Here is a 72,089-nt window from a genome sequence, read left to right on the forward strand (position 1 = left end):
GGAAAACAAGGACGAGGGTCTATAAAGGTGTTTGCATCAGACTGATAATAAAGATTTCATGCCCTTCAGTGAGGAATAAATGCATTATGATATATCAGTCCAATGGAATATTATGCATCTATTAGAACTGGTGGCAAGAGCATTCCTTTATTGATGTGGAAAGATGGCTACACTTTGTTATTCAGATTTTTTTAAAAAATAGGTCATATAACAGTTTTCATAGAGATTTCCATTTTGAAAAACATAGATAATACATGCATATATTTTCTTTATTCTAAGATGCACATTTTTTAACATTTGAACATTTCTAAAATCAGGATGTGCATTGCAATTAATGGATATGTTTAATGCAGTAGTTCTTTTCTCCAAAAGAGCCGTGTAATTAAATCACTGATGCATCCCCCAATCAGTGTTGTCCCAGAATCAAGAAAAACATATATATACATACACACATAGGACAAATTCCAGAAAGACAGCAACCAAAATGCTAAAAGTCATTAAATCTAGGTGATTTCCACTTTCTTCATCAACCTTCTGTACTGTCTGGGTTTTATAAACTGAACACGAATTATTTTTATAATTAGAAAAAAATCCCCCATTTCCATATTGAAAAACAAAACAAAGTCTCAGGTCAAAAAAAGTCCAAGCTTCTCATACACAGCAGGCCAGAATACTCGCTAAACAGAGCCCCAGAAGCAGGGGACGGGAACCAAGGGGACTTGGCAGCCTGGTTGTAAAGGAGCTGGGCTTCCTAACACAGGAGGGATTTGGGTAGATGGGGAACAGGTTTAGACCCTGCAAGCCGAGGAGACAGTCTAAAAGGAGGCCTGGGGATCCACAGCATTCCCTTCGGGTCTGGAGGGAAATGGTGTGACCGAGGCCAGGCAGATGGCAGTGGTGGTAGTTAGAATAATAACCCTAGCTGACATTTATTGAGTGCTTACTCCATGCCGGGTACTGCTCTAAGCATTTCGTGTGCATTTCCTTATTGTAACAGACTGCCTTGTATCCCCGCAAGGTGCATATGTTGATGTCCTAACCCCCAGTGTCTTAGAGTGTGGTCGCATCTGGAGATAAGGTCTTTAAAGAGGTGATAAAGTTGAAATGAAATCACTAGGGTGGACCCTAATCCAGTATAACTGGAGTCTTTATAAGAAGAGATTAGGACACACACATCAACAGACAGAAGAACACGCAAAAGCACAAGGAGGAGAAGACGGCCATCCACAAGCCAGGAAGAGAGACCTCAGAAGGAACCAACCCCTGCTGGCACCTTGACCTCAGCCTTCTAGCCTTCGGAAGAGTGAGAAAATACATTTCTGTTGTTTAAGACACCCAGTCCGTTGCTCTTCGTGATGACAGTCCTGGCAAACTAATATACTTCTTTACCCCACAACAACCCCGTGGGGGTGGTTGTTTCAGTTATCTCTTGCTGCGTAACAAGCTGCCCCAACACTTCGTAGCTCAAGATATCAATAATAATTTGCTTTGCTCTGGAGCTTGGCAAGGTCAGCTTATCTACGCTCTGCATTGCTGGGCAGACGACATTCAGGATGGCTCATGCATGTGACTCACATGACAAGCTGGTGCTGTGAGCCAGACACTTATTGTGGCCTCTCCATGTGGCTGCTTGGCCTCCTCACAGCATGGTCACTGGATTCCAACAGTGGGCATCCCAAAGAACCCGATGAAGTACGTGGCATTCTTATGACCGAACCTTGGGAGTCTTGTAGTGTCACTGGTGCTACATCTATCAAGGCAGTGACAAAAGTCTTCCCAAGTTCAGGGCAAGGGACCACTGTCCCCACTATCCCCTGGGAAGAGTGGCAATGCTCTTGTAAGAAGACCTTGTGGGATGGGATATATATTGTAGCTGACATCTTTGGAAAATGCACTCCATCATAATAGGTACTGTAATTATCCCCACGTTACAGGTGAGGAAATGCAGGTGGAGAGAGAATTTAAGGGACAGGCTAAGATCATGCAGCTTGTAAGTGGTGGCATTGGGTGGGTTGGTGCTGGATCATGAAAGGCCTTGAATGCCAAATCCAAGGTTGAGGTTTAAAGTCGGTGCACAGTAGAGAGCCAGTGAGCTTTTGGAAGCAGAGAATGAAATCATTAGGTCTATGTTCAAGGAAAATCGTTCTGGCTGCAGGATAGAAAAAGGAAGAAGGATAATCTGGAGGCAAGAGGAGGCCGGGGCCACAGTGCTAGGGAGGGGATGTGGACCAATCCAGGGCAGTGCTTGGGGGCTGGAGGGAAGGGCCCCGCTGCTGCTTCTAGGCAGGAGGGCCTCTGGGTGATGAGTAGCACCGACCCCACTCCTCTGCGGACCAGCTGAGGTCCCCGCTCCCTTGGCTTCCCAAGATCCACCGTCTCATAAGATACCTGTGGGCCCTCCTTCTTCAGGGCGTCTGGCGAGGGCCCTGCTGGGTTTGATCTCACTGCACAAAGCCAGCACATAACAGGTCCTTAGTGTTTGCCGAATGAGCAAACGGTGAGTGAATGAATTAATGAGTGGGAGACAGGCCGTAAAAGAAAACTGATAAACTAAGGGAGAAAAAAAGCCAAATATACCTTAGCCATGCAACTTCACGGAATCACAGATCTGGGGGGACTAACTGGGTGGTGACTAGAAGCATGGCCAGAATGTGGGGGGGTGGGTGGAGGCAGGAGTTTAAGAGGCCTGTTGAAGCTGTCCCAGGAGAAAGACCAGAGCCGGGATGGGGCTGAGCCCTGATTGGATATAACGGGTGTTCATCGCGGATGTTCCACCAATGAGGCAATCAGCTCTTCCGCCGCGTCCGCAAAGGCGAGATTCCGCGCGGGTTTGAATCCCTGCTCTGCGACCCATTCACAGAGATGTCTCGAGCGCAAGCCTTCTCTGCAGTTTTCTCAGCTGCACCGTGGAGGTGAGAGCGGCACAGCCCTCCCCTGGTAGCCAAGCGGACCTGGGAGACACTGGGTGAAAAGCACCAGCTTCGGTCGGGCTGGAATTAGGGTCTACTGGGGACTCCTGGCCAGGGCCATGGCCCCGCAGTGGCGTGTGCTGGAGTGAGTAATGGTCCTCTCACTTTTCTTCCCCGCCACCGGACTGGGAGCTCCTGACGGGCAGAGACTGTGTCCCAGGGCTCATCCCAGGGCTGGCAGGAGGAGGACTTGGAAAGGTCTAGGGTGTTAGCTTCAAGAACGGGTGCACTTCCCTAGGGGGCTGTTCACAAAGGGACGCAGAGCATGGAGGGGCAGCCAGGCCTCCACTATCTCATGCAGCCTGCCCCATCGGCAGACCCTGTCTGGATACCAGCCGGGAAGCCCAGGGCCACAGAAACGCCGCAGCAGAGCCAGCCAGGGCCATGGGAAACGGATCAAAGGCAAATGAGGGACTTCCAGCGGCTAGGAATCAGAGAGAGGAGGCAGGGAGGGGACACCTGGGTGGACAGAACACCTACAACATGCCAGGAGGAAGTCATGTTCTCCTCCCCATTTTACAGATGGGAAAATTGTGAGCTTTGTCCTGTATTACTCCACGGAGATTTCGAGGAGGGGAAGGAGGGAGACGTGGATAAGGGGCAGGGTGGGCCGTCCCCGGCAGCAGCATCTTGGGATCAGAGAACGGCCAGCTGTCGTCTCCAGGTCCTTGCACCCCAGGTTCTGTGCCTCAAGCACCCTGGCTTGGGCTTCCCCTGGGTTAGGCCTCTAAGTTTCCTCTGAGGGGCATTCCTTCTGGGTTCACCATTCAGATCAACCTAGGCTGACAGAAAGCCAAGAAAGAGTAGATTTCTCTCTTCTGAGCTTGAGGGGCAGAGACAGTGGGGGTCACTGGTACCCTGGAGGATGGGGCCAGTTCAGAGATCCTTGTGAGTGAACACCAGTGAGACAGGATCACAGGACAGGCTGGTGGCTCCCATATTCCTGCCTTCTCTCGGGGCCAGATTCACCTTCAGATTCCAGGGCCCACACCCCTGTGTCCCAGCATGACCTGGAAGGAATTCCAAATAGTCCCAAGGGTTCCCGGACCTAAACCTGGGGCTATGGGCTGGGCTTTGGGCTCAAGCTGAACTCACCCCCCGTCTTCTGCCTCATGTCATCTTCACCCAACTAGGATCCCTGCTGGTCACCGCTCAGCCCCTTGCCTGCCCTGGTCAGGGCAGGAAGCTCGTCTGGTGCCAGCAATAGGCACCAGAATTGGCCACACTGCCCTAAGGCCATCAGCAGCCCCGCAGGACCCCAGCCTTGCCCATGCCCTCTCCAGCTGGCTCAGCTCAAGGCCAAGCTCTCATAGCCCTTTGGACACTGATTCAAACAGCTCCCCGTCCTGCAGCCTGGCCTACAGCCAGGCCAGGTCCTGCAACGTTCCCCCCCTCCAACCCCCTCAAACCAGCGTGTTCAGAGCCCCCGTGTCCCGCGTTCTCCCAAAGCCTGCCTCTCCTGATTTCTGTTGGATTTGACATTCGCCCTGTGGCCCAGACGCCCAGGACCCCCCACAGCCCTGCCTGGGGACCCAGCCGGGGTTCCAGCTGGCTGGCGAGCCCAGCCAAGCATCACCGCTCCCGCGACATCCCTGAGTGACAGGAAACAACTCGCTCCTTCCAAGAGGCGAAGCTCTGACAAACACTCACTAGGAAATAATAAAGTGGCAAAATAATTCTGCATCGGACACACTTACCAGAGCAGAAAGCGTCTGCGGAGGAGACAACATCTTGTACCATCTATCTTCCTTAAATCCCCACGCTGTGACAAAGTGGAGGGCGAAATCATGATGAATGATCGGACACATTTAGCCAGTACCTGTGCTCTGTAACGAGCGTGGCCCGGGAAAGGGGCCCTAATGAAGATCTGTGCCCCCGCCCCAAACCGGGCCTCGTCGGAAACAAGTCTTTATTACGAAATTGGCGCCTAGTTTTCATACCATGCAGGATGGAGGTGCAAGGTGTGACATGAATTAACGCTGGCACCTGCAGGGTCAGCCCAGCCCTCGCTGGCGGTACAGAGACAAACGGGTTCGGCTCCCGCCACCACCCTGCGTCTGGTTGACAAGGCGCCAGTCGCCTTCTGATTGTGTGGGAACACGCCTTGGTTTTGTTCCTACCCGGCCCGCCATCATTTATTCTGCTGCCTCATTTGAATATGATGAATACTGTAGTCCTTTATTTGTTCACAACAACCAAATAATTGTAGATCCGTGGGCTTCGGGGCAATTAATCACATTTTTCCCTCCACCAATCCACTATAAACATGACATTGAACAATAAAGTACATTAACCTCTGCTTTGCACAAAACTTTGCTTATTTAAACACCGCAAGGTTATTTGTTTTCCTTCTTGCCAGGCCCCTGCCATGAAGAAGAGGTAGTGCAGAGAGAAGGCCCACCCCATAGTGGGCAACCACACCAGCCCAGCCCAGCCCAGCCCCCAGCTCAGCCAGGCCCGGGGCCTGGTGTTAGGAGGGAGCAGGTGTGGCTGCAGGCCCTGGAGTGGGCATCCCGGCAGGACCTGAGTCTGGGTATACGTGTGTGTAAGCATGTGTGCACATTTGTGTGTGTATGCACAGCTGTCACTCTGCGCATACTTGTGTGAATGTGTCTGTATTGCACATGTGTTCCTGTGCGTATATATATTTATATATGTCTGGTCTCAGAATAGAGGTTCTGAGGAAAAAGTCTAAGTGTGTGTGTGTGTGTGTGTGTACTTATAAGCGTTCTTGTTTGCATGTGTGGCCATTTTAAAATACGGCTGCAAATTATTTCACATCCTTCCCATCAAGAGGTGGGATCTATGTCCTCCCCTCCTTGAATTGGGGTAGACTTGTGACTGCTTTGACCAAATCTCACTGAGGTCAAAAAAGGCCACGCAGCCTTCGCTTTGTTCATGGGAACACTTACTCTTGGAGTCCTGAGTTGCCATTTAAGAATCCCAGCTACTCTGAGGCTACCATGCAAAAGAGGCCACATGGAGAGGCCCTGAGATCTCAAGGAGAGAGACAGAGAGAGAAAGAGATGCCGGATGAGTACCCAGCCATTCAAGACATCCCAGCCCAAGCGCCAGACATGTGAGTGAAGACACCTCCAGCCATTCCATTCTTCCCCGTGGAGGATCCAGATGTGTTGCATCAGGGACAGGCCATTCCCACTGCATCCTGCCTGAATTCTCGCCTCACAGAATCCATGAGCATAGTAGAAGGGTGTTGCTTTGTGGCACCAAGATTGGGGTGGCTTGCTATGTAGCAATAGATAATAGGGCTGAAAAATCTGTGCAATGTGTGCATGTGCATGCATTTGGGGGTGCGTACATGAGCAAGTGATGTATGTGAGCAGTACATATATGTGCACCGTGCATCCAAGTCTTCACTCGGCACCTTACTGAACACCTTCTGGGCCAGTCTTTTTCTAGGCATGTGGGATACATCAGTGACCAAAGCAAAGGCCATGTCCTCATGGAACTTGACTTCCAACAGATGGAGATAGACAATAAATAATAAACTAAAGAAAAAGTTAAATTAGATGGCAAGTTATAAGGTGATAACCACTATGGAAAAAGGGAAAGCCAGAGCTGGGTGTGGGGATCAAGAGAGCTGGAGACTGGGGGTGGATCACATTTTTCTACAGGGGGGTAAGGGCAGGCCTCTTTGAAAAGACGGCATTGGAAAAATCCTCGAAGGGCATGAAAGAGTTTGTGTATAGGTTTAATTATGCCCCTGAAAATCTCCCCCAAAATGTTGAATTTCTAACCTTCAGAGTTTCAGAATGTGACAAATATTATTTGGAAATACGGTTGTTGCAGATACAGTTAGCTGAGATAAGACCACACTGGAATAGGGTGGGGGCTTAATCTAATATAACTGGTGTCCTTGTAAAGAGAAGAGACACAGAGACAGAGACACATGGGGAAAAGACCATGTGAAGACAAAGGCAGAGATGGGAGTGATGCATGTAGGGGCCAAGGAACACCAAGGGCTGCCAGCAAACACCAGAAGTTGGAGCCAGGCATGGTGGCTTACACCTGTAATCCTAACAGTTTGGGAGTCCGAAGCAGGAGGATCGCTGGAGCCTAGGAATTGGAGACCAGCCTGGGCAACGTGGTGAGACCCTGTCACTACAAAAAATTAAAAAATTAACTGGGCACAGTGGCATGCGCCTGTGATCCCAGTTACTTGGGAGGCTGAGGTGGGAGGATCTCTTGAACCCAAGGCTGCAGTGAGCCAAGATTGCACCACTGCAGTCCAACCTGGGCAACAGAGCACGACCCAGTCTCAAAACAAGAAACAAAGGAGGAGGATTTGGAAGGGGAAAGGAGGATCATCCCCATAGATATATTTCAAGGAAAGATGGCCTGGCAGACACCTTGATCTTGGACTTCTAGCATCCGGAGCTGTGAGACAGTAAATTCCTGTTGTTTTAAGCCATCCAGTTTGCAGTACTTTGTCACACAGCCCTAGCAGACTAATACAGTGAGTGACATGGAGATCTGGGAGAGGAGCAGTCTGGGCAGGAGGATTAGCCAGTGTGAGGGCCCTGCAATGGGCAGAGCAGCAGGTTCAAGGATCAACATAGAAGTGGGTGGGCAGGGAGAGAAGAGGAGAAGACGGGTGAGCCAGGTGATAGGGGCTGATTCACACAGCCTTGAGCCATTATAGGGACTTGGCTTTCACTGTGGGTGAAACAGAGCTTTGCAAGGTTCTGAGCATCATCTTTTCTAACCAGGATTGAAAAGGCTCTCTCAGTGCTTTGAGAATAGACTCTGGGGTTGAGGGCAGATTAGGGAGAACAATTAGGAGCCTGGTGCGATAATCCAGTGATCCATGTGGTGGCTTGGACCAGGTGGTGGTGGTGGAGGTGGTCAGAGGTGGTTTATTATGGATATATTTTAGGGGTCCAGGCAACAGGACTCCCAGATGCATTGGAATGTGGGGTGTGAGAGAGAAATCAAGGAGGACTCCAAGATCCCTGGCTTGAGAAACGGGAAGGAGAGAGTCATGATCAGCCAAAATGGAGAAGGCTATGGAAGGATCAGGTTTGGGATTGGGATAGACCAGGAAATGTGAGTATATATCATCATATGCATTTATGTGTATGTGAGAGTGCATAAGTGTATATGTATGTGTGTGTCTGCATGTATCTTTGGACGCATTATGCACTCAGATATGTCTAGGTGCTTTTGTATGTGTCTACTGATGGATATTTTTGTCTTTAAGAAGAATGTAGGCCAGGCACAGTGGTTCACGCCTGTAATCTCAGCACTTTGGGAGGCTGAGGAGGGTGGATGACTTGAGGTCAGGAGTTCGAGACCAGCCTGGCCAACATAGTGAAACCCATCCCTACTAAAAATACAAAAATTAGCCGGGCATGGTGGCAGGCACTTCTAATCCCAGCTACTCAGGATGCTGAGGCAGGAGAATACTTGAACTTGGGAGGCAGAGGTTGCAGTGAGCCAAGATTGCACCACTGCACTCCAGCCTGGGCTACAAAGCAAGACTCCTTCTAAAAAAAAAAAAAAAAAGAAAGAAAAAGGAGAATCTAAATGAGTACCTGCAATGTGTTTGCATATGTTTGTGCATTTATGTGACTTTTTGTAGTGCGTGTGCCTGAGGAGTGTATTTGTATATCCGTGGAGGGGTGTGTGTGTGCATGTGTGCATGTGTGCGTGTGTGAAGTGCTCCAGAGAGACAGTGCAGGGAGGCCAGTCTCCTATCAATGGACTTGTCTTGGGTGGACAGGATGGAGGTGGGGTTTACATAGGCAGGGCTGTACTCAAAAACCTCTTTGAAGCCAGACCCCAGGGCAGGGAGAGTCTGCTCATCCAGGTTCTCATTGAGAAGGAGGTGGTGAAAGAGAGGTAGGCCTCCCATGGATGGGCACAGAGCTCCAGCCGCACCAGGTGGTACCCACATGCCAACAAGGGGGGAATTGGTCAAGTGGATTGGGAGTCTCCACAGGATGGAATGTAGGTTTGCCTTCAAAATATGGCATCTTTAAGAAATAGTTGGTTGGGTGTGGTGACTCATGCCTGTAATCCCAGTGCTTTGGGAGATCAAGGCAGGAGGATCACTTGAGGCCAGGAATTTGAGAACAGCCTGGGCAATATTGTGAGACCCCCATCACTACAAAAAGAAAGAAAGAAAGAAAATTACCTAGGCATGGTGGCACATAACTGCAGTCCTAGCTATTTGGGAGGCTGAGGCAGGAAGATCTCTAGAGCTCAGGGGTTTGAGGCTGCAGTGAACTGTGATCACACCACTGCACTCCAGCCTGGGTGACAGAGCAAGACCCTGTCAAAAAAAGGAAGAAAGAAAGAAGAAAGAAAGAAAGAAAGAAAGAAAGAAAGAAAGAAAGAAAGAAAGAAAGAAAGAAAGAAAGAAAGGAAGGAAGGAAGGAAGGAAGGAAGGAAAAGAAAGGAAGAAAAAGAAAAGAAAGAAAGAAGGAAAGAAAGAAAGAAAAGAAAGAGAAAGAGAAAGAAAGAAAGGAAGAAAAAGAAAGAAAGAAAGAAAAAGAAAGAGTTAATTATTTGGGAAAAAATGTCCCAAAAGAATAATAAACTTTGATAAGAGCTAATGAAGTTCTTCACAAAGAGAAGCCATCTAATGAATACTCCCTCAACTCATAGCTGCCAAACATCTTGGCTATAGGATCTGTACCCATACTATACTCTCTTTGCTTCCCACCAGGCTGAACGGAGGAGCTTCCCCTACCCATCTCTGAGGTACCCCCTCTCTCTCAGTGGAAACTCATTCCACCTATCAATCACTGTGGCCCTCACTGCAGCTGCCAGGTTGGGCATGGTATCATTGCTAGAGTAGATTAATAAAGCCTCAGGTACATGGTATGTGGCCATTCACCTCATGAACACATTCTTTTCTATTCCAATCAAAAAGAGGATCTGAAACAGACTGCAATAGTTATTTGTAGTTTTGCCCAGAGGCTATATTAACTCTTCCATCCCCTGTAATAAAATTGTCCAAGGAGATACAGACTGCCTCCAGGTTGCAAAGAACATCACATTGATCCATTACATCAATGATATCATGCTGATACAGACAAGCAAAAAGTGCTAGCTCTTTGGAGGTCTTGGGAAGACACAGGCACACCAGAAGGTGTGCATGTATTTATAATTAGTGTAAACGGTATTGTATAACTTTGCCATTCTCTTACTGTTTTTCAATTGGCACTATGTTTTTAAGATCTATTCATGTTGCTATGTGTACATATATGATCCTTTGCTTCATAATAGTGGGGGCCAAACCAGGTGGCTACTGTCTGTCCTCCTCCCACAAATCTGCAACAGAAATCCTTGTAGATTTCCCAGTGTACAGCTGTGTTAGAATTTCCTTGAATCCTAGGGTACCTATGTGCTTAATTTGCATAAGTAATGTGGAATCACTCTCCAAAAAGGCCTTACCAATTTACACTCTCATCAGCCATGTGTGAGGAATCCTATCTTCCTTATTTCTACCATTAATTGGTATTACCCAGCTTTCTAGTTTTTGCCAGTCTAAGGTGTAAAGTGATATCTCGTTTTAATTTACATTTCTCTGACTACTAATGAGTTTGAGCATCACTTCATGTGCTTATTAGCTTTGGGGGTTTCCTTGTCTGTAAATTGCCTGTCATATCATTTGCCCATTATTCTATTGGAGTTGATGTCCTCTTGCTGTTGCTTTGCAGAGCTCCTTGTATACTCTAGGTGTTAATCCCCTGTCAATTTTAGACTTAAAAAAATCTTAATCCTATCATCTGATGCTTAATTGGTTTACGTTCTTTTTTTGTTAGACACAGTTTCTTAATTTTGATGTGATCAAATTCAGCAAATTTGTGCATTGTGGCTTGTGCTTTTAAAGTTTTGTTAAACAAGCCTCCTCCCCTTTCCTAAGCCCAAAGATATCCTTCCACATTTGTGTCTATTAACTCTATGCTTTTTAACTTTCACATTTAAATCTTTAGTGTACCTAGAGCCCCCGCCCCCACCCCCCGCCGCACATGAGGCAAAACAGGAGTCCAGTTATAGTTTTCTTGGTAAACTGTGCCAGTTTTTCCTACTTTATGCGCAAAACAATCCATCCTTTACCCATCGATTTGCTGCAACACCTCCTTTATCCCTGTTAAGTTTCTATAGGTAGGTCTTTGGGTTCTCCATTTTTGTTTCAATGATATAATTTGTCTATTCATAGTAATTGAAAATTGTGGTGTAATTAAAAACACCAAAGTTTTAAATTACTATGGCTTTATAGTCGTTCTCAATATTTGGTGGGGAAAGTCATCCCCCCTTCATTCTTCTTTTTTTAAGTTGACTTAGTTCTTCATGGAACTTCCATTACTCCACATAATTTTTAGAGTAAATTTACCAATTTTCTTAAATACATACACTCAACTGTAATTATTATTGGGATGGCAGTGAATTTATGAATTAATCTGATTAGAGTTGACTTAATTATGATATTAAATCATCCTATCCAAGAGATGTCAATTACACAAGACTTAAAGCTCAGTTCATGGAGATCTAATATGATCTTGGTTTAATTCTCAAATACTTGGTAATTTTCGTTGCTCTTAAGATGGTATTCTATTTTTATTACATTTACTTACATTTAAAATTTCTTTTATTATGATTTCTTACAATTCCATACTATATTTGTCATCTTTTTTCTACTGAATTTTTAAATTATATTTTCTAGTTGGTTATCGCTGATGTAGAAATCCTATCGATTTCTGTAGGTTAATCTTGTACCTGGGCAACCTTAGCTGGATTCTCATATTCATTCTAATAATTGGTCTGTAAGTTCTTTTGGTACCCATCTAGATGGGTTACGTATCTACAAATAATGACAGTTTTATGTCTTTTCTTCCAGACTCCACAATATTCCTTTCTTCCTTCCTTATAGTATTTATTGGAATCTGTAATACTATATTAAACCACTCCAGTTATGAGATACTGAGGTCTTAAAGCTATATGTCTGAAGTTTCTCTGTTATGTGTATTATTTACTTGGGGATGTATAAACTTTATTAAATTAATTTCTTTCTACTCCAAGTTTTATAAGTTTTTGTAATCATAAAAGGTATACAACTTTATCAAATGCTTTTTCTGCATTGACATTATCATATATTATTTTTCTCCTATTAATATATTGAATTAAAGGAAAACATTTTCTGATGTTGAACTATCCTTGCATTCCTTGAATATGATGTATTATTTTTAATACACTGCTGGATTCTATTAGCAAACATTTTGTATAGAATTTTTGCACCTATGTTTATAATAGGGCTACAGTTCTCTTTATTTGCATCGTCACCATCTGGCTGTGGAATCAGGATTGTATTAGCTCCACAAAATTAGCTGGCAGACTTCTCTATTTTTCTATTTTCTGAAAAAAAAAAACTGGAATAAAATAGAAAATAAATATTCCTTAGAAGTTTAGTAGAATTTGTATGTAGAACCATCTTGGTCTAAGTTTTGGCAGAGAAGAGATATTGGTAGAAAGGGGAGATATTTGACTACCATTTCAATATTTTTAATATTTATTTGTTGGTTCAAGTTGATTCATATGTCTGTTCAAGTCCAATTCCCCTTGTGCAAATTTTGGCATTTTATATTTTCCTACACATTTTTAATGTATTTTTTAATTTTTTTATCCTATACAGTTTTTATATAGATTCTTAAACTTGTTAGCATCTAGCTCTTCCTAACAGTCTTTTATTATTATTAATTTCTATCTCTTTTAATTAGTTTTTTCCAAGAACAAACTTTTGGTTTTGTTCATTTTCTCCACTTTTTTTCTTCATTATGTCACTGATTAGTGGGTTTACTGTTTCTTTCCTTATTTGGGGGGATTTGCGCTGTTTTATTCTTTGTATTTTTTAATTTCTTGATAAATAAATCTGTTTATTTGATGCCATAAATTTCTCACTAACTGTTGTTCTTGGCTATGCCCATAGTTTTGACAAGTACTATTTCCATTCTCATTTACTTCTAAAATACTTCTTCAGTACATTTAGTACTATATTATAAGTGGTAAATTCAGAGGCTTTGTAGCTTGTCTGCCTGGGTTTGAATCCCTGCTGTATCACTCACTAGCTGTTTAACCATGGACAAGTTACTAACCTCTCCGTGCCTTACTTTTCCCCTTAAAAACAGTCAATTTAAATGAGTATTAGCTCATGTAATGACCAATACAGAACATGCCTGCATAGAGCAAGTGCTATATAATTGTTAGCTATTAAAGGTTCCAAACATATGGAACATTTTAGCTCTCCTTTAATCGTTAATTTCTGGTGAGATACTACTCTTAGACGGGGGAAGCTTCCCGGCTTCTTCTGAGACAGTGAGGGGAGAAACTGAGGGAACATGTGAGGTTGGAGAACTTGATTTATAACAGGCACCAATCTTTAGCATCTTGGTGCGCCCCCCTGAAGGCTTTACTGCAAGGTGTGAGTGTGGAGAAGCCAGGCTGCTTTCAGGGGGGAAGACTGCAAGGTGAATGAAAATGAAGGACAAACAGGCAAGAATGTCAAGGTCAAGGACTCTGGTAAGAAGATGCTCAAGGGATGTTTCATGAAAGGCAGAGCAGATTAAATGTGGGAATTGAGGAAGAAGCAGAATCAGGGAGAACCCCAGGGTGTCTACAACCAGGTGGACCGCAGTGCTGGTTCCTGAGATGGGGAAACCCGAGAAGGGACAATCTGGGAGAGGGAGAGCAGAACTGGGATTCAATTTTGGACACGTGATACTTGGGATCAGTGTGGCCAGGCCCTGGAACATGGCAGCAGGGCAGGAGAGGAAGGGATGAGAGAGAAAAAAAGGCAGGCAGGTCAAGATAAGTCATTTTGGAGAGTTTGAGTGTTACTGAGTGCAAAATGAGCACTGGGAGTTGGGCATGGCTGATTCTGTGTTTTGGAAATACCACTGACTCCAGCATGGAGAATGGGTTGTAGGAAGAGAGAGGAGAGGAAAGACACAAGTTGGTAGGGATCTGGCCCCACCAGATGCTTGGTGTTCCCCAGGGCTGGCTTCATGGGCATGAAACTTGTGCGGTCACACAGAGGCCCACACTCCAAAGAAACCTTTGCTTGGTTGAATGCTCTGCATTTGTTATCTTGAAATCCTTAATAATTTTTTCTTCGCACTTGTGTTTTGTAAGTCAAGACCAACGGGACCAAGAAACATGAGCTCATGCAGGGGAGGCGTGCCCAGTCTGTGTGCCTGCCACAGTTCCTTGCTGCCCAGTGGCATACAGCATGTGTGCTGCCCCATGAGCACAGAATGATGGTGGGCCCACAATGTGTGGGAGTCCAGTGAAAATCAAAGCCGGAACAAGGCAGATATGTTATATTGATGACCCAGGCCACGCTCTCTGTCTCAACCAGAAGCTGCTTTGAATGCAGAAAGAGGGCAGTGGTGTTCTCGGAAACGCGAACAAGCAAGGAAATATATCATAGGCTTTCTTAAGCATGTAACCTCCCTGTAGCCAACCACTTAGGCTGAAACGACAACAGAAGGTAAGGGAAGGATAGGACAGCCTATATTGTTCTTTTTCCTTTCAGTACTTTCTTACCCAGCAGTAAGTTGAAGGTAGACAATGTTGGTAGAATGAGTGCATATCAGGAAGTGAAAAAAATATTAAGTTACTTTTGTGCATCATTCCCACTGTTCTGGTAAGAATGAAATTTGTATGTATGAGCGCAGTGGCTCACGTGTGTAATCCTAGAGCTTTGGGAAGCCAAGGTGGGTGGATCACCTGAGCTCAGGGGTTCAAGACAAGCCTGGCCAACATGATGAAACCCTGTCTAAATTAGCCAGGCATGGTGGCGGACACCTGTAATCCCAGCACTTTGGGAGGCTGAGGCAGGTGGATTACCTGAGCTCAGGAGTTTGAGACCAGCCTGGCCAACATGGTGAAATCCCATCTCTACTGAAAATACAAAAATCAGCCAGGCGTGGTGGCATGTGCCTGTAGTCCCAGCTACTTGGGAGGCTGAGGCAGGAGAATCACTTGAACCCAGTGGGCAGAGGTTGCAGTGAGCCATGATTATGCCATTGCACTCCAGCCTGGGCAACAGAGTGAGACCTTGTCTCAAAAAAGAGAGAAATCTATATGTAAGTCTGAGCCACAAATGACAAATTGTATAATTTTGATGTTTTGCATACTAGTTAAATGTTCTTATATTTGCATTTAAAACTCTCATTGCACAGTATAAAGATGAATAGAAAAATGGATGCTAATAACTTACGTTTTTAAAGTTGTTTTTACTTAGAATGACATTAAATTGTTTATTAAAAAATATCACTGGTCGCGGTGGCTCACGCTTGTAATCCCAGCACTTTGGGAGGCCAAGGAGGGCGGATCACCTGAGGTCAGGAGTTCGAGACCAGCCTGACCAACATGGAGAAACCCCGTCTCTACTAAAAATACAAAATTAGCCAGGTGTAGTGGCACATGCCTGTAATCCCAGCTACTTGGGAGGCTGAGGCAGGAGAATCGCTTGAACCCAGGAGGCAGAGGTTGCAGTGAGCTGAGATCACACCATTGTACTCCAGCCTGGGCAACAAGGGCGAAACTCCATCTCAAAACAAAAACAAAAACAAAAAAATATCATGACAAGCCCAGAGAGAGAGAGACCATGGAAGAAAGGAAAAGGGTTTATATTTCAGCACATTTTATACCTTTTTTCCAACATTTCCCCTGCTTTATGAACAAGGGGCCCTGCATTTTTTATTTCCCACTGGGCTCTGCAAATTACTAGCCAGATCTAGTATCATCTCCTGAAGGCCTCACTCAGCCTTCTCAGTCTTTACTGTTTATTCACAAGCCAGACTTAAGTTACAGAGTGCTGTCTTCTTCCTGCCTTTCTCACAGACATCATTCCTCACTGAGGAGACAAGGTCCTCCTATTGAGTGGATGTGTGTGTAACGTACGAATCATGCTCACTTTGTAGCTTGATGTTTTCAAATGGTATATTATGAACACATCCCCCTTGCTAATAATCATTCTTAAACACATTTTAATAGCTAAGTATTGTTCTAACATTCTAACATTAGGCCACAATTCAGTGACCCCCTGTTTTCAGCTTTTCAAAGTTATTAGTGATAATAAATGTTCATGAATACTCAGCACACAGCAACAAAAATGTTCCTCTTACAAACCAACAAATATTGGTTGGATAAATGAAATCATAAATTCACAATAATTTTCTTAAATTCTTACAGGTATACTGTCAGGGTCAAAAAGTATGTAATTTGAACAATTTTAATATTCTCCCAAAATGTAGTACTAGTTTGAATCAGCAGTCAACAATGGATCTCACTGTTGTGAATTTTTACCAAATTCTTTAAAAAATAATCTCTTTTAATTTAACAGGCAGAATTTCCTATTATTAGTTTAATAATCATTTCTTTGATTTCTAGAGAGTCTGAACTTTGCTGGCCATTTGTATTTTGACCTCTGTGAATTATGAAGGTATTGTTTGCCTATTTGATATTGAGTATTTGTCTTTTCCTTACTGATTAGTAAGAGTTCTTTATATGTTGATACCAATTCTGTATGTCACATATATTGACAATAGATTTTCTTACTTTGTGACTTGTTTTATAGTTTCATTTGTTCTATTAATGCTCTTTAAGGATTTTATTTTATCTATTTTTTGAGACAGAGTCTCACTCTGTCACCCAGCTAGAGTGCATTGGCACGATCTCGGCTCACTGCAACCTCCCCATCCCGCGTTCAAGTGATTCTCCTGCCTCAGCCTCCTGAGTAGCTGGGATTACAGGCATGGGCCACCACGCCTGGCTAATTTTTGTAGTTTTAGTAGAGAAGGGGTTTCACCACATTGGCCAGATTGGTCTCGAACTCCTGACCTCAGGTAATCCACCCGCCTCAGCCTCCCAAAGTGCTGGGATTACAGGCGTGAGCCACCATGCCTGGCCTAGGATTTTATTTTTAAGAAGTCAAGTTTCTCCATCTTTTTCTTTGGAGATACTTAATACCTTCTCATACAGGCTCAAAAAGCCCTACCTCCACAAAGCCCCCGGCTCTACCCCTAAGAAAAGAAATATATTATCCAATATTCTTATGATTTTCTACCATTAAAAGGCGAGTTAAAGCCCTTTTTACATTATTGATATCACATTCTTTTGTAAATTTAAAGTCTGATGGACATGTTTCTTAAGTTTTGTCCTGTCATTTGGCTTCCGATGTCTATGTGCCTACACACTCACACACATACAATCTTTCCCTATGTGGTCTGCTTGCTCTTTGTATTCCTTTTATGCACAGGAATGTGGTTTATGTAATGCTCTTGGTTCTCTCTTTCTGGAGATTATATTGGTTCCCTGCTATGAGCAGTACTGACATCAGCTCGTGAACTCTTCCCCTATCTCTCCTTCCCTCCCTACCCAGTTTTAGTCACCGCTCTTAGGTTGGAGCTACTCTCTGTACTCTCTGTACCCTTGAGTACAGTTAAGTTTCCTTCTTGATTTGGAGGCTTCAAAAGACATCCTTTTACTTCCAGCTAGTGCCTCCGAGGCAATTAGTCCCTACACTTTGGTCCTCCTGTGTCCCATGTGTGTTGGCTGTGTTATTTCTACACTGCCAGCGCACACGGCATTCACACATTGTCTCTGAGCCCTTCCATTTGCCCTCCGGATCCGCACTCTCTACCCTTCTCTGTTCTGACCTGTGTGGATTTCATGAACAAGTTCCTGTGTCCACCGCCTCCTGTGTCCTCCACCTCCACCTCAGCCGAGGAGGAGCCCAAAGGACATTGAAGGAAAGGAGAAGAGTGAATTCAGTGAATTCAGGTTAGTGATTCCCAGGCTTCCTGTCTAATCCTCCTAGGTTGGCAGTGTTTCTCTACCTAATTTTTATTATTTTTATTTTTATTATTCATTTATAATATTTATTATTATTTTTTGATACAGGGTCTCACTCTCTTGCCCAGGCTGGGTGCAGTGGCATGATCACCACTCACTGCAGCCTCAACTTCCCAGGCTCAAATGATCCTCCTGCCTCAGCCTCCCAAGTAGCTGGGACCAATAGGTGCATGCCATCATGCTCAGCTAATTCTTATTTTTTTTGTAAAGATGAGGTTTTGCCATGTTGCCCAGGCAGGTCTCAAATTCCTGTATGCAAGTGATCTTCTTGCCTTTGCCTCCTGAAGTGCTGAGATTTCAGGCATGAGCCACCGCACCCAGCCCAGTTGACTTTAGATCCAAAAATCACTTCTCTCATCCCTTGGGACCTAGTGGTAGGCCCGGGGTTAGTGCACCATTCCTTATAGTCACTGTTTCCTATCTTTGTCAGTCATCCCTTTGTAAATAGACCTTCTTTTTGCCAATATACCTTCTGCTTCCTACTGGGACCCAGAATTAGATACATATAGTTTTATCACTGTATTAGTCCATTTTCATGCTGCTAATGAAGACATACCTGAGACTGGGTAATTTATACAGGAAAGAAGTTTAACGGACTCACAGTTTATATTTTATATTTTCTAGTAGTCACATACAAAAGTAAAAGCAAACATGCAAAATTAATTTTAATAATATATTTTATTTAATCTAGTATGCTCAACATGGTATCATTTCAACATGTAATGTATTAGTCTGTTTTCATGCTGCTGATAAAGACATACTTGAGACTGGGAAGAAAAAGAGGTTCAATGGACTCACAGTTCCACATGGCTAGGGAGGCCTCACAATCATAGCAGAAGGCAAGGAGGAGCAAGCCACATCTTACATGGATGGCAGAAGGCAAAGAGAATGTGTGTGCAGGGAAACTCCCCCTTATAAAACCATCAGATCTCATGAGACTTATTCACTATCATAAGAACAGCACAGGAAAGACCCACCCCATGATTCAATTACCTCCCTTTCCCACAACACGTGGGAATTGTGGTAGCTACAATTCAAGATAAGATTTGAGTGGGAACACAGCCAAACCATATCAATCACCTTTATCCTTATCTTTTCACTTTAGGTTTTCAGTTAAATATATTCAATGCTGACCATGAAACTTATAAATCCAATGATTTGTCAATTGTCTAAATGTCTTTCTCTACTATTCTCCTTAGGAGAGTCTCATGAAAATAATATTCTCTGGGTTCTTTCATGTTCATAACTGTTTGGTTGGTAGCCTTCATATTTGCAGGACGGTTTGCCCAGATACAAAATCTTTGGCCTATTTTCTTTCCTTAAATATCTTTGAAGTGTTGCTCTATTATTAAAACATAAAATGTTACTGTCTAGAATCTTGATTCCATTCTGATTTTCTTTTCCTTAGAAATAACTTGGAGTTTTTTACCTGCATGCCTAAAGGATTTTCATTTTGTCTTTAAGGAACAATAACATCACCAAGCAAAGTCTCAGTGTTGACCAGTCTAGGCTAATTTTCTTAGGACAGAATGTGCCCTTTCACTGTAGAGATTAAACCTTCTTATATTTCAGGAAATACTTTTTAAAATTCAGTTTTAAAATATGTATTCTGTTCTGTTGTTTAGGCTTTATTCTCTAGAGCCTTGAATTATATGTATGTTGAATCTCCTTTGCCTAACTTCTGTATCTATCACTTTCTCTCAAATCCTTGTTATCTCTTTATTTCTCTTTGATCTTCCTCACTTTTCTATTTTCTCTATTTTCCTTTTTGAAACACGATCTGGCTCTATTGCCCAGGCTGGAGCGCAGTAGCACCATCCTGGCTTACTGCAACCTCCCCACCTCAGCCTCCCTAGTAGCTGAAATACAGGCATGTGCTACCATGCTTGGCTAATTCTTGTATTTTTATTAGAATACAAAAATGTTTCACCACGTTGCCCAGACTGGTCTCGAACTCATGAGCTCAAGCAGTTCACCCACCTCAGCCTCCCCGATTACTGAGAGGCATGAACCACCACACCTAGACTATATTCTCTATTTTTATTACTGTTCTTTTGGAGATGTTTACTCACCCTTGTGTTTCTTCTAATTTAATCTTCATTTCTGAAAAAATATTGTTTTCTCTCTGTTTTCCAATTCGATCTGATTTTTAGAAATCCTCCTGTTGTCGGGCCATCTCATTTCTGTGCTCTTCTCTTTCTGCTGTGTACTGTTCTTTCTTCTTTTATTTTCATGATTGTTTTCAGCTCATTTAGCTTTGTGTCCACATACATTCTTGTCATCTATCACAATAGTATTTAGTTTATTTTTATTTCCTTTTCTTTCTTGTAAAAACTATTGCTTGGAGTTAGATTGTATTTTGTTGTTGTTTCTTGAATTTAAAAAGTTGTTTTTCCTGGATTCTTAGAAGAAAGCTTCTATAGAAGGGGCAGAGATGGGCCAGATGGCTTTCTTTACCTTTTCTTTTATTATTATGAAACACTCAAATGGTGGTCTCTCCATGTAACTGCTTTTTAGCTTCTCAGAATTAAGCCTGGGTCAAAAAGGCATACAGCCTCTAGCCCTGGGTTTCCCGGAGTGCTATGGGACTTACTCTTCAAGGTAATGCTCTAAGCTTTAAATTTTCATTGTCCAGTATTGTAGCCACTGGCCACATGTAGCACTTAATATGTGTCAAATCTGAATTGAGATATATAAAATACCATATTTCAAAGACAGTATGGAAAAAAGTAAAATAGCTCATTAATACTTCTTTTGTTGATTATTTGATATGGTTTTGCTGTGTCCCCACCCAAATCTCATCTTGAATTCTCACATGTTTTGGGAGGGACCCAATGGGAGATAATTGAACCATGGGGGCATGTCTTTCCCATGCTGTTCTCATGATAGTGAATAAGTTTCATGAGATCTGATGGTTTTATGAGGGGTGTTCCCCTGCACAAGCTCTCTTTTTGCCAGCTGCAATCCATGTAAGACGTGACTTGCTCCTCCTTGCCTTCTGCCATGATTGTGAGGGCCTCCCCAGCCACACGGAACTGTGAGTCCATTAAACCTCTTTTTCTTCCCAGTCTCAAGTATGTCTTTATCAGCAGCATGAAAACAGACTAATACATTACATGTTGAAATGATACCATGTTTAGCATACTAGATTAAATAAAATGTATCATTAAAATTAATTTTGCATGTTTGCTTTTACTTCTTAATGTGACTACTAAAAAATATAAAATTATGGCTCGCATGTGCGGCTCACATTGTATTTCTTTTTGACAGCACTGCTTTAGACTTTACATTTTTAAATTTGCTATTACAATATGGCAAAATATGCTCTCAACGACTTCCTTCCTACTATCTGAACCTTTTCTCTCACTTACCCCTGGGCTTCCTTCCCTGTTGGATTTGTTTTCTAGATGTTTTCTTTCAATATTAAACTTCTGGAATGAGTCTTGTGGATAAGGATTAAATCCTTCAGGATTTAGACCTCTCATAGAATTCATCCTTCAGCATCACCTTTTTTGAACTTACCCCTAACTGGCATTTTGGGGAGCCACATCCCAGTGTTGACAGTGATTCTCAGATCTGCTTGCCCAGAGCCTGCTCTGGATGGAGTATGTAAATTTTTTAGGGATTTTTGGGGTTCTGTGGTTCTGAGTGCCCCTCAGCAGTCTGTCTTCACTTCAACAGTCTATCTTCACTTCTGGTGCTCTGATTCACTGCTGCTACCCTGTCCAGTACTTTCTGGTACTCCCAGGAGTTTGGCCATATCTGCCCCAACACTGGGGTTTACAGAAAATCATCATCTAGTTTTATTAAAGAGATTGCCTGTGGACTTTTTTTACCTTTTGCTGTTCTGTTGATTTTCAGGAAAAGTTTTGGTTTAATTAAAAACTATATTGCTGCCACAATCTCAGTATGACTAGAATTTCTTCACTTGCTATATTTAATTTTGTAAACTATGTGGAATTAATTTTGATGAATAATGTGAACTGGAAATCTAATTTTATTTCTTCATTTTTTAAAGAAATTCTACTTTTTCTTATTAGGAAACTTGCATGTACATATTGAAGAAAGCATACAATATAGACAAGCAAAAGGAAACAAAATAAAATTTTATTATAATCTTCCCACACAGAGAGAATCATTTTAACAGTTTAATCTATATGCTTCTAGGAGATTCAGTATCATTATTTATGAAACAGGGGAAATACCACATTTTATTGAATCTAATATGCAATCAATTGTAAGAATTACCTTTTGTTACCATCAAGAGAAAAAAACACAGCTAATTAAACTAGGAACACTAGCAACCAATTTTACGTATCTTGATATATGAAAATCTGTTAATCTTCAAATCAAATAGAAGTTATAATAATGACCTTACAGGACTGTTATAGAGATCAAATGATATAATGTATATAAAGTACAATAAATGATAACTATTATCATTCCATCATTTGAATATACTGAAATTTATTTATCCAACCTCCTATTGTTGAACATCTAGGTTATTTCCAACTGTTAGCTACTATAAACATTAATAATTTATAAATAAATAAATGCAAATGATCACCAAACATAAAGTGTTAAATCTTAACACTAATTGGGAAATGCAACTCAAAACAGTGATGAAATACCAATTGCTCTTTTTGAATTAACAGGATTCCTTCAAGTCAAAGAAAAATTGAGAAAACCTCAATGCCTAACAATGGAATGTAACTAAATAAATTGTGATGCAATGGTATTCTCAGCCATTTAAAAAAAGATGATATACAAAGGTGAACAATTTATAATGTTAAAAGCTGCAACTCTTAATGAAAACATAGCTATGCATACCTGTGTACTGACTAATAGGAGATAAAAGAAGAAACAAATAGAAACACATTAGTAGTGGGAGATTTAAATTCAATTCTCTAAGTTCATGACATGCACATAAAAAATAATAAAAAAGATGTAAAAACATAGCTAATGAGATAAGTCTCATATAATCACATTGACGAATAAAAAAAAATAATGGACAATAGGCTGGGTGTGGTGGCTCACACCTGTAATCCCAGCACTTTGGGAGGCCAAGGCAGGTAGATCACAAGGTCAGGAGTTCGAGACCAGCCTGACCAACATGGTGAAACACCATCTCTACTAAAAATACAAAAATTAGCTGGGCATGGTGGCACATGCCCGTAATCCCAGCTACTCAGGAGGCTGAGGCAAGAGAATTGCTTGAACCTGGGAGGCAGAGGTTGCAGTAAGCTGGGATCACGCCACTGCACTCCAGCCAGGGTGACAGAGCGAGACTCTGTCTCAAAAAAAAAAAATACTGACTATACATTCCTTTCTAGTGCTTCTATTGATTCTCAAAATTGATCATATATTACTTCAAAAAGAAAACAAAGGTAGGAATAATGAGACAATAGTCTTTGATCACAGTAAGACTAAAAATTAAGTCTAATACCCAAACACACAAAAAAATTCTATCTGTAAAATTTAGAACTCTCAAACAATTCTTGGGTCAAGAAGAAATTAAACCCCAAACTGGAAAGTGTTTAGAAAATAATAATAGTGAAAGTCCTGAATATTAAATCTATGAGGAAAATTCATAGCCTGTGAGCACTCAGAGGAAAATTCATAGCCTTCGATATCATATTTATGATTAAGAAAGAATCAGCTAAAATGCTCTAAGTATTTAACCTAGGAAATTAGGGGAAAAAAACTAAAGAAAACCAAAAGGAAGGAATCATAAAGAGAAAAGCAGACACCAGTAAATTAGCAAAGAGAAAAAAGATAGCTCCACTAAATCCAAGTGCTAATACTTTGGGGGTAAAAAGAATATATCAGTGGTTTGGTAACCTAATCCAAAAATAGGAAAGTAAAAACACACAAAATAATAATGACAATTGGAAAATAAACACAAAGAGATAATTATGAGCATTGTAAGAGATACTTTGCTCAACTTTATGTAAATAAATTTGAAAACTAGAAGAAATCAATACTTTTATTAGGTAGAAATAATTTATCAAAACTGACTCCAGAAGAGAAAGAAATAATATATAGACAAATGACCATAGAGGAAATATAAAACAGTGGTGGAGATTTATCCATCTTCTCAAAAAATAACCCTGTCCAGACAGTTCTACAGAGGAATTATATCAATTATTTAAGAAACAGGTAATTCCAATGGTACTTAAATTGTTCCAGTGCCTATTTGAAACAAGATATTTAAACTGTTTTTGTGAAACAAAACTGTTTGACCCCCAAAACCCAACAAAGATGCACACATACAGCCCACATGCAAAAATAGACTTGTGAAGATTAATACAAAAGTCCAAATTAAAATAGTAAAGGAAATACAGCAGTACTTCAAAACAAAATAAAACTAATATACTAAGACCGAGTGAAGTTTAATACAGTAATACAAGAAAGGTTCAATATTTTAAGATCAATTAAAATCAATATTTTGAAATCTATTATCTATTCCATGATAAGGCAAGTATAGTAACATGTTAATGGTAGAATGCAGGTAGTAGGTATATGTTTGTTCACTGTAAGATTCCTTCAACTTTGGTATACGTTTGAAAAATTTCATAATAAAATGTTGGGAAATACCTATTAATATAATTCATCATATTAATAGGTCTGAGGAGATGGCTCATAGAATCATCTCCTAAACACTGAAAAGGCATTTGAAAAAATTCAATATATATTCTTAATTTTTAAGACGTTCAATAAAATAGAAAGAAATAGTTATTTCTTTAGCATATAAAATAGATTCATCTCAACCCATAAGCCTTTAGTTGATACTTTTATTAGGAAAAAAATAATTTATGCTTAATTCTTAATGGGAAAAACACTACAAGCATTCCCATTAAAGTCAAAATAGAACAAAAATGTCCAATATTACTCTATTGGACTATTATTTAGCATTGTTCTGGAATAAATAACCAATGTAATTAAAGAAAGACATTAGAGGTATGAAAATAAGAAAGTGGGATATTAAATTATCTTTATTTGAAGATGATGTGATTGTATAGCTGGAAAACCCAAGAGACTGAACTAAAAAACTGTTATAAACAATAAGATTGTTCAATAATGTGGATGGCAACAAAATTAAAAGGAGAATCAAGAGTATGTATGTATTATTAATACCCATGTGCACACATTCAGTATTTTATCATAATGAGATATTCAGTAATTTTATCATAATGAGATAAAATATTCAGAATTTTATCATAATGAGATACTCATAATGAAAAATGTGTAATAGATAAATGAATAAAGCCTTGAGATACTACTGAGGGTCACACATGAAGACTTTAACAATGGAAAGTTATTTTATGTTCTTGGGTAGGAAGATTCAGTATAAAGATGGCAGCTCTTTTTAAATTAATTTAAAATGTATCAGCATCTCATCAAAATGCCAACTGTATAGTTTGATGAAACCAGCCAATTCTAAAGTTCAGCTAAAAATGAACAAACCAAAATAAGAAACTAATTCGTAAATGCCAAGAAATCAGGGGAAAATAGTGCACCAGATAATAAAACACATTGTAGGGCTGTAATAAGTAGAACAGTGGAGTAAAGGCACAGTACTTGCATACACAGATATCAATGCCAGTTTAACGTATGATAGAGGTGGCATTTCAAATCGGGGCAGGGGAGTTGAATATTGATCATTCAACAATAGATCTTGAGATAACCAAGCAGTCATCTGGGGGGAAGAAGTTGAATCCCTACTTTGTATTTTACATGAAAATAAATTCCAGGCTGGGCGTGGTGGCTCACATCTGTAATTTCAGTGCTTTAGGAGGCTGAGGCGGGAGGATCCCTTGAGGCCAGGAATTCGAGACCAGCCTGTGCAAATGGAGAGCCCCCCTCATCTCTGCAAAAAATAAGACAATTAGCAGGGCATGGTGTTGTGCGCCTATAGTCCCCGCTACTCAGGGTGCTGAAGTGGTAGGACTTTGAGGTTACGGTGAGCTATGATTGTGCCACTGCACCGCAGCCTGGGCAACAGAGCGAGACCCTGTCTCTCTAAAACAAACAAACACCCCAAAACCATCAAAATAAATTTTGGTGGCTCAGATATTTAAACATGGAAAAGGAAACCATAAGCTACAGGAGACTGTACTTATAATCTTGGAATGGCAAAGGCCTTTCTAATATGATAAAAAAAAAAAAACCAGAAGCCATCGGAAGATTTATAAATTCAACTACATTTTTTAACATTTGTAAAGCAAAAACCGTAAGAAGTTAAATCCCAAGAAACTGCAAACTGGATGGGATTATTTGCAACTCATAAAACAAATGAAGCATTCCTGAAAATTGAAAAGAATAAGAGCAACCCCAAGAGGGGGGAAATGTACAAAGGCTCCAATGCATATATTTCTCAAAGGGTGTGATATGGCCCCCAAGAGAGCAAAAATTGCTTCTTGAGGGACAAAGTATCTCAGACATTGCAATGGTCTGTGGCCCTCCAAAGCTGTTGTCTTAATCCACTTATTTTTCCAGATGAGTTTTAGAATAAAATCCCATGTGTTGCTTGGCGTTTCAAAAATTCTTAGATTAATTGGGGGAGAATTAACATCTGCACAGAAAATCTGCAGTCAACTGTTCTCATTCCGGAACATTTCTTGCCGATTCTCAGATATTTGTCATTCATTCAAGCTTCCTTTTATATAAAGTTTTATGGCCCTTCCCACATAGGTCTGCACATATGTTTTAGTTGTGTAATAATTTGAGTTGGTTTTTTGAGTTATATTTTATCCCAATATTACTTTATACATTTTTATTCCTGCCATATTTTACAAACTGCTACTTTACCAGATCATATTAGTTTTTGACTTTTTACCCCTCCATTTTATTTAATTTTCAAAATTAAAATATCATTATTGTTTTCTGGATATATAAGTACTACCCATTCATTATTTTAAAATGCAAAGTACTTAGAAGAGTAGAAAGTGAAAGCCCCCCAGTAAGTCTACCCCTGGGGTAACCACGATTTCTTATTAGCTGTAAATAATTTTTAGTTAATTATCTGGGATTTCCCAGATAGAAAAATCATCTCATCTTTAATTAACGTATGACAAGGTAATGTTTGGAGCACTAAATCAGTGCATTTTCTTTAAAAAGTAATTTTAATTATGAAATATGTTGAATATAAAAAAAAGTTTAGAAAATGATGATAGATACCCATTTCAGTGTTATCAGTTTAACATTTTGCCATACCTAACCCTCCTGCATTCTTTTCTCACTCTCCCTCCCCAAAGAATACCACTCTCCTGGAGTTGGTGGATGTCATTCCCATGTGTTTACAGCATAAGTGTATATCCACGGCAATGTATACAAGTTGTTTGCACGTTTTTAAATTTATATGAACAGTGGCATACTCTTCATATCTTTTTAAAATCTGATTTTTATATTTACTCATGTTGATACATACAGATTTAGTGCATTCCTTGTATCTGCTTGCTAGCATTTTATTGCGTGAATATTTTTCCATTTCCTTTTTAAGGTACTGTAGTATTGTTTATCTTTTTAAACTATTTAAAGTAGTACATGAGAAACATTTTTATTCATGTCTCTTAGGCACATGGGAAAATTTGTCTAGGGGAGATACGTGTAAGTGGAATTGCTAAGTCACAAGTCAGGTGCACCTTCGTCTTGATTAGTCCAATACTACCAAAATATCTCCAGTGTTGCACCAGTTTACCCTCCCACCAGCAAGAGTTCTTGTTCCCTTGAATCTTCTCCATCACTAGGTATCATCAGCTTTTAAGTTTTGCTGATTGATAGATGTGAAATGCATCTCTTTGTTGCTCTAATTTCATTATCCTGATCACGAGTGAGTTTGCAGAGTTTTTCACCTGTTTATTTACTATTTGGATTTTCTCTTAGAATTCTGTTTAGAGCCTTTGCTCATTTTCCCATTTTTCTTCTTATTAATTTGTAAAAGTTCATTATATATTGTGGAGACTAATATTTTGTTGCAAATAGTTTCTCCCAGATGGTGGTTTGTCTTTCACTTTATGATATGTTTATTGTACATAAATATTTTATTTTTAGGTACTAAAATGTATCAGGTTGCTTTTATGATTTAGTGCTTTTTCTATCTTGCTTAGCAAATCCTTCCCATCTCCATGTTCTAAACACGTGTTCCTATATTATAGAAGTTTCAAAATTTTGCAACTTACAATTAGTCTTTAATCTACCTGGAATTTATTTTTTATATGAAATAAGGTGGGAATCTAATTTTATCTTTTCTATATGAATAAATCACCCCAGCATTGTTTTCTCCCTTTGTTTAATTTTAGAAAATGTCAAACATACACCAAAGTATAAAGAGAGAATAGGATCATAAACTTCATGCGCTCATCACCTAACTTCAATAAGGATCAAATCACAGCCAATCTTATTTCATCCCTACCTCCAAATACTCCTTCTCTTGAATTATTTTGAAGGGAATCCAGATATTGTACAATTTCATCTGTAAATATTTGAACATGAACCTTTAAAACTTTAGATCTCTCTTAACCACCATAACATTATTAAATCAAAAAACGCCTTTATATCAATAAAGAAATGTCTACAAATTATGTCATTTTCTTTTTGCAGTTTGTTTTAATCAAAAGCCAAATAAAATCCATCCACCGTACTTGGTTGGATGTTTCCTAAATTTATTTTAATCTGTAAGTATCTCCTTTCTCATTTTTCCTCTTGAAAATTCTTTATTAAAGAAACTAGACTGCTTGTTCTGTACAGAGTCCCACATTCTAGATCTGCCTGATTGGATCCTGTGGTATCCTTTAACGTGTTCATCTGCCCTTGTGTTGCCTGTAAGCTGAAAGTCAGTCAGTCAGCCTAGAGACTAGATCACATTCAGGTTTGATGTCTGGTAGGAGCGCTTCCAACAGGATTTTGGGTACTTCCATCAGTAAAGGATATAATATCTAACATCACATTTTTGGGATGTTAGCAACCATAGGAGATTATTGTCTAGATCCATCGCTTCCTTAGGGCTTTTTCAAAAGGTGATGTTCTAATTCCACCACTCCTTGATCATTTATCATAGCATCACTTTTTAAATACTCCATCCTTTTCTCACCATTTGTGCAAATCCCTTAGACATGTAGGTCGGTTTCCAGACTCTTTTCTGTTCTTTTGACCTGTTTGTGTGTCTTGGTACTAATGCCACATAATTTAAATTACTCCATTTTCTTAGCTGGCAGGAGAACATATCACTGAACTCATAGGCTGATACACACACTTATCAAAAAAATAGCTCTTCTTGACTCTCTGTGATTGCAGACATATTTTGAAATCAGCTTATCAAGTTCCAGGGAAAAGTCTCTTTTTGTTTTGGAATGGTACTGCATCAAATCTATATATTAATTTAGATAAAATTTTCATATTTATGATATTGAGTCTTCGCAGCCATTAACATGACTTATCTATGGATTTATATCCTTCAAAGAAGTCTTTTATATCTTTCAAAGAAGTTGCATAATGTTCTCTTTAAAGTTCTTGCATATCTTTTAGATCTTATGAGTTGAATCTTTTTAAAAATTACATTTTTAAATGATTTATTGCTGGTATGGAGGAAGGCAATCAATTTTTGTATATGGAATTTGTATTTATTGGGCTTGCCAAACTCTGTTATTCTGATAGTTTGTTGGTAGATTTCCTGAAAACTTATTTCAAATGTGAGCAAGGATATTTTTACCTGGGAATAATGACACTTCTATCCTTTCCAATCTGTATATTTTTCTTATCTTATTAATTGTATTTGTCCAGTACAATATTGAATACAAGTGGTCATAGCAATCAGTTTCACTTGTTTTGTTTTTTTTCTCCTTCTTCTTTATTTTTAAATAGAGACAGTCTCATTATGTTGCCCAGGCTGGTCTCAAACTCCTGCGTACAAGCAATCCTCCCACCTTGGCTTCCCAAAGTGTTGGGACTACAGGCGTGAGCCACCACACCCATTTTTGTTTATTTTTGCATTTAATAGGAATGCTTTTTGCTATTCACGAGTAGATAGCATGTATAGTGTAACTTTTATATACATACCTGATATGGTTTGGATCTGTGTCCCCACCCAAATCTTACCTTGAATTGTAATAATCTCCAGCTGTCAAGGACAGGACCAGGTGGTGATAATTGAATCATGGGGGCAGTTTCCCCCATACTGTTCTCGTGAGGGTGAGTGCGTTCTGGCGAGATCTGATGGTTTTATAAGGGGCTTCCTCCGTTGTTCGGCACTTATTTCTGTCTCCTGCCATCCTGTGAAGAGATGCCTTCTGCCGTGATTGTAAGTTTCCTGAGACACCCCCACCCCCGGACCCACCACCACAATCATGGGGAACTGTGAGTCAATTAAACCTCTTTTCTTTATAAATTACCTAATCTCAGGCAGTTCTTTATAGCAGTGTGAGAACAGACTAATACCCCTTAAGAAACCAGGCATGTTCCTCTCTCTTCCCCAAATAACATTTCATAAATGAGCATTCAGTTTCATCACATGCTGTCTCCCACAATTGTTGAGCTGATAATATGGTTTTTTTCTTTTCATATATTACTGGGCTAACTACGTAAGTACTTTTTAAGATTAAACTTTCATTCCTCAAATAATCTCTACTTGGTTACAATGTTTTCTTCCATTTTTCATGTATTACTCAATTTGTTTCACTAATATTTTATTAAGGATCTTTGCCTCTGTGGTCATAAGTAACTATGTTATAGCAGGCAATCCTAGTAGTCTCCTTGTCTGTTTTGGTATTAAGGTTGCATCAGCTTCATAAAATGTGCTAAGGCGCTTTTCTTCTCTCTCTATTCACTAGAACATATTGTACAGAATAAAGATTTTCTAGTCCTTGAAGCTTTGATATATCTCACTTATAAAATCATCTGTACCTAGTAATTTTATTTTGTCTTGTTTTTGTGGTTAAAATACTGATACAATTTTATTAACGGTTGTAGATCTATTCAGGCAACCCCTTTTTCTTGGGTCAGTTTTATAAATTCCATTTATCTTAGAACATTGTTCAAGCTTTTAATTTATTGTTATAAAATTCTTCATAGCACCCTCCTTTGACTTATTATATCTGAAGTTTTGTTCCCCTTTATTTTTAATATTGTTTATTTGTGCTTTTTTTCTTGATAAATCATGCTAGAAGTTTATATATTTTATTAATCTTTGCAAATAATCAATTTAGGGTCTTGTTTCTCTTCTCTACTGTTAATTTGTTTCATATTTAATTGACTTCTATGATTTTCTTTGTTCTCATTTTTATCATTGTCCTTGGAGTTTACTTGGTCTCTATTTTTCTGGAATTGGATGCTTAACTCATTGTTTTTCCATCTGTTTAAAGTACTTTCTTCTTTCAGTATTGCTACTCATATTTTTTTTAAAACATGGTACTTTTATTTTTGTTTCATTTCCTAAATTAATGGGGCATTTTGGCAATCTACTTATAATTGATTTCTAATTTTATTACACTGTTATCAGACTATATGATCTGCATGACATTGCAATTTTCAAAAACTAGTCTGGTCCAGTACTAGGTTGACTTTTATAACTATTCCATAGATACTTGTAAAGACTGATTATTCTCAAAATTTTGAATATAAGGTTTTAAACAACTTTATTCTTTCAACCTTGTTAACTGGGTTGTTCAAATCTTCTCATCCTTACTAGTTTTGCTTTTCATCTCTTTGACATATTAATAAGAGAGAGCACATTAAATATCTCCACGATTGTGGATTTGTCTTTTTCTTGTAATTCCAGAAATATTTTGCTTTATATATTTTGAATTTGTTGTTAGATGCATACAAGTTTAGGATTCTTACATGTTTCTGGTTGTTTCTTATCATTTTGTAACATTACTCCTTGTTTCTATTTTTTTATCTCAAAATCTATTTTGCCAGATCTTAATATAGCTTTTAAATTTGTTTTTGGATTAAATTTCTCTAACATAACACTTTCTAGTTTTAAAAAAAATATCCAATCATCACTGGGCATGGTGGCTTACACCTGTAACATCAGCACTTTGCAAGGCTGAGGTGGGAGAATCACTTGAGGCCGGGACTTAGAGATCAGCCTGGGCAACATAGCAAGACCCTGGTCTCTACAAAAAGTTTAAAAAAAAAATTAGCTGGGTGTGGTAGTGTGTGCCTGTAGTCCTGGCTACTTGGGAGGCAGAGGTGGGAGAATCACTTGAGCCCAGGAGTTCAAGGCTGCAGTGAGCAATGCTCATGCCATTGCACTCCAGCCTGGACAACAGAGCAAGACCCTGTCTTTAAAATAGGAAAAAAAGAAATCCAATCTTTCTGACACATAATCCTTCACTATATACCTGTTCACTTCCCCACCCCCAATCTGAGTATCTTTGTCTTTTAACTGGCAAAGTTATTCCATTTACACTTATGTTGAGTACTAACATATATTTCCTTGATCTTATTTTGAGAGCTTTCTGTTTGCCATCCTTTTTCTTTATTTCCTCTCCCCCACCCCCCACCTCACCCCCTCATTTCCTGCTTTCTATTTGATCAGTCAAATTTCTTTATTTCCTCTCCTCCTTTCTTCTCCTAATTATTTGGAAAGCTTTATTTAACATCTCTTATATTTCTCTGCTTTCAGATGGTATGCTTAAATTTTTATAATGCATGCTTGAATGACCAAAGTCTGAGTTAATCAGTATTCATGCCCTTGTCCCAACCCATTCAGGGATCTGATAACCACTCCCTTCCACATTGTCCATGTTATCCTTGTCTAGAAATTTAATTCCACACTGTTTTAAAACTTATCCAAATTAATGCCCTATGTAATATCTAGTCTTCTCACCCAACAGCTACTGAACTTTAGTTTGTACTCCTACAGCTCTGACTTTTGAAAACTTCCCTCCTTGTTTCTATCATCTGGGTGTTTTTGTGTGTGTGTGTGTGTGTGTGTGTGTGTGTGTGTGTGTTTATGTGTAAGGGAATAAATAGAACCCGTACTTTGAAAGCATTATGGAATATTTGATCCAGGATTTCTAGGAGGATTCTAGGTGAGAGAAAAAGGGGTACCACGTCATCTCAGTTTGCTATTTGCTATATTGAATGGCATGGCAAGATTTTCTAGGCATTCATATGCATGAACTTAGAGAAGGAAATTTTTTTAAACATACATTCTATTGTATATACTTTCCTGCATCTTTCTTTTTTCCATCGGTAATAAGCATCTTTTCTTGTCAATATATATATATCAATCTGATTCATTTTAATGATTACAGTGTATTGCATAGTATGGATTTAAAATAGTTTATTGAATCACATTCTGTTTGATGGACACTTAGATTATTTCCAAGTTTTGCTATTATAGAGAATGCTACAGCAGACAGCATGTACAAGCTGCCTTACGAATGTTTGACAATGTTTCTTGCTCTAAGGTACCAAAGGCATGGAATTATGTTACACAGTGTACAGTTTTTCATTTCAGTCCTGCCCAAATGCCCTTGAAAGTGGGAATGCCATTTTGAGTACATTTTATACAAACTTTATATTGCTCTTATAATGTATGAATTTATTACCCCCATCTTGCCAACACTTATTATATTCAAACTTAAAAAAAATTGCTAAGGTAATGAGTGAAGAATAGTATCTCTTTATTTTACTTTGCAGCAAGTTCCCTGATTATTAGTAAAATGAAGCATCTTTTAAAATAGGATTAGTGACCATTATTAATTTCCTTTTCTGTGGATTGCCTATCCACATCCTTTGTCCATTTTCTATTAGATTGCTGGATTTTTTTTCTTATTGATTTGTAAGAGTCCTTTCATCTTGATCCTAGTCCTTTGTCTCTTAAATAGGTTGTCAATATTTTTAGCACGCTTGTCATTTTTCAAAATCTTTTGTAGTGTCATTTATCATGCAGAATTATGATGTATAGTGTAGTCAAATTTATTAAACTTTGCGTTTATGGCTTTTGGTTTCTGTGCCTTATCTAAGAAGCTGCCTGTGCCCCAAGTTGATATTAAAGTCTCCTACATCTCCTACATTTCTTCTAATACAATTGTTTTACATTTTGCTCTTAGGATTTTAATTTATTGAACTTTTTCTTATGGATAGTGTGAGGTAGGATCTAATTTTATTTTTTCCAAATAGTATACAATTTTTCCAATATCATTTATTGAACACTACATAGTTTACTCAAGTATTTGGCATTGTATCTTATTTAAATTCATAAATCAGTGAACACGGTATATCTGAACTCTACTCAGTTCTGTTCGTTTAATTGCCTTTTCCAGCACCAATATCACACCCTTTTAATTCCTATTATTTTATAAAATTATGACTCTTATAGAACAAAAATAGATTCTTTTAAATATTCCTCTGGTCAATTCATGTACATTTGTTCTTCCATATTAATTTTAGGACCAGCTTGTAAAATTCCATGAAAAATCATATTGAGTTGCAATTGATATCTCACTGATTTTAAAGGCTATTTTGAAAGAATTTATTTTATTTTCCAAATGCTTTAAGCTTTTTATTTGCTTACACCTCTGTTATGAATTTTTTGTTTTATTGCATGCAAGAAAATACAGACTTCTCCCAGCAATAAATGCTAACTGAGAACCTACTCAATTGTATAGCCACTGTACTGGACTCTGAGGACCGAGTTGTGATGAGACAGACATGTTCTCTGCTCTCTTGTGGCTTAAACTTCCTACCTTTTGAAAGTTATTAACATTTCCTTTGTGGGTTAGAAAAATGATTACTTTTTTTTTAAATGCTAACTGGAACGTGTTAAGATTATATATTCTATATTTGTAGATTGCCGATTTTGAAATGTATCTAGTAAATAACCTTATTAATGAAATTATTCATATCTCTCATATTTTTATTTCTTTTTGCCTACTTGATTTGACAAAGACTAAGCAATGCAATAATATTAAGGTACCCTATTAAGATTGTGACTTTGCCAGATTCATCTTGTTATTCCTCATAGCTTTTGCTTGTATATTGCTTTTTAAAAAATACCATTTGTTAGATTTTTTTAATAAAGAAAATGTTAAAGAATATCCCATAATCTCACCATCAACATAATCTTTGCTAACCCCTATTGTGTGTGCACATGCATGCACACACACAGGGCTAGGAAATACAAATGGTACAGAAACACTGAAAACAAAAACTCAAGTCTTCTGCGTCACTATCCCTCTTTCCACTGCTAACCATTGGCAGGATTTATCTGCAGTAACCTTCTTTCCCTCCAGTGCTATCCCATAGAAGCTTCCGTTTCTGGAACTTCAGTGATGAACTGGACGTGGGCTCTATCTAATGACACAGCCTCCATCATGACTTGGAGCTGGTGTTCTCAAAACCCTACCCCAGTCCTGTTGCTGATGCCTCCTGCTCTGAAACTGCTTAAGGCTAAGAAGCCTTCCTTCTAGAGCAGTGCTTCTCGGGTGTCCATGTGAACACAGATCCCGAGGGATGTTGATAAAAAGCAGATTCTAATTCAGTGGGCTGGTGTAAGACCTAAGATTCCGCGTCTTTTTTTAGACAAAGTCTTACTCTGTCGGCCAGGCTGGAGTGCAATAATGTGATCTCGGCTTACTGCAACCTCTGCCTCCTGGGTTCGAATGATTCTCATGACTCAGCCTCCCAAGTAGCTGGGATTACAGGCGCTTGCCATCACGCCCAGCTAATTTTTGTATTGTTAGTAGAGACAGGGTTTCAACATGTTGGCCAGGCTGGTCTTGAACTCCTGACCTAGGGCAATCCACCCACTTCGGCCTCCTAAAGTGCTGGGATTATAGGCGTGAGCCACCGCGCCCGGCAGATTCTGCATTTCTAACAAGGTAACGAGAGTGATGTTTGTGGGCCACCCTTTGAGGAGCAAGGACCTGTCCTTAAACTTGGCTGTACTTCGGAATCCCTTGAGGAGTTTTATAAAATATGAATGTCTGGGTAACAACCTCCACCCCCCACCACCCAAGAAATTCTGATTTGGTATGGGTTACAGCCTACACATAGAGCAGGTGAAAAGCTGCCAGGTAATTCTAATATGCAGCACAATCTGAGAACCACTGTTCTACAGATGCTGTCTCCCTCATCTCCACACTTGCTTTTGCTGCAAATTTACTCTCAGCAGGTGCTTGAACTGATGCAGTGAGTGTGGCTTTGGTAGCCTTTTCCCTTGGAGTCCTAGAGAGGACCAAGATCTCTGCCATGTGCTTCTCAGAGCAGGCTTTCTTTGCCCTGGAAAATTCAGTTCCAGGCCTTGAGGATTCTTCTCACTTTGTCTTATTCTGCAATCATGGGGCACGTCCCTGAAGTTTCATGCTCCCTCAGGTTTCCCCTTCTACCAGGAAGGCACTGTTTTTGTCTTGTGGTATCTCCCAGAGTGAGAGATAACAAAATCAGAACATTCTGGCTATGCTGAAAGCATCCATTGAGCAAATATATCTTTCCCCATCTTTACTTCCTAAATCAGATCACCTTCCCAGGAGATCTTCTCCACCATCCAGCATCAAACCGAGGCCTGCCTCCATCTGCCATTGTCCTACCTGACCCCCCTTTATTCAGTTTTATCTTTGCAGTGCCTTTCCTTAGAAAAAGCGGTCCTCAAAGTGGGTCCCTAGGCAGTAACCTCAGCATCATCTGGGAATTAGTTAGAAATTCAAAATTCTCAAGCTGCACCCCAAACCTACTGAAGCAGAAACTCTGAGGGCGGGACCCAGCAATTAGTGTTTTATCAAGACCCCCAGATGATTCTGATGCCTACTCAAGCACCCCTGCCTCAGAGCGTCAGATGCTGATTAATTTGACCTGGGGTGGTGGTCAAGCACCACTAGGTTGAAAATATTCCCCAGGTGAATCTTACGTGCAGCCAGGGCAATGAACCACTGCTTCAGAGGGTCCTAATTCCTTACGTTAATAGGCCATTTCTCAGGGACCAAGTAATACCTTGATCTCCAGCTACAGTGGTTCTAGCACCTTGCAACTCATCTAGTTAGTGATGCTTCTAGTATTTTATACTGATCTTCCTGTTCTTAAATTTGTCTGGATTTTCTGTAACTCCTTGGATTAGATGCCCCAGTATCTAAGGGGAGGGTCATCATTTGCTCCAATGGTATGTGCTCACTCGCTCTCTTTCTCTCCCTTTCTCTCTCTTTCTTCTCTTTTTCTTTCTTCTCCCGTTCTCTCTTTCCTCTCTCTCTCTCTCTGTGTGTGTGTGTGTGTGTGTGTGTGTGTGTGTGTGTGTCTGTCTGTCTGTCTGTCTGTCTGTCTGTAAGAGGTTTCCCGGATATGGTTCCCTGGGGGAGAATCATTCTAGTCTCTTCTCTGAGACCTTGCTTCTCTTCCTTAGTGAATTTCTGTGGCCTCAATTACTGTTTCTGGTGTAGTAACAACTGAGACATGGCCCCTTCTCAAATGCTGTGCCTACATTTATTTCCTTTTCCTGTAAGTCTATTCTGCCTTCAAGATCACATTTGCCAGTTCAGATCCATCCAGTCTGTTCCCAAGATCTCAATGTTTCTCTTCAGAAAATCTGTCTCTTCCTCCAGCTTAGTGGAGCTGTTTTTAATTCTGTTTCCTTTCTCCTACTGCGTCTGTTTTGATCATCTGAGGCATACTTTGCTCCAGACACCCTGATTTCCTGGACAACTTAATTCTCAGAGACAGAGTCCTTCAAGTACGAGCTTCCTTAGCTCCTTTTGTAATTTTGGGGGTTTGCGATGTTACTGAGTTGTTCCTCTGTGAACCTAAGATGACAACATATCTCTTTATAACAGGTTCTCTGTTCCTTCTTTACATTCATAAAATATGCTATTTTGACAGTGAAGCCTGGAGTTGAATCTCTAAATCCAAGGCTACGATTATTCCAGAGGCAACTGTAGACCATATGGTGGAGTGTGTGAACCCTAAGAGCCTGTGGGGAAGCCACATTAATTCCCAGCTCTCCTTAGCCCTGTACCACAAGTCAACACAGAAAGACATGGGGTTTTTGGCAGCCTCCCTCCACTGTCTACCTCAACCTCACACTAGCAATACAATGGTGCAGGCTCACACTGGGTATTGTAGGGCATGGAACGTGGGTGCAGTATAAATTGTACTGAAAGATCATAAAAGCGATAGGTAATCATTCCTCCTCTTAATGTATCAAAGGTCTGTGTGGCAGGATATCAAAGAGATATCTGCACTCTCATGTTTATTGCACCACTATTCACAGTAGTCAAGATTTAGAAGCAATCTAAGTGTCCATCAACAGACACCTGGACAAAGAACGTATGGTACATATATGAAATGGAGTACTATTCAGCCATGAAAAAGAATGAGATCCTGTCATTTGTAACAACATGGATGGAACTGGAGGACATAATGAAGTGTTAAGTGAAATAAGACAGGCCCCTACTCAGGAGGCTGAGGCAGGAGAATGGCGTGAACCAGGGTGGCGGAGCTTACAGTGAGCTGAGATCATGGCCATTGCACTCCAGCCTGGGTGATAAGAGTGAGACTCCATCTCAAAAAAAAAAAAAAAAAAAGGGAATAAACCAGGCACAGAAAGACAAACTTCACATGTTCTCACTTATTTGTGGGAGCTAAAAATTAAAACAATTGAACTCACGGAGATAGAGAGTAGAAGGAGGGTTACCAGAGGCTGGGAAGGGTAGTGTAGGGGAGAGGAGGGATAGTTAATATTTACAAAAATATAGACAACAGGATGATGACAGTCAATCCAAATTTATTATACATCTTAAAATAATTAAAGGAGTATAACTGGATTGTTTGTAACACTAAAGTAAGGACAAATTCTTGAGGTGATGGCTACCCCATTTACCCTAATGGGATTATTATGCATTATATGTCTGTATTAAAGTACCTCATGTACCCCATAAATATATATACCTACTATGTACTCATAAAAATTAAAAATTAAAGAAAAAGGTCTATGTGGTAGGCTGAATAATGATGTTTCTGTCCAAAGATGTTTATGGCTGAGTCTCTGGAGCCTGTGGCTATGGTAAAGGGATATTGAAGATGTGATGAAATTAAAGATCTCGAGATGGAAAGATTATGCTAGATGACCCCAGTGGGTCCTAAATGTAATCACCAGGGTTCTTCTAAGAGGAGGCAGGAGGCTCAGAGTGAAGTAAAGTTGATATAACAACAGAACAGAGAGGGATGAGAAGATGCTACACTGTTGGCTTTGAAGGAGGAGGAAAGGATCATCAGCAAAGGAAGACAGAGGGCTTCTAGATGCTGGAAAAGGCATGGAAATTGATTCTCTCCTAGAGCCTCTGGAGGGAGCGTGACTATGCACCTTGATTTTGACCCAGTGAAACCCTTTTGGACTTCTGACCTCCAGAACAGCAAGATAAGAAGGTTGTGTTGTCTTAAGCCACTAAGTGCGGCAATTTGTTACAACAGCAGTCAGACACTAAAAGAGTCTATATATGGGTAACCTTTCTTTTCCCTATAATCAAAGCATATCTGCAATGCCTGTCCACAGGGGCCCTAAGGCCTGCTGGTATCTTCAGAGAACCTGGTGGCCCATGCTGAGGCAGGCACGGTTTTGCCCAGGGTGAGCTGCAGCCGCTCTTAGCCTAAGGCCTCGGGAACCAACTCAACCCACTTTTGCTAAGGCCTATGCCTGTATAAAAATAGCAGCTTGCCTGTAAAAATATAAAATAAAATAAAATAAAATAAAAATCTGATGGCCTGGTCCCCTCAAAAGCCTCAGTCCTTGAGTATTAATTTGCTCCCCACATTCCACTGCTTGTTCACTAGGCACTAGGCCCAATGTGTCAGCTAGGAACACTATCCTGAATGTGCAGACTTAGCCACCTTAACTGGGGCTGCCTTCCCCGAAGGATCCAGCCTGCCCCTGTACATTTATGGCTTATGGGGGCTGACCAGAATGGGTGCTTCCCATAGACAGCTGGCTCCTGAGAATGGAAGAGGAAGCAGCTGAGCTACCCAGACCCAGCTCCTGCCCTCAAGCTTCTCTACCAAGCACATCACCTCCCACTTCCAAAGGCAGAACCCAGGGAGCAGACAGAGAGGCCAGGGGTGCTACCCAGAGGGACCTCTCTCCTCCTGGAAGGAAACACCGGAAGTGGGGAGAAGAGTTTCTCCCAGCATACTCATCGAACACTGTGCACCAATCAAGCCCAAAGCTCTACAGAATCTATCTCATTGAGTCCCCACAACGACCCTATGGAGATCAAGTCTATTCGCATTACCATTGAGTTCTACACTTAAACCCAGAGAAGTGAAGCAATTTGCAACAACTACTAAAATAATTTTGTGCTTTCAACCAACTAATTCAGCAAGCATCTCTGTTCTGCCATGTTCTTAAGTTGATCCCAATGGCCCTTCCTCCAGAAACAAGAGCAAGGCTATGGTTGAGTGCCAGTGAGCACTGGTGGGTAGGAAGGTTAGTTCTTCTTCCTCTGTTTCTCATTTGCCATGGAGCCCCCATTGATCCGCACCTGGTCTTCAACATCATCACCCATGTGAAGCTTTGCAAGGCACAGGGGGCCCAGATATCTCCCACAGGTCAATCCTGGGTAATTCTGGAAAGTCAGCCCCAAACGTTGCAACTGGAAACAAAATTTTGTTTTAGAAAAATAAATCTGACGTTGTAACTCCCCTACTGAAAACCCCTCTATGGCACCACATTGCTCTTAGGGAAAGTTGCAACTGTTTAAAATGGCCCATGAGGTTCTGCCATGTCTGGTACCTGTTCACCTTGCTAGTCTCCACCTCCTAATTTCTTTTTTTAATTGAATGTTAAAATGTTTATCAAAGTACATGTATATGGTTTAGAGTCAAATAGCAGCATGAACTTACAACAAAAACAATAGTCTCCACTATATCTTCAGTTTCCTCTCCCACAAGACAGCCACTTTACATGCGTTCACTGGTATCTTCTGCTATTTACCTTTGTACTTCAAAACACTGGTTTATACTGCTAGTTTCACATTTTTAAAGAAAAATCTGTTGGCTTTCTAGTAAAAAGAAGAGTATTTAGTTATCTTACACCACACCACACATATCCCCCTCTTCCCATCCTTCCAACATAGTTACATCACAATTTTTGTTGAGTACTCAATATTTATATAAGAACTGTATAAATATTGACCATAGCTGAGCCATGTAGTGTACTATTAATATATGCTTTTCTTGTATGATTTTTGTTTTTTTCCAGAGTTAATAATTGCTTCGTTTTTATCATTTGCTAGTTTTCACCCCAGTTTTTGCCTTTGCCTTTCTGTGGGATCTCATTTCCTGGATCCCATGCTTTTCTCTTTCTTGATTTTTCTCCCTCATTTAGCTGTAGGTGTATGTCTTCCAGTAGCATCTTGAGAAGGAACACATAAGAACTAACTTTACTTTTTATCTTGCATATCTGAAAATGTGTTTATTCTACTCTTAGGGACAGTTAAATTATAGCTACGTGAGCTTCAGTATTCTTGGTTGGAAATAGTTTTTTCTTATAATTTTTAAGTCTTTGTGTCATGTAGCTTCCAGGGTTGCTATTGGGAAGGTATACTGTTCTGGTTCCCAATTCTGTGTATGTAACTTTTTCCTTTCAGGAAATTTCCAGGATCTTCTCTTTATACTTGGTGTTATGAAATTTCACAACAATATGCCTAAGTGTGGGTCTTTTTTCATTGGGCTAGAGTGTTTCCTTCCTTCCATCCTTCCTTCCTGCCTTCCTGCCTGCCTGCCTGCCTTCCTGCCTTCCTGCCTTCCTGCCTTCCTTCCTGCCTTTCTTTTTTCCTTTGAGACAGAATCTCACTCTGTCACCCAAGCTGGAGTGCAGTGGCATGATCACAGCTCAGTGCAGCCTCAGCCTCCCGGGCTCAGGCAAATCCTTCTGCTGCAGCCTCCCGAGTAGCTGGGACCACTGGCACATGCCACCATGCCCAGCTACTTTTTAAATTATTTGTAGAGATGAGGTCTCCCTATGTTGCCCAGGCTGGTCCTAAACTCCCGGGCTCAAGCAATCCTCTCTTCCCAGCATCCCAAAGTGTTAGGATTATAGGCGGGAGCCACTGTGTCTGGCCTGGAATGTTACCTTTCAATCCTGAAATTCAAGTCCTTCAATTCTGGAAAATTTTCTTGTATTTTTTTTGATAATGTTCTCCTTTTTGCTTTCCCTTCTCTTTTTCTAGAACACTTATTAGCATCATGCTAGAACTCCTGAATTGATTTATTTCTTCTCTCTTTCTTGGTCTCTGATAGTTGGCTGTTGGACCTCCTGGATTGATTCTTTAATTTTCTCATACTTCATACCCTACTTAACAACAAATTTTCTTAGCTGGGCAACATGGTGAGACCCTGTCTCTATAAAAAATACAGAAAAATTAGCCAGGCATGGTGGCACATGCCTGTGACCCCAGGTACTTGAGAGGCTGAACTGGGAGGCTCACTTGAGCCCAGGAGGTCCAGGCTACAGTGAGCCATGATTGCACCACTACACTCCAGCCTGGGTAACAGAGCAAGACCCTGTCTCAAAAAAAAAAAAAGAAAAGAAAAAAAAATCTGTTTTTATTCTAACTTCTGAGTTATCTGAACTTTATCTTCCAACCCTTTTGTGTTATCTCAACATTCCCTTAAGAAATATATACGTAACATTTAAATCTTATTTTATGACTGCAATGCCTTCTTGTATCTTTCAGGGGATGTTATTGATGGGTGTTTATTTAAATGTATTGTCTCTTTTTCCTCCTAGTTGCCTTTTTCTATTTTCCTGAATCTTTGGTCGCTGGCTTTCATTATAGAGTTTTCCACAAATATCTGGTGACTCTTGACTGTCTGTCATTCATGTTTAAAAGTGTGGTGTAAGAAGCTGACCGGGGCTGGGCGCAGTGGGTCACGCCTGTAATCTCAACACTTTGGGAGACCAAGGCGGGTGGATCACCTGAGGTCAGGAGTTCAAGATGAGCCTGGCCAACATGGCAAAACCCTGTCTCTAGTAAAAAATAAAAATATAAAAATTACCTGGGCATGGTGGCCCTTGCCTGTAGTCCCAGCTACGGGGGAGGCTGAGGCAGAAGAATCACTTGAACCCAGGCCAAGATCACACCACTGCACTCCAGCCTGGGCAGTAGAGGGAGACTTGGTTTCAAAAAAACAAAAAACAAAAACAAACAAAAAGCAAGCTCTATGCACCTGGGTGGGGCCCAAGGGTGACCAGGCCGAGACTGGAGATTTCATTAGAAGGTTTCAAATCTCAAATCGTGGTCCCTGTGGACTTTGTCCCCATGCCAAGTGGTTTCCCCAGAAAAGAATTCTCTAGTCTCCTGACCTGGAGAGGGAGGGAGACATGGGAACAGCTTGAAGCCCAACTGCCCACATCCCGTAAACAGCGTGGGAAGACAAGGTGGGAATCCCACCCTTTAATTCTTTAATTTGTTTTCCTCCCAGTTTTAGTCTGGGTCTCACTCTTTCCTTTGCGAATGCCCCAAATCCTGAGTCGCCTCCAGTCAGCTTCTCAAAGAGTCGACTTCTTGTCTTCTGCTGTGCTGGGAGGTATAGTTGGTCGCCTGGCTAAATGAGGCTTCGACCTGTCCTCTCCTGTCGCTCCCTCTCTCTGCCCTGTGGTCCATGCCTGTGGTCCTAGCTACTCAAGAGGCTGAGGCAGAAGGATTTGCCTGAGCCCAGAAGGTTGAGGCTGCAGTGAGCCATGATCATGCCACTGCACTCCAGCCTGGGTGACAGAGTGAGAGTCTGTTTCAAATAAAGAAGTGCCAGGCTCCCATGTTTGAGCCTTTCCCAGGTCCCTGGGTCTCAGGGGCTGGTTGCTTTGCTCCTGGCAGGCTCCCCTTCCTGCAGGCTGAGATGTCGGCTTTCTCCGCTTTGCAAGTCCCTTACCATCATCCATCTGCCCTCCGGCTTCCAAAATCTTGTTAAAATCTCCTGTCTGCTTTTGTCTCCTCTCCTCTTCTCTTTATTCTGTGGGTTTATACATTTTAAAATTCCACTAAAGTCCATTTTGGTGAGGTTTCAGGAGTGAATAGGAAAAACACATCTTCAACCAGCCATCTTATCTGACATTCCTGACATTTCTCCATGGTTTTCTTTGTGTGAGCAGCATCAGCTTCCTCTCCAGTTCTCAAGCATGCCAGCGTCGTCCTGCCTCTGTGCCTTTGTGTGTGCTGCCTCCCCTCCTGGAACATGCTCCCCTCCTTTCATCTGCTCGTCACCTGGCTCACAGTGACTTACCAGACATGTGTCAGCTTAAAAATCGCCCCTCAGAGAGGCTCCCCCAATCCCGGGCCTCCTGCCTACCTAAAGTGGTTCTAGTGACTAACTTATCACACACCAGCGCTGCTGCTCCTGAATCTTCTGTGGCCCATTCTTTCCCTCTCAGACTCAGGCGGTTTTCAGAAAGAGATAGAGAAGCCAGGAGGGCTTCCTTCCCGGAGCCCAGAGCGCCCTGCGGGAAGCCCCTCGGGCCTGGGCCTAGTTTCACTCACCCTCTGCACCGATGCCTGGCTGCTGCCCTGAGTAGCTGAGCCCGTCCCTGGGATCCCTTCCAACTGCTGGCCAAGAGCGAGAGGTCAGCTGAAACAAGGCCTTCTCTTTGTTCTCCCAGCCTCCCCAGGCATCCTGGATCTTTTCATTGCACTCTCTTTTTCTCTGTTCCTGTCACTCTCTGTGTGTCTCTCTCTATCTCTGTTTCAGTGTCTCTCTCCCTGGCTCTGTTTTCTCCTCTCCTTCTCCCCACCTGCCTTCTCTTCTCCCATTCTCTCTCTTCTTTTCTGTCCACCCACCTCATTTCCCCTTTGTCTGTCTCCATGTTCCTCCCACGCCCTCCCTGGCTCTGGCTCTGAGGATCCCTCTCTCTCTCTCCCTGGAACCCATGCACTCAGAAGGCACCTCAGCCTCTTTTCACTGCCTCTCTTCAGGTGCATGGCTGCCAGGGCCTTCCTGCAGTGAGGTCCAGGTGTAGTGTGACCCGGTGGCCGGCCGGACCACCTGCTGTCTCACACCCTTGTAAGGTTACTATTTATCTAGTGCAACCGAAGTTGGCGCACACATCTGGCGCCTGGTACTTAGTGCAATTATTTATGATTTCCACCAAGATTTAAAAGCTCATCGCCGGCCTTGTAATGCAGTAACTGATTGCGCTGCTAATGTAATTAAGAAAAGATTATGATGTCCACGTGGCGTACCAGATGGTGGCATTCATAGTAATCGGCGTGCACAACTGGCAGACAACTGCACAAGGGCAGCCGAGCGGAGGCAGCTGGAGACCAGCATCTTCCTCCAGTCACTCAGGAAGGAGAGGAGGCTGCTGGGAGTGCTGGACAGGGAAGGGTAGGGAGGGGAAGGGGAGGAGGAGAATCCAAGAGGAGAGGAGGGGTCCAGTTCCCCTCATCTGTGGCTCCGAAGTGGGTTCTGTTATTGCACACACACACATGCACTGATAAAGTTTTGCTCATACACATGCACTCAAGGGCACATGCAGACACACACACATACACAGATGTCCATGAATAAGGGACTCTTGCCTTCGTGTATTCAAAAACTTAGACTGTCTAGTTGTGCTAAGCCTTGAAAATATATCAGTAAACAAAACAGTGATTCCCTTCCTTGTGGAGCTCAACAGATTAGAGAAGGAAAACCCATTGATCAAATAACCACAAGAATACATGAAAAGTTGAATTGCATTTAATGTTACAGAGAGAGGTGGGTTGTGTTATGATGGCTTCGTGGGGCATTTGACTGGGTCGGGGAGTTCAGGGAAAGCTTCTCTGAGGAAATAACAACTGAGGTGTGATCTGAAGAATGAATAAGAGCTAACAGGTGATAAGAGAAAGGAAAGGTGTTTCAGCAGAGGGAGGATGTGCAAAGGCCCTGGGGTTAGGGCGGAGAGCACAGCTAATACACGAGTCTAAGAAAAATCCAAGGCAAACTTGAAGAAGAAAAACAAAACTGTATGCCAAGACTTTTAATAAAGCTACGGTAATGAAGGCAGTGTGGTATTGGCGCAAGGGTGGACAAACTGACCAATGAAACAGAGGAGAAAGTCTGGAAACAGACCTACACATACATGATTCCTGTATGTATGACAAAGACAGCACCATCGTCCAATGGGAAAGGAGTGATCTTTTCAGTAAATGGTGCTGGGTCCATTGGATATCCATAACAAAATAAGTGCGTCTTGACCCCTATCTCACGTCACACACAAAAATCTATTCCAGATTATTGTAGAACTTTGCAGAGCTAAATGTTAATGGTAAAACAATAAAGCTTTTTTTTTTTTTTTTTGAGATGGAGTCTCGCTCTTTTGCCCAGGCTGGAATGCAGCAGCACAATCTCAGCTCACTACAACCTCTGCCTCCTGGATTCAAGCAATTCTCCTGCCTCAGACTCCTGAGTAACTGGGATTGCAGGCGCGTACCACCATACCCAGCTAATTTTTTATATTTTTAATAGAGATGGGGTTTCACCATGTTGACAAGGCTGGTTTCAAACTCCTTACCTCAAGTTATCCACGTACCTCAGTCTCCCAAAGTGCTGAGATTACAGGCATGAGCCACCGTGCCCGGCCCAGCCAACAATAAAGCTTTTAGAGGAAAACATAGAAGAACAGCTCTATGACCTTGGAGTAAGCAAACATGTCCTAAACAAGTCACAAAAAGGCTATGTAAGAAAAAAAATTATAAATTGAACATATTAAAATTTAAAAATTCTATTCCTAAAATATACCAGCAAGAGAGTGAAAAGCTAATGGAAAGAGTGGGAGAAGATGTTTACAACTCATTTAATGAAGAACTTAGATTCATAAGATATATAAAATTTGCTACAACTCAATAACAAAAAGACAAACCACATTTTTTTAATGGGGGAAAAAACTTTAACAGCACCTCACAAAAGAAGATATTCAAAAGGCCAATACACATATGATAAGGTGCTTGACTTCATTAGTCATAAGAGAAACGCAAACCAACTAAAATTACAAGATACCACTGCTACCCACCATGATAGTTAAAAAGATAAAATATCAAATATTAAAGAGGACATGCAGAACAAGAACTCCCATGCACTGTAGGTGGGTACTTTGGCAAATTCATTAACTGCTAAAGCTGAATATATGCACACCCGTGGCCCAACAATTCCACTCCTTGGTATACACCACATTAAATATTTATCATGGACATGTACTAAAGTGTCCATAGTTGTACTATCTATAATAGTCAAAAACTCAAAACTACCTAAATGCCCATAAATAATAGAATGAATAAATTTATCAAAATAGATAAATTGTGGTATATTCACACATTTAAATATTATACAAAAATGCAAATAAGCAAATTACAAAAGGGTCTGATATCGTAGAACCTTGGAGAGACTTGGCCTCAAAGACGCCATGTGTAAGGAAAAGTGGAAGTGGCACATGGGGCTTAAAACAAGGGGGTTGACTGAAGGCTGGTGGATAATGCTGTCTACTCCTAGACCTCCTAACCCTACTCCTACACACAGAACACCCAGAACTCTAGTGTCTAGCCACCAGGCAAGAGGTCAGAGGGTTCCTCATTGGAGAAAGCCCCAGCAAAAAAGACTACCTCATTCCAGCCCTACCTCATTTGGGGTCTTTGGCTCAACTACTCATGTACGCAGGGCTCCCAGTCAGCTTTTCATTGCCTGCCTCTTAAATATAAACAGATAACCAAGATAAAATAGAGAAATCAAGTGTATAAACAGAAAACGTGAACCCAGAGGAAATCAAGATAACATGCAAAGTAGAAGAGTATTTCAAAAGAATCAAATTAGTGTGCTCAGAAAAAGATGAAAAACTTGTACCTAGACTGTACTGTACTGTCTATGAGAAAGGAACTATCAATAAGAAAGGACTCTGAGAAATTAAAAATTGAAGTGCTGAAGTGAACAATTCAATAGAATTAAAAGATAAATTTAAGGGATTTTCCTAGGAGGTAAGATAAAGATAAAGGGGGCAGAAAACACAAGAAGAAAATAAGAAACATAAAATATTTATTTAAGGGTTTCAATAGTTGACTAATGGTAGATCCAGAAAAAATTAATTTTAAAAGGGGGTGTGGAGGAAGAATTAACAAAGATATAATACAAGAAATTTTCTCACAGCTGAAGAGTACAAGTCTACAGAATAGACAGAACCACTGAATGCTCAACAAAGATAAATGCAAAGTAATCAACATATAGATACACTGCCATGAAATGTCAGAACACTAAAAATAGGCAATATAAAAAGCTTCAAGAAAGAAAAATATGTCATACATAAAGGATTAAGTACCAAAATGCCATCACATTTTTCAATAGTAGCATTGGATGCAATATTTTCAATATCATCGAAATTCTGAGAGAAATCATTTTCAACTGAATTTATATGCCCAGCCAAACTATTGATCAATGTGAGATTAAAAGAAAGAGTCTCACAAAGTTTACCTCCAGTGCACTCTTTTTAAAGGAAATTATTTGAGAATGTGCTCCAGCAAAATGAGGGAGTAAACCAAGGAAAAGGATACATGGTATCCAAGAAACAATGGGCCAACCCAGAAAAACAGCAAAGAGAAATCTCAGAAGAGAAGCAATGCACAGAGCCAAGGAGGAGCCAGACCACATTGGAGATGGAGTCTCTGGAAAGGGAGAGTATAACAAAATATGGAATTGGGTGGGAAGGCTGGAAACAAATGAAAATGTGATAATGGCAAATAGCACAAGGGGAAAAGGGCAGGTAGAAATTCCAGGTTGGGGTTGGGGGTGCGGAATGATATTAGAAAAATAAAATACAATCATAATATACTACTTGGCTCTCCAAAGGAACAGTATTTAAATAGTGTTTTTGGCGTGGAGGGGTATAAGCTAAAACCTCACCTATCACAGCAGGAATACAATGACTAATGAAAGATACATAATAAATCAAGAAACAGAAATTGAAGCATATTATTGCAAGTGATCAGACATACTGTAACTAGGAGCTGTAAAGGAGCTGAAAGTGGCTTCTGGGATGAGAACTAGGGATTCGGGGTGGATGTGGGCAGAGATGTATTTTTTTAACCAATGTATGTAATACACTGATGTCTTTTTTAAATGGCCTTTAACTCTGGTGGCAGGGTAGAACTCTGATTACAGGTGGTTAAGAACAGATTCAGGGAAACTGGTTAGGAGAGTATTGCAGCAGTACCGGCAGGAAACAAAGGTTTATTGGACCACATTTGTGATTAGTGGAGATGGGGACAAGATGATGGAAAAAATACCATTAGGAGATCAAATTGACAGGCCTAGCTGGTGGGTTGGGTGAAGGGATAGTGAGAAAGATGGGGATCCAGGGAGGATGCCTAGTTTCCTGCTTGTGCATGTGGGTGGACAGTGAGGCCCCCCACTGAGAATCCTAGTCAAGAATCAAGTTGTTAGGAGGAAGTAGTGGGCTCAGATGGAGACAGGTAGAGTTTAAGGTGCTTGGGAGGCATGGAGGAGAAGACACTAGGCAGGAGGTTATAAACACAGCTCTGAGCTCCCATCACATATCCAGGGCTAGGCAACAAGCCTGTTAATGCAGATGAGCTCTCCTAGGGAGGGACTGAGGACGCCAGAGAGAAGTAGTTGATGGTGTAAGGGTGACACTGGTCTCACATCAATTATATCCAGCACAGAGACCCGGACTGGTACAGATCTCAACATAGTCACACAGTCACAGCATCCTTACAGGCACACTTATAACTCAGACTCCCCAAGGATTAGCCGTTACTTTAATTTTTTTTTTTTCAAGACAGGGTCTCGCTCTGTCACCCAGGTTGGAGTGCAGTGGTGCGATCACAATTCACTGCAGGCTCTACCTCCCCGGCCCAATCCATCCATCCACCTCAGCCTCCTCAGTAGCTGGGACTACAGGTGCATGCTACCACACCCGGCTAGTTATTTTTTATTTTAACTTTTTGTAGACACGTGGTCTCACTATGTTACCCAGGCTGGTCTCAAATTCCTGGGCTCAAGTGATTCACCCACCATGGCTCCCCAAAGCACTAAGATTACAGTCATGAGCCACTGTGACTGGCCTAATATTAAAATAAGATAGTTCAAGCACTCATCCTCATGCTGTGGAAGACCTCCTCCAATATTTCTATCCTTGGTTTGCAGGAAGACTCTCCTGAGTCAGATCACACTGTAGCTACCCTCAGCACAAGCCCCAGCCCCTAACTGTGGCCCCGACTTCCAACTTTGGCTGATTGTACCCACATACCCACCCCATCTATTTTCCCCAAATGGCACCAGCAAAGGTTGTTGTGTGTAGCAGACTTCTATTAGAAATTTGGGACAGTTACAGTACATAACAGGCAGCAAATTAAAACTCAGTATCAGGCATCATCATTTCCAGAAATGTATCAGCTGTACCGCACCATAGGGAATTCTGTACTGGCCATGACTTTCCATGGAATCCCTCCTTTGCTCCCTGTTAGGGTCCTCTTCATTCCCTCTGGCCTTTTCTCCCATCTCCCTTTGTCTTGTCTCTGCATCCTCCATCCCCTGCCTCCCAGGCTGACCCCAGAAATTATGTGAGAAATTCAGCTATCTCTTTGTTCTCCCTCACCTTGCAGACCTTGCCAGGCCACTTACAACACCCAAGGGGGCCAACAATTTATTTCACAAAACAAAGCCATCTCTCATGAGATGAATGATGTCTGTCCCCTAGAATGGTAAACTGGCTGCCTTCTGGCCATTCTTTATTTTTATTTTATTATTTTATTTTTTCAGAGGCAGCGTCTCACTCTGTTACCCAGGCTGGAGTGCAGTGGCATGACCATAGCTCACTGCAGCCTGTAACTCCTGGGCTCAAGCGATCCTCCCACCTCAGCCTCCCAAGTAGCTGGGACTACAGGCGTGTGCCACCACACCTGGCTAATTTTGTATTTTTTGTAGAGATGGGGGTCTTGCTATGTTGCCCAAACTACTGGTCTCAAACTACTGGGCTCAAGTAATCCCCCCAGGCCTCGGCCTCCCAAAGTGCTGGGATTATAGGCATGAGCCACCACACCCAGCCTGGCCATTCTCTAAAAAGCACCCCTCACATACACTCATGTGCAGGCATGTACATTTACTTTTACATTTGCTTATGTGCACACATGTTCATAATTGCATATACACACTCATGTGCACACGTTCACACTTATACACACTTGGACATGCAGATGGGCTAAAGGCTTTTCACAGTGAGCATCTAGGGGTAGATGGAAATCACCCGCTCAGGTTAACCCCACCCCTAATGCGAGTGTGTGCATGCACGTGTCTGTGTGTACACTGGCTCTCTGCTGCTTTACGCACTGAGCTGTCTTAAGGGAGTCTGCTTCTGAACCCGTGCCTGTCACCTGGGGAAAGGTCTCTCCTCTGCCCAGCAGCTAGAACCGAGCTGGTGAGCCTGAGTTGGCTGGGACTGTGCTGGGGTCTAAAACATGGCTCTGTCACAATGTCACAGAGGCGGCCTCACCCCGGGCAAACAAGCCAGGAATGGGGGGCTGTGGCAGGAATAATGGCCCCCACCAAAGAAGTCCATGTCCTAATCCCCAGAACCTGGGAATATGCCAATACCCATGTGCACAAGGGGCTTTGCAGACATGATTCAGCTGAGGATCTTAAAATGAGCTGAGCAGGCCCAATGTAACCACAGGAGTCATGAGGGAAAGGGAAGCAGGAGTGTCAGAGAAGACAACAGGATAATGGGGGAAGAGGTCAGATGGCTGGAACATGGGCTTTGAAGATGGAGGAAGAGGCCCTAAGCCAAGGAATAAGTAGCCCCTAAAAGCTGGAAGAGGCCTGGGAAGGCTTCCTGGAGCCTCTGGAAGGAACGCAGCCCTGCCTTCCCCTTAATCTTAGCCCTGTAAAGCTCCTTTTAGACTTCTCCAGAACTGCGAGGGACTACATTTGTATTGTTTAAGCCACTAAGTCTGCTGCCGTTTGTTTTGGGTTGTTTGCTTGTTTGTTTGTTTGTTTGTTTGTTTTGAGACAGAGTCTCACTCTGTCGCCCAGGCTGAAGTGCAGTGGCATGATCTTGGCTCACTGCAATCTCCACCTCCCGGGTTCAAGCGATCCTCCCACCTCAGCCTCCTGAGTAACTGGGATTGTACAGGCATGTGCCACCAGGCCCAGCTACTTTTTGTATTTTAATACAGACAGGGTTTCACCATTTGGTGAGGCTGGTCTCGAACTCCTGACCTCAGGTTATCCACCCGCCTTGGCCTCCCAAATGCCAGGATTACCAGGTGTGAGTCATCACACCCAGCCTGCTGCCATTTGTTACTGCAACATTAAGAAACTAGCGCAGGTGCCCCGAGGTGCTGCCAGCTCTTGGAGGCCAGAGATCAGGATAGGGTGAGGTCCTGGGAGGTGTTGCCTCCAGCGGGACTCAAGTTCGGGCCTCTCTGGGTCACTGCCCTGCAGCTATGTGGGGAGCTCGCAAAGACTAAGGAGAAAGGTTCTGCCCAGGTTGCCAGAGAGCAGGGGCTCTCCGGGACTGCGTGGTGTCTCCGGGAGTAGGAGGCTCTGGAGAAGGAGTTAGGCCTGATCATGAAGCAGCCCCTCTCCAGAGGCCACTCCTGCAGGAAGAGAAGCTGGGGGCCAGGGACCCGCTTCCAGGAACAGCAGCCATGAGCCCCTGGGTCTGTGGCTGAGGAAGGGGCAAACCCTGCCATCCTACCGTCTGCCTTTGGAAGGGATTCCAGGTTCTTTAGCTGGTGATAGCCAAGCCCCCAGCCTCAGAGGAGAGCCAGTCAATCCCAGCTTGTGTTAATTGCCAGACCGGGCAACTCAGATTCAGGTCTGTGCCAGCCATCTCTGGACCCCATGCCAGAGCAACTGTCCAGCAAGCACCAATGAGCCTGTGTAGGGGGCAGCAAGGGACAGGAAGCCCAGACCCATCTGGGATTGCTACAGAAAAGGGGATCCTCTGGGGCCCATGAATCATCCAGCCATGTTCCTGGACCTCCTGAATGGAAAATTCCAGGGCATCTTCAACCTTAGTTCCTCACACGCTTGGATGAGATCCTAAGTGTCGCTCTTGACTTTGTGCTCATAATTCCAGCAGAACCCATGGTTCTCCTGGGCTGTGGCAGTCCAGTATAATCCCAAGAAATGACCTTGGATGAATGTCTTGAGTTCTGTAGTCCTCAGTCTCTTTCTCTGTGAAATGGATCATGTAATAGTTATCAACCTCACAGTGCTGTTGTAAGGATTAGGTGAAATAATGAGTATTAACTTCCTGGAATAAAGCACAAGAAAAGACTTCTTTTTAAAAAATCTTTTAAAGTGCAGGGATCAAATTTCTGGATCACATTCTGGCCCATCACCATCTGATGCCCACCAAGCACTGGCTATCCTAGGAAAGCGAGCACTCTGGGCCATCCAGAATTTTCTGGGTTTTGCAAATTATTAGACCCTGGCCCCCCACTGGCCACTTTTCCAACTCCACTTCCCTGTTGATAAAAGTTCTCAAAAATGGGTGGAGAATCCTAGAAATCCCATCTAAGGATTTATCTATGAATGCTAAAGGACAAGAGAGCAAGAGTGGTGTTTATTATGGTGAAAATGGAAAATTCCATGGCCAATAGCAAAGGTATCATTAAATATATAAAATGGGTTTGCTGACTAAAATGTTATGCATTGATATAAAGGTGTTTATACATTTTCTGAAAATTATGACGATGTATCTGTATGGAAATAGAAATATGTTCATGATATATTAAAAAACTCATTATTTAAGACTATTGTTAAATAATTATGTATGTAACATAATACACACATTTTGATGTATATATGTGTGTTTATGTCAGATACACACAAATATCTTAGATTTATGCACACGTATACATATACACATATACATATAATTTATATTTTAAAACATGTATATGTGTATATCTGTGTGTGTGTATGAATGTATATACACAGAAAATGGAAAAAGAATCTGGAATTAAATAGACCAAAAAGTTAGTGATTGAAATGGTTATTACTGATTAGTGGAATTTCAGATGCCTTTTTTTTTCTTCTTTATAGCTTTATGCATTGTCTGAAAAAAATGCAATATGTATATACTAGTCTTTTTCACAATGTTAAAATAAAACATTTTACACACACAGTATTGACGATGTAATAAAATATCATGAAACTACCAATCAACTTAAGACATATGTTACTTTTATTGAGAGGAAAATTAGTTTAAGTTATTTTTTAAAATATGTGTTCCATGTCTTTGCTATTGCCAACAGCACTGCAATGAACATATGCATGCATGTGTTTTTTTAATAGAATGATTTATACTTCTCTGGGTATATACCCAATAATGGGATTGCTGAGTGAAATGGTATTTGTGTCTTTAGGTCTTTGAGGAATTGCCACACTGTCTTCCACAATGGTTGAACTAATTTACACTCCCACCAACAGTGTATAATCACTAGTCACAATAGCAAAGACATGGAATCAACATAAATGCCCACCAATAATAGACTGGATAAAGAAAATGTGGTACATATACATCATGGAATACTATGCAGCCATAAAAAAGAATAAGATACTGTCCTTTGCAGGGACATGGATGGAGACAGGGGCCATTATCCTTAGCAAACTAACACAGGAACAGAAAACCAAATACTGCATCTTCTCACTTATAAGTGGGAGCTAAATGATGAGAACACATGGACACATAGAGGGGAAATTAAACAAAATGGGGCTTTTCAGACGATGGAGGATGGAAAGAGATCAGGAAAAATAACTAATGGGTACTAGGCTTAATAACTGGGTGATGAAATAACCTGTACACCAAACCCCCATGACACAAGTTTACCTGTGTAATAAACCTGCACTTGTACCCCTGAACTTAAAATAAAAGTTTTAAAGAAAAGTTTTCTATTATTATTCAAATAATAAGAAATATATAAAAATAAAGTCTCTAGTTCACCTCAATTTTATTGAATTATGAAATTTTATTGAAAAACTTTAAAATGTAATATGAAAAACTGGAAAATATATACCATATTTTTGGAGGGAAAGGTTTAATATAAAATGTCAATTCTCCCAACAGTAATGTATAAATGTAATGAATTATATTATAGTACCATTATAACTCGTTATAATGAGTTACATTATAATACCATCTGATTATAGAACCATTTTTAATTGGATGAAATGATAATAAAGTTCATGTAAAAGAATAAATGTCTAAGAATGGCCAAAAAAAACTTAAAGGGAAATAACTTGCCTTGCCTTATAGATATTAAAATATACTATAAAGCCACTAGAATCCAACAACATGGTATTGGCATAGAATTAGTGGATTCACAGAAAACTTTGGAACAGAATAAAGAACCCAGAAATATGTCCTACTATGAAAATTTAATACATAATAAATACTTTACCTCATTAAGAAAAAAATTAATAAATAATGCTAGCAAAAAGCAGCTATTTGATTGTAAGAAAATGAAGTTGGATCCTTCAAACCAACACAAATTTAAACTCCAATGGGTTAATAAGACTTAAATATAAAAACAAAACATAAAACCTTAGAAAAAAATTTAGGTGAATACATGTATAATGCAGTGTGTAGGGGGGCACTTTTACCTGTGACAAGAAACCTAGAATCTATAAAGAAATAATCGTTTTTGACTACATAAAATTTAATCTCATCCAGCTAATTTTTATTTCAGATATTGTATTTTTTGGTTCTAGAATTCCCATTTGCTTATTTGTATAGTCTATTTCCAACTGAAGTTTTCTGTTTAATCATTCATTGCTAGTATATTTTTCTTCATGTCCTTGAGCATAGTTATAACAGCTACTTTTAAATTCTTGTCTCTTAATTCTAACATCTAGGTCACATTAAGGTTATTCTCCATTGATTGCCTTTTCTATTAATATGGCTCACATTTTGCCGTTTCTTCATATGTCTAGTAGTTTTGGATTGTATCCTGGACACTGTCAATGATAAGTTGTAGAGACTCTGGATTTTATTATGTTCTTCTGAGTGTCGACTTTTTATTTTAGCAGGCAGTTAACTTGGCTGAACTCAGACTTCAAACTCTCCCCTCTGGTAGACAGCAGCTGAAATCTCTGTTCAGTTATTTTAGCCACAGTTAGGATTCCAGGAGCCTCCCAGATGAATTCACAGTTCAGAAAACAGCCTGAAGTTTGGGTGGAGAATTCGGAACATATCCTCCATGGAGTTCTCCTTCCCGGAATTTCCTCCTTTACTTTTCAGTTCCTGTGGAAGTCCCAGATTCTGCCCTGTGATTCCTTAACAAGTAAGAATGCAGATTTCTATCCAACTTTTAACTGACTTACGTGGTGCTATGTGGGGCCCGCAGGGCAGTGACCCAGGGAGGCCTGAATTTGATGGCAGCCAAGCCTCCGGCCTCAGAGGTGAGCCAGTCATGTAAAATATAAAAATAAGAAACACTGTCATTCCCTTCTTACAAATGTCAGATGTGATAAGTTCTGCCTGGTTTGGGTCACTTTTAGTGCCCCCACCTAGCCTTTTGTCCAGAATTTATAATTGCTATCTGTGGAGAGATTGTCTTTTACAAGGTACTCTGTCATTATTGGAAGTACAACTCTCTGACTACATACAATTTAAACTTTTTTAGGCCGGGCACGGTGGCTCATGCCTGTAATCCCAGCACTTTGGGAGACTGAGGCAGGCGGATCACCTGAGGTCAGGAGTTCAAGACCAGCCTGGCCAACATGGTGGAACCCCATCTCTACTAAAAATACAAAAATTAGCCGGGTGTGGTGGGTGCCTGTAATCCCAGCTACTCAGGAGACTGGGCTCAGCAGGAGAATTGTTTGAACCCAGAGGCGGAGGTTGCAGTGAGCCAACATCGCACCACAGCACTGCAGCCTGGGCACCAGAGTGAGACTCTGTCTCAAAAAAGTAAAAAATAAATAAATTTTAAACATTTTTAGATGGCTAAATGTTCCCATAAACAAAGCTAAAAGACAAGCACTGAATTTGGGGAAAATATATTCGCAACGCCTACGACGGAGAAAGAGTTAATTTTTAGCTCTTACAAATTGTTAAGCAAAAGACAAAGCATCCAATAGAAAAATATTCCCAGGATATGTATAGGCTCAGAGAAGAGTAAACCCAAATGGCCAATAAACATATGGCTCAACCTGCTAGTACTCAGGGAAATGCAAATTAAAGTAACAATGAGGTGGCACTTCTCACCCATCATACTGGCAAAAATTCAAAAGAATGTTAACACCTACTACTGATGAGAGTGATAGGAAAAGTATATTTTCATACATTGCTGGTTCAAATGAGAACTGATACTGCCTTTTTGGAAAGCAATATGGAACAAATCTATTTTAAAGATCTAAGTATACATAGGCTTCAACCCAACAATCCCACTCATAAGAAATTTGTCCCAGAAACAAACAAAAGCACTCAGATGTAGGCATATATAAAGGTGTTAATGTCACAATATTTGTAGTGGCCAAAGAGCTAGAAAGAATCTGTCAATAGAAAAGGGTTTAAATAATTATACAGTCATGCCATGGAACAAGAAGCAACCATTAAAAAAAATAGATTCAGCCGGGTGCGGTGGCTCATGCCTGTAATCCCAGCACTTCGGGATGCTAAGGTGGGCAGATCACCTGAGGTCAGGAATTCGAGACCAGCCTGGCTAAGATGGTGAAACCCCATTTCTATTAAAAATACAAAAAATTAGCTGGACATGGTGGTGTGCGCCTGTAATCCCAGCTACTCAGGAGGCTGAGGCAGAAGAATCGCTTGAACCTGGGAGGTGGAGGCTGCAGTGAGCCAAGATCACGCCATTGCACTCCAGCTTGGGCAACAAGAGTGAAACTTTGTCTCAAAAAAAAAAAAAAAAAATAGATTCACTTGGATGGGTTTCCACAATGCATTGTTAGTTGAAAAATTCAAGAAATATATGTAATGTGATCCATTTGGTTAAAGATCAGCAAGCCCTGTATGTATACGATGCACAGGCACATGGAAGATATGGGATACACGCCAGGTTATTAACTTTGGTTTGGGGAATATCAGGGAAAGACCAGGGAGATGGAAAAGAGGGTCAGACAAAACAAAAGTGTTCTAAAAGTTTCCGTGAAAACAGCAATGTATGTGATATATTTGTGGACAAACGTGTGTATGAAAGCAGAGAAACAGAAAGGTGTTTGAGGACTGGGCACAGTGGTTCATGCCTGTAATCCCAGCACTTTGGGAGGCCGAGGAGGGTGGATCACCTGAGGTCAGGAGTTCAAGACCAGCCTGGCCAGCATGGCGAAACCCTGTCTCTACTAAAAATACAAAAATTAACTGGGCGTGGTGGCAGGTGCCTGTAATCCCAGCTACTCAGGAGGCTGAGGCAGGGAGAATTGCTTGAACCCAGGAGGTGGAGGTTGCAGTGAGCTGAGATCGTGCCACTGCACTGCAGCCTGGGTGACAGAGCAAGACTCCATCTCAAAAAAACAAAAAAAAAGAAAAAGAAAAAAGAAAGGTGTTTGAGCAGGATCAAAATGTCCATGGTGAGGTTTAGGGAATTATTAATTTGTTCTTTATACAATTTTATATACTTCTTTCTTGAAACCTTTTTATTTATGGTAGAGATGAGGCCTTGCTATGTTGCCCAGGTTGGTCTCCAACTCCTGGCCTCAAGTGATCCTCCCACCTTGGCCTCCCAAAAATGGGGAGAGTTTGAAGTTTGAGTTCAGCCAAGTTAACTGCCTGCAAAAATAAAAAGTCGACACTCAGAAGAACATAATAAAATCCAGAGTCTTTACAACTTATCACCTAAGCTGGAATGCAGTGGCACAAACATAGCTCACTGCAGCCTCAAACTCCTGGGTTCAAAGGATCCTGTCTCAGCCTCCCAAATAGCTAGGAATACAGGCAAACATCACCATGCCTGGCTAATTTTTTGTAGAGATGGGGTCTTGCTATGTTGCCCAAGCTGTTCTCAAACTCCTGGCCTCAAATGACACTCTCACCTTGGCCTCCCAAAGTGCTGAGATTACAGGTATGAGCCACTGCACCTGGCCTTTAAACACTATTTTTTAAAAAATGTTTTAAGTATGTGTTAACTACATAAATAGAAAAAGTAAAGGTATTTTTATCATGAAGAAATATTTTTTTAACTCCAGAAGTATATAGAGTCAAAAGTGAAAACTAAAAGACCAATCCCATTTCCATTCTCCAGAGCTAATCACTTTTAACATTTTGATGAAGGCACGTCCAGATTATATAGATTACATATACATAATACATATATACACATACCACATACATACACACACACACACTATATATATATATATATATATATATATATCCTATTTTCTTTTTTAATAAAAAGGTCATAAAAATAATAAAGGGGGTGGGAGGAAACTTTGGGAGGTGATGAATATGTTTATGGCCTTGATGATGATGGTTTCACACGTATATACTTATCCCTAAACGCATCAAGTTGAATAGATTAAATATGCACAGCTTTTTATACGTCAATCATGTCTCAATAAAGCAATTTTTTTAAAAAAGAAAAAGAGTCAAAAGAAGAAGAAAAGATGAAAGTGTAGCCTTCTGGGAGTTTCAGAACCCGGGTTACAGAGTCTAACCTGCCCCTCCTCCACTGCGTCTCCTCCTACCTCTGTATTCCTGACACAGATGCCTGGGGCACTGTCACAGGAGGTCCTGGGCCCGGGACCTCTATCCTCGTGCATTCTTCTTAAGGAACTGTCTCCTGTCAGCACCAAGTGTCCCTAAAAAAGGTGCCATCTCAGCAGCTGGAATGGTGCAGCACTGGCACAAGCACCCCCAGCTCAGCCAGACGAGGGGACCCCGTCGTCCCTGTGGCTTGAATACTTCCCCATATACCATGGATGGTGCTGGGACTTAATTGTGTTCTCCACAAATTCATATGTCGAAATTCTAATTCCCAATAGGACAGTATTTGGAGATGGGGCCTTTGGGAGACAATTCAAGTGATACCAGATATTATTGGATCAGTGTTGAACTTCTTGGGTTGACCGTGGTACTGTGGTTATGTAGGAGAGTGTCCTTGCTCTTACAAGATACTCTGAAGTATTTTGAAGTGAAATGTTGTGATGTCTGCAAATAACTCCCAAATGAGGCTGGGTAGGGGAGAAAACCAATGTTACAAGATTTTAATAGGTTGGTGAAGCTAGGGGATAGTAACTATTCTTTTCTTTCCATTTTTTGGTGAAGTTGAACTTTTTCAAAATAAAAGTTGTGGGAAAGCTGGGTCCATGTCTGGTCACTGGCCAGCTCCCCACTGCTGCTGTGTTGATCCTCCCCTTTCTCCCTCCTGATCCTTCTTCCCCACCCACCAGTCTATTCTCACAGAGCTACCCAAGAGATTGTCTTAAGACTTGCCATTCCCATGACTAATTCTTTCTTTCTTTTTTCTTTTTCTTTTTTCTTTTCTTTTTTTTTTTTTTTTTTGGATACAGAGTCTCACTCTGTTGCCCAGGCTGAGTGCAGTGGCATGATCTCAGCTCACTGCAACCTCCACCTCCCGGGTTCAAGTGATTCTCCTGCCTCAGCCTCCCGAGTAGCTGGGATTACAGGTGCGTGCCACCACACCTGGCTAATTTTTGTAGTTTTAGTAGAGATGGGGTTTCACCATGTCAGTGAGGCTGGTCTCGAACTCCTGACCTCTGGTGATCCGCCTGCCTCAGCCTCCCAAAGTGCTGGGATTACAGGCGTGAGCCACCACGCCTGGCCCTCCTAAGGCTTTCTTGACTCCTAAAACAAAATCCAAATTCCCTACTGAGGTCTCTAAGTCCTTCCACGGTCTGGCCCCACTGGCCTGCCATCCTCACCACACTCATTGTACCCCAGCCTCAGGGCCTTTGCACAGGCTGTTCCCTATGTCTGAACCCTCTGCCCCCAGATTTTCATGTGGCTTTCTTTTTCTCATTATTCGCACATCTGCTCAATGCCACCTCCATTGAGAAACCCTCCCTGACTACTTTTACTTAAATAGCTTCCCCATTCCCACCCAGTCGAACTCTCTCTGTCAACCCAACTTAATTTTCTTCTCAGCACTTGTTTTGTTTCTGTCTCCCCTGCTGGAATGTAACATGCTCCCAAAGTGGAGGCTTTGTCTAGTCAATGATGTTCTCTTAGCACCGAGAACAAAGCCCAGCACATAGTAGGTACACAATTAATACATCTTAAATGAAGATGTAGATAGTCACTGATACAGACACATATAAATGAATGTGCTTACACAAACACACACTGTCACACAGGAAGACACACAACTGCTCAGTGAAGTACACGTAGAGAAATAATCACAGACACATCTGTGAATAGCACACAATTATGTAGCTCATATAAACACATAAACACACATTCATACAAGACATCCGGATGGACTCACGCACTAACACACGTTAATCTTTACCTATACATCTACTAATCCACACACATACGAACATTGACGTGCACAGTCACGTATACCCAGACAAAAAAACATGCTCACGCAGCCACGCGTGTATGAAGAGTCAGGAGTACAGTCATGAACGGACACCTACACACACACACTCACCCTTGCCTGGCCTGGGACTGATGCCCTTGCTAAGCCGGGCTTGGGTGGGCACCACTGGGCCACTCTGCAACCCTTGGCTGGGAGGACCTCAAACCTCCTGGCAGCACTCCCCTCCCAGGATAGATGATCTGAGAAGGGGTGGGGGCTGCTAGGCACCTCTAGAATTATGACCGCTCTGAGGCTGCCGTTAGGAGCAGCAATGTCACCAAGGCCATTAGCTGCCTGGGCAGGGCCGTAAAACACGCCTGGCTCAGCACCCTCTCCTCCAGCCACGTCTGTGTCTGTGGTCACCCTGCCTACAGGGCAGTGCCAAATGCCAGAGACAGTGGCCTCTCATGGCCAGGTGCTAATAAGACGAGGTCAGCAGGAAAAAGCTCCCCAGTGACCCCAGGTGGCTAATCACCTGGCTGGTTGGCTGACGACCCTATGGGGTCAGGGCAGGCAGCAGGCAGTGGTTCTCAGTGAGGCAAGACAAACCGGTCTACGCTCTGCCCAGAGCCAGCTGGAGCCAGCAAGGGCTGGGGCTAGAGAGGGCTATGGCCACCAGGGGAGGGGCTGAGATGACACCTGGCCCCCCAGGTGGGCTCTGTCAGTGCCTGGAGCTTCCAAGGCACACTCAAGGCCAGATGCCAGGCAGCAAGCCAACCCTAGAGCCCAGCAGCTGGCATAGCCCAAGCTGCTCCAGGCCCCCTGCCTGATGTGCTGAGGATGCCAGTCTGAGCTCCTGAAGTCTTCTGGGAGCTGGATGTGCCTGTTGCCCCAGCACCCATGGGGGAGACCCTGAGGAACCCTCTGTGGCCATCCTCCCCAGCCCCTGCTCACGGGGAGCCTTTGGGTGATGCCCCCTGCTGGGCGCAGGAGTGGAGGGACAGCTTCCAGAGGGGTCCCAACCATACGTCTAAAAGCCTAGAAGCTGAAGAGAATGCAGTTTGTTCAGGAATTCAGCGACATAGCTGTGAAGAGGGACCAGCATGATGGAGGGCGGCGGTGGGAGGGGACATGGTGCTTTCAGGGCTTGAGAGAAACCTAGGCTGGCTGGAAGGGGGTGGGGGAGCTAAAGAACAGGTGATGCCCAAACCATGCAGCCCCAAGACAACGATTTGGGGCTTTAGCCTGAGAACACTGGGAGCCACAAATGGGTAAAGAAGTGATGTGATCTGATTTGACACGATGTCCCTGGCCGTCTCCTGCAGCACGTGGCCATTATTCCAATACAGAAGTGCAGAGGTGGACTGGGACAGGAAAAGGGGAGGAGACATTTTACATTGTGTCAGGGACTGTGCACCAGCAACCCATGTTTTGCCAAAAGAATGCTACTTGCAACCGGTGTTAAACCAAGAAGCTGGGTTCCATTCATTCATTCATTCACACATGCATGCGTTCTTGTATCTACCATCATATAGGCCTCACGGAGATAAGAAATAAACCAGATCCTGCCGTCCAGGGGTGTACTGTCCAGTAGAGGAGGAGGAAAGGGAAGGGGCAGGAGCTGGAACCAGCATTTATGGAGCACCTGCTGTATGCCTCACAATCACCCACTGAGGGAGGTACTTCCCAGGCCATTTTATAGACAAGGAAACTGAGACTCGGGGTGAAGCCACCGGTCCACATTCTCACAAAGGGCTCCAGCCCCGGGGGCAGAAAGGTTTCAGAGTGACAGAGAGCAGCCTGAGCTCCTCCAAGGGTAATTTCAATCCTTGTCTTCAGGCCCAGCAAGGTTCTGAAGTTCCCAGAAAGGATGAGACCCTGGGGGATTGTCTGAGGGCCCAGCGCTGCCTCCCCCTCAGCTGTGATTAATGCCTGACAGTCCCTCCACTTGCAGGGAACTCATCAGACTAATATTTCCTGATGTGAACTCCATGTCGCCCTCGAATGAGAAATCCCAGCCCCTTCACGTTCCGTGCCCCAGATGAATGGGCTCCCGTCCCGAGTCCCGTGAATGATGCAGCCCACATCTGCAGAGGGAGCTCGATAAAGACCCTTTATCAGCATAACCATGGCTCCCCATGGCCAGCCATCGGACCCCAGCTCCCCTGTCACGCTACTCCCCTGGAGCTGACCCTGGACTGCCTGCCAGAGACAGGGAGGCAAGGTCAGTGCCCAGCAGATGGGAAGAAAGGGCTCTGTAAAGGAGGGATAGGCCTTCTTCAGCCCTGCCTCCCATAGCTGGGACTCTTGAGGATCAGAAGGAAGGGGCGGGGTCTGCCAACATTTTGTGGTGAGCCCAAGGAGGGCGTGAGCATGTAGCCAGGCTAGGATCAGATGCCTGCTGAAGGCAACCTAGAACTCCAAAGTTCTGTGGAGTGGAAATGGAGGGTGTGGAACCAAGTGGTTCAAGGAACAGAAACACCAGTGGTTGGTCTAGTGGTAAGAGAAAATAGAAACGATACCCAGTATCATGTATTGAGTGCTCACCATGTGTTAGGCATGGTGCCAAACATCAATATGCATTGTTGCCCCTGATCGTCACAGAGCCTCGTGTGAAAGGAGGTATGATCCCCTTTTACAGGAGAGAAAAGTGAGGCCTAGAGCAGTTAAATGATACTCTGAGTGGAGGTGTCAAGATTCAACCTTAGATTTCCCTAGCTTCCAAGCTGTGCTTTTAGCTATTCATCATGCAGACATTCAACTGCTATTTGTAAAATGCCATCTTTGTGCCTGGCATTGAGCCAAGTGCTGGGACTACACAAGGCAAACATGGTCCCTGTCCTCCTGGAGCTTGCAGTCCTGTGGGGAGCTGACCTCCCACAAGAGGACTGTGGTGCTTCAGTGAGAATGTGGGTGAGGCCTGGGTGCTCAAGGAGAGTCTCGCCAAGGAGAGGGAAGCACCTTATCTTGCCCTTAGCACAGTGCTTCCTAGGGAGAAGCCAGTCCAAGCCCTAGTGTGGGTCCTGAGAACAAGTCCTCCTTGAGGTGGCCAAAGGTGGAAAGAATCCAGGGCTGAAAGTCAAAGCACTGAAGGCCAAAGCCAGGAAAAAGAGAGCAGCCATCCTGCCCAGCAGGTGCCCATGGGCTGATGGCAGAAGTGGAGTTGGAATGTGGATGGGACAGAATCAACCAGAAGGAAACCAGGGGTCTCCTGCTCGAAGGAGGCAGCCAGAGCTGTGTGGACCCTGGCTGTGGGGCAGCTTGGGCTGGCCTCCAGATGGAGACGGAGAGGATGGATGTCCACACTCAAAAGGGATCTCCCCGCTGAGGGTGCCCCCCGCCCCGACAACAGGATATACTTGGAGTCAGGTACACAGCAGGTGATCCATCTGTGGGAGGCCCCGAGCCAGAGGCTCAGGGAGCAGGTGTGACTCAGGGGTGAGCTGGCATGCATGATGAAGGCGGCTCAAGCCCCAGACAAGCAGGGTGGGTTCCAGCTCAAGCTCCAGGCCCTGCAGGAAGAGGGACAAGGGTAAGAGCCAGATCTAGGCAGACCCACAGCCAGAGTGGAGGGTGCTAAGAGTGACATTGACGGTCACTTGCTGATGGTGCTGTGGCCAAGCGGCCACTCTCCAGTCAGTAAGGGTGGGCCTGGGGCTCCCACTGGGAAAGGCAGGGTAGGCAGAGCCACCCACCCACGCCTGGGGCTGCCAGGAGCTGGAAGGAGGGGGTGGGAAGAGCCTAAGCCTGGCCGCAGAAAAGCTCGTCTCTCCCCTGCATTTCACCTGTAGTTTGGCTCTAGGACCTCATGGTGTGCAGTTTCCTGTATTGTAAAGTATGGACACATCACGCCCTCTGACCTTCTCCCTCCCTGAGCCCCACCTGCGCAAGGCTCCACCCTGTTTCTGAAGCTGCCTTGAACCTGACCCTCAATTCATCCTTGACCCTTACCCTGTCCCTGACCCCATTCCTGAGCCTCACTCCATCCTGAAATTTCTTCCATCTCTGGGCTTCAGCCCCTCCCTGTCTTTTCACCCCTTCCTCAGTCCACTCCAGTTCTAAGCCTCTCTCCTCCCCCATCTGGTTACCCCATTTCTGACTCCTGCTCCAACCCTGCCATCCCACACCCTACCCCAGATCCTTCCCCATCCTTCCCGCCCACACTGCCTCTGGAATGGGGTCGGGATTCAGCAAGGCTCTGGGAAGAGAGAGGAAGGTATCTGTGTTCATATTCCTTATAAATTATTTCAAAGCTGACCGGGTGCGGTGGCTCGCGCCTATAATCCCAGCACTTTGGGAGGCTGAGGCAGGCACTTGAGGTCAGAAGTTCGAGACCAACCTGGTCCACATGGTGAAACCGTGTCTCTATTAAAAATACAAAAATTAGCCGGACGAGGTGGTGGGGCCTGTAATCCCAGCTACTCGGGAGGCTGAGGCGGGAGAATCACTTGAACCTGGGAGTTGGAGATTGCAGTGAGCCAAGATCGTGCCACTGCACTCCAGCCTGGGCGACAGAGTAAGATCCTGTCTCAAAAAATAATAATAATGATTATTTCAAAGCTGAGAGGTTCCTGTTTTCTTTGGGTTGGGGGGGGCAAAAAAAAACAGGTGGGAATTTCAAAATCTACTTTATAAAACAGGTGGGAATTTCAAAATGACCTCATTAAAATGCCAGATATAGTATCAATCCATAGCTTGAGACATCAGAATAGTGGTCCCCTTTGTGCGAGGAGGGAGGATTGAGACTGGAGCAGGACACAGAGGGAGGGGGACTTCTGGGGGCGAGTGATGTGGTTTCTGGAGTTGGATGTTGGAAACACAGGTGTATTCAGTTGGTAAGATTCATCAAGCAATATATTTATTATTTGTGCACTTTTCGGTATCTATGCTATACTTCAATAAAAAGTTTTTCTGTAATGCTCTGTAGCCTGGGCAGATTGGACCCTCAGGGCAACAGAGCTGGCTGCTGGGTCTCTGTAGCAGTGGGGTCATGCCACCCTGGGGGCCTTCAGAAAAGCATAGTCTGGTCCTCTGCTCCCAGGACGGTTTCATCCCAACAGGATGCTGACGAGGAGCCCCCACCCGCCCTCTGCTCAGCCACACACCCCATTGTTCGCTGGGACCTTGCCTTGGTGCCAGCCGCCTTCCCTACCCTAACAGCTGTATTTTTCAGGTACAATATGACAGGCTCAATCTATTCCTGTTATATATTTCCCAGTAAATGGACAAGGTGAAAACAGTGTCAGTTCAAATCACTATCATGACACTTAATTCTGATTTACTGTACCTTTTGCTGCAATCTTGAAAGTGCCTGCATCTGTGGTGAGCTGGCTCGCCCAGCCAGGCCCCACGGGGTCGACATTAAGATCAGCCTCAATAAAAGAATTTAGGGTAAGGCAGCCCCAGGTGGGTGGGGGGCAAGCTGGGGCCCAGAGGACCAGCCAGCGGAGACGCTGAAGCTGCTGCTCTTCCACACCTCCCTCCCTCGACTCTTTGTCCCCAGCCCTGTGTTTGCAGCAGCTGGGAAATTTATGGAGGCTCCATAAACGGGTTTTACAGACAGCTGTTAGAGCGTGCGGAGCAAGACTTGGCTGTCGGGGGACCCAGTCGCAGGCTTACAGCCAAGACACTTAAATATTATGGCCCCACATATATAAAAAGTGTGCTGCGCACGTCCTCAGCTGCCTCCCTCCTCCTGACCCAGGAGCACGGGGTCTGGCCAGAGAATAGCAATGCTCGCAGTTGCTGGCTCGGCAGAGACAGAATGCCCGCTGCAACCCCTTACCGCAGCCCCTGCAACCGCCACCGGGAAACTCTGGCACAGCTGGGAGCAGAGAGATTCATCCAAACAGCAGTGCCAGCGCGTGCTGGCCCCCGCCTGCCCCTGCCCTCTGGGCCCACTGCGCCAGGCTCAGCTCACCAAGTTCTCTTAGCCTCACGGCCTTGCTCCAGCTGTTTCTACTGCCTTGAAAGCTCTCTTTCTTTCTCCCAATCCCCTAGCCTTTTCTTGGCCAATTCCTACCTACCCTTCCAGAACCCGGCCTAAATGGTGCTTTCTCAAAGGCACGGTCACCACCCTTCAGAGTCAGGTCTCCTCTTAGAAATGCTCATAGCCCCCCCCCCCCCCCGGACTTCTTCATAACATTTATAACAATTGTAATTAAATAATTATTGGTGTCATTATCTGTTTAATATCTGTCTTCCCCACCGGACAATAAACTCCGTGAAAACAGGGACTCTATCTGAATGTATCCCTACTGCCTTGTGCAGGGCCTGGCACTCAGTGAATATGCAATGAATGATGGCATGCCTGAATGAGTGAATACGCAGAGATGAATTCCACACAACCCTCAGACAGAACAGAGCGAAATGTGCTCAGTTCCTAAGAGCAGGAGAAGGATTCCTCAAAGAGAAGGCACTCTACAAGGGGGAATCCAGACAGGCTTCCAGGAAGAGGCACCATCAGACCTCATAGTATAAGTAAAGCGCTTTCATTCGGAAGCCCCAACCATGAAGCTTAAAATGTGAGACAGTGAGTGAGTCCTTTAGTCTCGGTGAGCCTCAGCTTCCCATCTTTAAAATGGGACTAATGATGGTTCCTACATCATATGGTTATTGTGAAGGTCAAATGTACTTAGCACAGCACATGTAATAAAAGTTCCTTAAACTATATCACTAGTAAATCAAGCTGGAGCTTGGTAATGCCAGGCAATGGGAACAACATATATGAAGGTATTGATGAGGAATAAAAATCATTCTCTGCTGCCTCGGAAGCCATGCCTTGTATCTCAGAAATTCAGCCTGAGCTATTTGACCAGGGGAGAGTGTCTGACCTGATAAGAGCCAATCACAGGCGGCTGGTCAGTGACCTACGACCTAAGGCCAATGAGATTTCCTCTCATGGGTGATTGACTGAAGAGACATGAGAAGAATTGGCAGGAAGAGCAGAAACTGTAAGTTCCGTGATGAAAATATCATGGCACAACAAAATAGAAATTAAGTAAGTGCAGGGGTCAGAGAGAGCAAGTCCAGCCCATCTCAAGCCTTATGATGGAAGTCTTATTTTTTTCTGTTGGAGGAGGCAGCATAGTCGTGCAATTAAATTCGACTTCTCGCTCACAAGCCTACAAGCTGTGTGACCTTGGACAGAATACTTAACCTCTCTGAGCTTAAATTTCCTAGTTTGTAACATAGGGATGATAAAAGCATTATCTCAGAAAGTTGTATGGATTCAATGAAATAATGTGGTGGACTATATTACCATTCACTGGTATCCTCACCAAGACCAACCAGCCTGGTTTCAAAGATATTGTGACTGCTTAAGACTTGGCACTACTCCAGGGCCTCTAATCTTTTGTGGATAGAAAACAGGCTGAGAGGCCAGGCGTGGTGGCTCATGCCTGTAATCCCAGAACTTTGGGAGGCCGAGGCAGGTGGATCACCTGAGGTCAGGGGTTCGAGACCAGCCTGGCCAACATGGTGAAACCCTGTCTCTACTAAAAATAAAAAATTAGCTGGGCGTGGTGGTGCGTGCCTGTAGTCCCAGCTACTCAGGAGGCTGAGGCAGGAGAATCGCTTGAACCCAGGAGGCAGAGGTTGCAGTGAGCCGAGATTGTGCCACTGCACTCCAGCCTGGGCAACAGAGTGAGACTCCGTCTCAAAAAAAAAAAAAAAGAAAAGAAAACAGGCTGAAAAATATGCCTAACCCGCAAACTGAATATATTCTCCAACATGGAGAAAGGATAGGTGGAGACTATGAAAACTGCCAATATTCAACCATTTTGGTTCACAAAAACGGTCCCATAGAGTTCAACATTAGAAGAGGAAGGATCCCTCAGGATCCAAGAGCCCTGGAGAACGCAGGACTAGGGCATTCCTCCCAGGAGACAGAATCAGGACCTGATCAAGGAACGTTCCCCGTGCCCAGTGAAGGAACCCTTTGAAATGTGTGTCCAGCCTGATTTCAGAATTTCTTCAGTGCTCTGACTGCCATGTGTCTCCCATTCTGGTCCCTTCGAATAGAAGTGCTTAACTGAGATTGCCCTGTTCCATTTCACCACGGCATATTGAGTCTGTGGGTGGGAGGTAGCCGGTCTTTTTGGTTCATAGATCTCTGAACCAAAATGAGCCAGTTATTTCCTCTCCCTGATGAGTTTCAACTTGATCACAAGATCACACAAGATCCTGGACTTTGGGCTTCAGCCTGAACTAGTGGCTGGATGGAACTTTGGATTGCTTGCCTGGAGGTGAACGTGTTCTACATGTAGGAGGCAGAGGGAATTGAACATGTGGTGACCAGAAGAACAGGGCCAATCCAGATATTTTTTTGGCCACTAATGCCCTAGCCCCTTGAAGTCAGTCTTCGCCACGTAACTCACTTTGACCAACAAAATGTGAGTAGAAGTGACATGTCACTCTAAGCAGAAACCGCTAGAGTCAATTTGTATTTGGCCACATTTTCTTTCCTACTAAAACAACAAACACAACCAGCAATGGTCCAGACAGAGAATGCTCCAGCGGCCTGGACTCTGGAAGAAAAAAAGTGAATTGCCAAACCCTAGCCAACTTGACCTGGACAGTAGCATGAGTGAGAAATAGACACTGTAAGATCCTGGGATTTTTGAGGTTGTTTGTTACTGCAACATAGCTTGGCTTATCCTGACTGACCCAATCACTCAGCACAGAGCCTGGCTCAAAATAGGTGCCATCACGACTTTTTTCCTATCTCTCGAAAGCCAGATAATCATATTAAAATTCCTGGAGACACACATAAAGTATGAGTTTGGTTTGGTAAAGAATTAAATGGAACTAGAGTGAAGCCTACATGGAGGGGAGTAGTTAACAATAAAAGTGAGAAACTGAGGCTGGGTATGGTGGCTCATGCTTGTAATCCCAGCACTTTGGGAGGCTGAAGTGGGCTGACTACTTGAGGCCAGAAGTTCGAGAACAGCTTAGGCAACAAAGTAACACTCTGTCTCTACAAAATAAAAATAAAAAAAAAATAAATAAATAAATATATATATATATATTAGCTAGGAGAGGTGGCATGCACCTATAGTCCCAGCTACTGAGGAGGCTGAGGTGGGAGGATCACTTGATCCCAGGAATTCAAGGCCACAGTGAGCTATGATCACACCATTGCACTCCAGCCTGGGCAACAGAGACAGGCCTCCTCTCTAGAAAATAAAAATAAAGCGAGAAACAGAGGCCAGATTATCAAGGACTTGCAATAGAAGCCATATGTTTGGCTGAACTTATTTTGTAGAGGGTACAAATAAAATCACCTTTACAATTCCAATGTTAATTTCCCTATCAGAAGAAAGAGTATCTTTCTTACCCTCTCACACCAAGTTAAATCTGAGATCCCCAGCAGGAGTCAGTTGAGGTTACTGCTATCTCACAGAGGAGCAGAAAATCCAGTCTGTCCACCAGAGGGAGGGCCTGTGTTCCTGGCTGCTGGCTTCTCTGCCTTTCAGTGTCACAGCTGAAAACAGACCCGCCCAAAACAAGCAGCATAAAAGAAACAATTGATAGACCTCCCTACGCTAAAATGTAAAACTTCTAAATGACCGCAGACACCATAAACAAGCTAAAAACAAGCTATAGCCTGGGAGAAAATATTTGCAATTTATATAACAGATAAGGGATTAGCATCCAGAATATATAAAGAATTCTAGCAAATCAATAAGAAAAAGACAAATGGCCCAATAGAACACTCAGCAAATGATAAAAAACAGTCGATTTATAGAAAAGGAAATTCAAATGGCCAATAAACTTGAAGAATGTTCAATTTCACTAGTAATCAAGGAAATAAAACATTAAGTGACTTTGAACTATATTTCACTCATCAGATTGGAAAAAAGAAATTAAAGCATTAAAGCTTGATATGAAATGTTAGTGAGAGTGTGTGGAATTCGGGACTCTTGGATCCTGCTGGTCACGATGCAAATTTGTATCACCGCTTTGAAGAACAAGAAATCCACTTGCCAGTATCTCCTCTGGAGAGAATGTTTGCACATGTACACAAGGAGACCTCTGTGAGGGTTTTTACTGAAGTACTTTCCATAAGAATAAAAAACTGGAGACAGCCCAAATGTCTATCAACAGGGGATTTGCTCAATAAACCATAGCAGGGCCCTACTATGAAGTATTATGCAACCATTTAAAAGAATGGGGTAAATCTATGACATCACCTGGAGAGATATTGTTGGGCAAATAAAGCAAGAGGCAAAAAATACTTAGAGTAGTACCTTTTATGTAGAGACAAAGAGGACGAGAGAAACAGAAACACCCAAAGTAATTTTTTAAAATTTTATATGGATATGGATGCATAAAAAATATTTGAAACAATGATTCAAAAGGAAATACGAGTAGCAATCTCTGAGACTTCAGGAAAGGACTTTGTGTGGTGGTGGTGGTGGTGGTGGTTATGGTTGAGAGAGTGGCAGGAAAGAATTAAAGGGGACTTGAGCTTTATCAATATTTTTGTATTTTTTACAGAAGACAAAAAGGAGAAAGTATTTATTTATGAACTGCTTGTATAATTGAAAATTAATTATTCATAAAGAGAAAAACAGGCTGTCTGGCAGCTCAGTAAACCCCCTCCCACTGACAGAAAGACAGTGCAGAGCTAGGAGCACACACATCCCACCACTGATGGGGGACAGTCATTTTTCAGGGCACAGTGGAGGGAGAAACAGTGGGTTAGTCAGGACAACCTAACTGCTGTAAATAACAACACCGACATCTCAGTGCTTTAACACAAGTTTTTGTCTCACTCACTTCACAAGTTAATGCACAGTTGGGTGGAGGCTCT

General features: G+C 42.4%; 1 long non-coding RNA gene across 1 annotated transcript; it reads right to left on the reverse strand.

Moving 5' to 3' along the window:
* Positions 1–38,560: 38,560 nt before the first annotated feature.
* On the reverse strand, positions 38,561–44,389 carry LOC109028292 (uncharacterized). The gene is made up of 3 exons (XR_002007306.2): positions 44,321–44,389; positions 40,686–40,843; positions 38,561–40,435 (listed from the first exon to the last, which is right to left on the reverse strand). It is a non-coding gene; the product is annotated as an uncharacterized lncRNA (long non-coding RNA).
* Positions 44,390–72,089: the final 27,700 nt, after the last annotated feature.

This window comes from Gorilla gorilla, chromosome 13, assembly GCF_029281585.2.
Source record: "Gorilla gorilla gorilla isolate KB3781 chromosome 13, NHGRI_mGorGor1-v2.1_pri, whole genome shotgun sequence".
Classification (NCBI taxonomy): Eukaryota; Metazoa; Chordata; class Mammalia; order Primates; family Hominidae; genus Gorilla; species Gorilla gorilla.